We start from the raw sequence: 72,089 nt of genomic DNA on the forward strand, positions 1-72,089 counted from the left end.
GACCGCTCCAGGTGGTGTACCCACATATATAAAGGCCACTCACACGTTCTGACCGGTTCCTCCAAGAAAGGCATCACAGATGAGCCATGTGCAGGACACAGTGTCACATGCTGTATTCTAGGATGTAAACTGCAGACACCACCATGCCCTTGGACCACCACCATGCAACTATGCATGTTGTATGACAGACGAGTACGCCACCATGTGACCCTTGACCTGTGTACTGTACTAAGCTCTACATCAACTGTAGACAGTATACATTTACTGACACAGTTGCATCATGTGTTATGCAATGCAATGATACCACTGTCTGTGACCAGGTCAGCTGTACACATACCAAGGGCCCTCAGTACTGTCCACCATTAGCAGATGTCTGTTGCTGTACACCAGTACACACCCTCATGTATGGATATGACATACATGTACCTGCCCTGTGTATGTACATGCCACACACACAGCATACCTGTAAATAGCATAGCTGTTGCAGTCATTTGTGCAAACAGGTGGCTACAGCCATTACACACATGCACATGGGATGTAGGTCCATGGCTGCTGAATGCTAACAGTACATAAGGTGTGATATCAATGTTGACAGAGGTAACATCCCCTCTGTACTGGTCACCCATCATATCATACAACAGTCCATGTGTCATGTATGTTATTACACATATCTGCCAATTGCAATGCATACAAGCATGACCAAATGTCAGGATTGTAGGACCTGCACACCTGTACACAGTGTTGTGCATTCAGATAACATGTGTGTGCAGTTGCTGATGTATGCAGGTGGTGTGTATCCTAGTATATCATGCAGCTGCAATGCAGCTTCAACATTGCCAACTGTATATGGTGATATGCTGAATGTACAGAAAGATGTACCACAGGTATGGACAGATGTGTTGAAATAACTAAGTGGCGGGGCATCTTTGCAGATGGATGTTTGCTGTGGACAGCTCACAGGTGTGTCACAAGCGGTCCTAGAATACCCTGTGTAACCGGTAAGCAATGGCTTTGTTAACTGAAGGACATAACACACAACTTAGACAGCGGTCAGGGTGATAGCAAAGGTAAATCACTTGACACCTGTTAATAGATATGACGTCCACAGTGCATATATCAGCACTGTTGTCACAGGAAGCATCAGTACAGTTTGTAATGTGTGCAATACTGATGTACGTCTGACATACATAACATGAGCTAGGCAGGTCTGAGATTCACAGTACTGGCATGTGTGGTTGCGTGTGTTTCCATATTTGTCATGTATTGTGGGGAATACATCTCAAATGTTACTCACTCTCTTGTACACTAGTGTACACATCTGTACAGACTGCAATGTATAAAGCAGGACATAGGCAAGGGCGTGTATCTCACACATGTGAGGTATCTGTATGTGCATGACATAGGTGTATTAATTACTGAATGCCACAGTGTGTGTATGTAGGGCTGATTGGTCCCTGGGGTGAGGATGTATGTTACCATACCAAACTGATAGGACCCCTCCCACCATCCAGGCGATGCATTCAACTATCCGTGTTTATGTCCCCGATCTTAGGCCGTACTGACTACCTGTACATGTGTACAGTACTGTAATGATGATTTGCTCATAGGCAGGGGTCCTCATCCCACCAGTAGCAACTGTGTGCAAGTGTTTGTTACTGTGTCGGTGAAGCCGTGAGTGTGTATGTGTGTGTTACAGTGTCACTGAATACATGTGTGTTAATACCTGAGTGTGTGGGTGCAGTTGTGTGTTGGCATCCTGTCATGGGAACGTGTATTACTGATTCCCATTGAGGCATCACACTTCCCACTGGCCTCTACACTTATAATCAGCTAGACCACTCTCTTACCTCACCACTCCATGTAACTGTACCTGTGATGTCACCCTTTATGGATGTCACGTCTGTGGCCACAGTAGCTTAATACACAGCTATCATGCTCTTGGAATGGTAGACGCATTTGTAACGTGGGACATTCTCACTGGTATGTGGCAGCTACATGGTGCATGCTGGTATATTCATACATACCTGTGAGTATTCCACATTGACATATGGGACACTTAACTGCAAACACTGACATCCACCAGCACGTGCAATTAGACCTGAAGAAGGACAGCAGAACAACATGACCAACATGCATTTACTGTTGTTACACAAGACACATACTGTGAACAGTATTGTACACCTGTACTACATGGTATATCTGCTGACTGACAACAGTCTGCAACATTTGTAAACTACACACCATCCTAGTCTGTTCACCCTGTGCATCAGACCTTATGAGCATGTCCCTGCACCGATGGTGTGGATGTCAGGGATGTGGCGCAGGCATCATCATATGCACAGGGTGTTAATGTTTGCCAGAGGCCTAGGCTACACCATTGGATGACATTGTGTGTGTGGGTCTGGGCCTTTGATCTAATTGGGAGTGTGTGGATGCTATGCATGTGTGTGTTGCGGTGCCCTACATATGTGTCCAGTGTGTGATGTGTATGTCTGCACACAGTTCTCCCATATGTCTGGCCTACACAGGGGTATTATTGACAGCTGCAGACTGTACAGGTGAGGTATTACAGTTCACGGTGTCAGGCCACGGACATGTGACCTGTGCCTGCCAGGGATTGCATGGGCACTACCAGACAGAGGTGCAGATTGGGTGTTGCCTGATGTCACTAGTCCACTGGAACTGTATCCCTGTTGGGACCATCCCGGGCCATGTGCACATGGCCTGCTGTGTCATGGTGTGGACAGCACAGCACCAGATGCACTGCTGCTGCTACCGCCACTATGGGAGCGAGCAAGTGAGGTAGCTCGTACACGTAGCCCTGACACAGGTGATGTAGCAGGCCTACATCCATGTGCCCGATGCCTCACTCCTACCAGATGTTCCAACACAGACAGCTCATGCTCGCTGATTGTCATGCCCCAGTCAAGGACTATAACCATGTCACCCAACTGTCTATCCAAAGCAAAAGCAATCTGCTGTTGAGCATTTACCATTGCCTGGATGCTGTTGTTTAAAGAATGGACAGCAGCCCTCTGTAGCCTCTGATCTTCTCTGTTGCACCATTCAGCACATGCCTGTGCCTCCATTACAGCCTTAAACATGTGTCTGGTGACACCAGCTGCTGTGCTCTGTCATGCAGGAGCATATTGGCCAGAGGTTCTCCTACGAGCAGCACTGGCCACGTGCCTGTGTGGGGCACCAGCTGTAGTTTGGCTGACACCATGGTGTGCAGGCACACCTTCCATAGCCCCCACACTTTCCTGTTCCAAGCTACCACGCGCCAACTGTCCTTCCTCTATGGCTACTGGTGATGGGGTATGTGCAGATATGGGATCTGTGTGTGGGGATGAAGTGGATATAGATGGAATGGCAACCAATGGCACAGTTTCAGCCCCTGACAACTCTGCCTTTGACCCAATCATACATTCATCATCACTGCTAGAGTCTGTGGGGACACTAACATCTGATGTACCACAGGAGGGCAATGCACCTACATCACTTGTGAGGGCAGACAAGAACTGTACATTACAATCTATACAATAGACACACACACACACACGCACACACATACACACACACACATAGACACACACACACGCATGTGATATGACAGAAGGCATGCAACATGCATGTGATACGGCAGACGGCATGCAGCACAGACAATAATAGTGGTAGTTATCATACATACCTAGGTTGCACACAACAGCATGCATGTGTGATAGCAGACAGCATGCAAATTACACTATCATAGTAGTGGTTAGCATACATCCCTGTGTTACACCATGTGGACCAGCACAGGTTAACAGTACACCTGCCTGATGTGTGGCATATGACCTTGATAATCACATGTAGTATGACATGTGATCTGCTGACGTGTGCAATGACATGCATACATGTTCAACACAATGGTGTAATGTCAAATTTACAGTAGGGCAATGGTGTACCAATTCAGTGTTGTCTGTCCACCCTACAGATATACTACAAATTTAGCTGATGTGCATGGCCATTGCAGGGAATCATGAGGAGTCTCTAGTGCTATACAGTGTGAGTTACAGACAGGGTTCATAGCCATGACTGTGTTCAGATACAATACATATATACTGTGGAATGTGACCCATGTCACTGAGGTGTATACACACTAAACCATGATGTGGAAGTTGTGACACAGGTCACTGATGGGTATACGGATGACACCCCTGCACATCTGCAACCATATTGCTGCACCTGGCAACTATGGGCAGACATGGCGAACATGTCGGTACACCATGTCCCACATGACATCTGTGTACCACACACATGAGGAGCTAGTATGGCATTTATGTCCATCACCAGCAACAGGAATGTACTGTATCTGAGGCCTGATGTGGATACTGTACAGGTAACTGCTGTCATGTTGCAACACCCTCAAGATGTTCAATACATCCTATGTGGTGGATTGATGTTACGCCTACACAAGATGTGCACAGGCCTGTAGGATGTCTAGCATTCCACATCTACATTATGACCATTATACAAAGGCCATGGCCAAACTATGTGTAGCCATAGTACGACAGGGTGTACACACAAGCACAACACTTCTACTGTGTGTGTTGCTCCATGTCTCTGGCCATCCTCCATGTCCATGTGTGTACATGTGTTGTCCAGATTATAGTGATGGGCATCTATTTCACATGTCTGTGTTGTCCCATATGACATATATGCTCCACTGACAACAGGGTTATGCAGATAAAGTGTGGTATGTGGGATATGTTTACAGGTTAGGTAGGCAGTGTAGCAGCCAGGCCAATAGATTTCATGGACATGTCAAGATAGCGCATCACATTGTGTGACATTCATAGCAGGGCTATGATCCACACTGGTGAAACCTGTGTGCTGGCCATACTCCAGCCCACTGTGTAGTACTGTTTGTATTCACCACATGTGTAGATCAGATCTATGGTACGTTCCTAAAATGAACAACACCGCCACCATTGTATGCACAGCTGTCAACACATCTAGCAATAAAGTTTGTGAGGATTCATGTCGGTGAGATGATTCACATAGTTTGCAAGTGTGGCACATGGATAGTCATTGTGATACATTGCAAGTCCGACCTGTATATTGTGACAGGACCATACATTATGTGTATATGTTGTGAATGGCCACATGGCAGATAGATTTGTGCATTATGATTCCTGATAAATAGTAACACTCTCACCTGCAACGGGCTGCTGCCGCCACGGAATGCCAGAGGTACCTAAACAGGAGTAACACAGCAGTATGAGCATAATCCACCCCTGTATAAAGGCTACAGGGAGCAATGTGCATAACACATACACCAGTACATTAGACTATACTATGGTGTATGCACATGTGTGCATACACAGAGTAGCATACTATAGTATGCAGCATGTGTGTATACATGCCTTGCATATGATGTTACATTACATATTGTACAGTGACACATGCAGCTATATGGAATATAGTTGTTATAGGTGCAGTACTGACTTAAGAGGCAACTCCAGGCTCAGTGGTTGAGAGACACCCACCTCCACAATATCGGCTAAGGCTTGTGGATGTGGTTCTGCAGGTGTCCCCAGGTTGGCCAGTAGCTCCTTGGTATGTGTGAGTGGGGGCTGGGTTGGTGGTCCACCATCTGTTGCACCTTGTTCCTTGGTGATTGCATCCGCACACTGTTTTGACCATCTAATGAGGTCTGTGCAGTGTTTGCGCACCTGCTGGTATGTGTGGTTGTGGCCACCCACATCATTAACCCTCCTGCGAAGATCCATCCACAGGGCATCCCGCTGCTGTGCATCCTGTGGCACATGACTGAACAGGATGTCGTGACTATTAAGTAGGTATGGGATGAGGGCCTCACCCTCCAAGCATGTAAAAGGGGGAATCCTTGCATACGGCATACCTGGAAGACATAATGATGGAGACAGGTCACAGTACCTCAGAGACATACAGAGCTACAGCTGAACACACATGTGTATCACATTATTTCAGTTTAAATAGTTGTATTTGCAAACCTACATGACACTGACATGTTTGTGTCACACACATGTGACACTCAGTCTTGAGTGGATATTATCACCATATGTGTGTGTGTGTCACCTGATTGCATTGCTCATACTCCATGTGGTTTCTGTCTTGATGTGGGCATGTCTGTTTGCCAGTACTGGTGTTCCTACCTATCAGCACATGGCTGGATGTGTCCACATTAATGCAGTCGACCTTGATGCAGTGTATCTGTCACATATAAGGACTTACACTGCCTTAACAGACATGACCTGTGACCCTGCAGACATGCTCACATAAGGTTTTACATGTATGTGTTCTGCCAAATACATCTACATGGCACTGTACAGCGATTCAACATCCTGCCATGTATCATCTGTGTTGTACATGTGATACACATGGGACACTGGCTAGCCAGATGGTATTTGCAGGGATAGATATCAACTATGGCATGTACAGTCAAAGTCAACTAGTGGGCTATATGCCATAGGCCATGTATGCATCTAGGATGAAAGGTTACCTGACAGTAGCTGACAGGTGGATCTGTGGGGCCAGGAGGAGCAGTGCCACATTACTGATCCACAGGGTTAATTATACATATACCATGCCGTCATCACACCATGTCTGAGAGGGGAGCGATGTGCAGCTTTGACGGACAGGAATGCATAGTATGGCAGGACTATGTCAAGTGTATGAGACAAGGATCTGTCCAGCATGTGGTAGGTGGATGTCCATGAAGTATGTGTTCGAGATCAGGATGAGTACGTGTAGCATGTCCGACATCACTGGTTTGGACATGGGTTTATTCAGGGTATGCATCATGCTACATAGTGGAGATTGGGAATGGGAAGGCTGGTGTAGGCCATCTGCACATGGCCAATACCCCTTAAAGGAAATATGTGATCTTATATGTGTCACTTGGGTGGTCTGTATGGCAGGACAATGATCTCTATATTCATGAATGGCACCCTGTTATTATTAGGGTTGCCACATATGACTCCCTGACAGGTGTGGTGACGTAGCTATCACAGGAAAGACAACTGCCCAGCTGCATCCCTCACACACGTGTCCATTATGATGACCTAGTTCATGGGTACAGGGATATTAACGCAAGGGTGACAATACAAGTCAGCTATTGCTCCTTGGTCATAGTTATTCACATACTTCAATAGGCAGATGCCTTCTCTTTGTCTGTGAGGTATGGACTACAATGAGGGGGAATAGAATTCATTAACCCTGACATACTGTAGCTGCCACTGGTGTGATGATCACATATTATTCAGACACCTTCAGTAGTATTGTTTCTGCCAGCAGTCCTGTTACTAAACACTCCTGTGACATAGGAATGTACATCTAGTATACCGAGTGTAGGTGATGATGTCCTATGACCTGGCAAGGTTATGATATACAGTGTGACATCAACCATACTGTCACCTACATCTGTACTGCTGACATCACTTAAGTGATCAAGGTTCATGGCCTTCCAGACCAGACTCAGCAGGGTAGTAGTGCAGTACTTCCCATTATCAGTGGTGTCTCCCCCTTTGTTGGGTTGTGATACCTGTTTGTGTGCACCATTCAGTGTGTACACAACCTGACATGGAGCTATGTTTTACATGATGTGTACATGGAGAGCATCATGTTTTGCCATATGTGTATGATACAACCTGTGATGTGGGCAGGTCCCATGCAGACTGAGTGCAGCTTGTACCTGCATAGTTGTGGGTACAGGGGTCCTGTGGTGTACATGGATATATGCTTGTGTACCTGTTGGGGGGAGGGGGCCGTGTTTTTATATTATCCAAAACCCTATCTGGATTGCTTATTCATGCTAAGCACTTGTTCAGAACTTGTAAACAGTACGTAATCTAATGATTACTATAGCACTCAATTTTCCACATCACCTACAGGTAAGGGTGAACAGGTTATGAACATACTTTTCTCACTTGTGTAGAGTAATGTAGCTGTTGTACTCACTTTCCTCACTTATCTAGGTGAATGTAGTTCTATATTCAGGCATGTCCAAGAGTCAACTGCCAGTGTTCTCACCTGTCTATCTGATGAATCTGGACATCTTGAGGCAATGTACACATTGTTTCATGTACACAGACAAGCCTCTCTGCCTACCACCCAACACTACAACCTGTGAGAGATGCACTCATCTAGCCAAACTGGAAGTAAAGGTCTCTCCAACCACATCTGACCCTGACTGTCACTTGGAGAAGGTATACAGTCGCACAACACCACACTCATCACATAATCTTCACTGTATCTACCCCACCATTAACTGTGAAAACTACTTGTGTACCAACACATTAGCTCAATGGTTTCTGAAATTCATAAACACCAATGCCCTGTCTCAACATATCCACACACTCACCAGGGGCAACAATATTCTAGACCTAGTCATTACCAACATGAGTGACTGGTGCTCCACACATGAAGCCAACTCATCGTTGGTCCGATCAGACCATGTGCTGAACACCGTTGATATCCACATCCCGCACCTACCCTCCCATTAAGCAAACCACAGTATAATATGTCTACAAGGCCAACTACATGCTTCTTAAGGCAGATGTGGTGGACGTCGTGACACCCATGCAGATGGACAGTACTGTTACAACTGCTGAAACCTGCACAAATGCACTCTAGAAGCACTTACAGGTGTGCATGGCTTGTGCTATCCCAAACAGAACCAGGATGTTATACTCATAATTAACTAAACCAATCTGATGGTCCCCTGCTATAAACATATTGTACTACAGGAGGAAGACACTGTTGCAAATGAGAGTACAATACCATGCGTGGAGGAGATCCCTGGCCAGCCTCAGTAAGAAGGTGAGATCCCTTATACGATCCTCCAAAGCCAGCTACAAAAACTATAATGCAACTAATACCAACAACAACCACAGAGCCTCGATGTCAACAACCAGATCTGCTCTGAGTTACAGCACAACAGCACAAACATTACAGAAACAATTGATATTGGCAACATCCTGGCAGATCCCTCTCAAAGCTGCACACTCTGAAGGCAATATCACAGCATCCATGGGACCGGACAACATTCCAGGCTGCATTTTACATGAACTTTGGATCGTACTGTCTCCTCACCTACGCACCATGTTCAGTAATAGCCTCACATCGGGCATAGTGCCCCCTGAATGGCACACAGTAACAGTTATCCCACTCCACAAAGGTGGCACCACAATGGACCATGGGACCTATTTCACTATAGGCCTGACTAGCCTGGTCTGCAAGGCTATGGTGCACATCATGGATCACTGTCACAGAAACATTGGGTACCTCCCAACCTTTGACCCTTCCCTGTTTGGCATTGTTAAGACCAGACCATGCCTCCTAAACCTTTTGGGCTTCTTAGAGACAGTTACCAAGGAGGGTAAGGAGGTCCACACAGCCTACCTAGATCTCTCATAGGCTTTCAACACCATTCCTCCTTCTGGTATTATCAACATACCCATCCGCCTGAACATGAACCCCTACGTCATGTGATGGTTTGCAAAGTGGCTCACGCACAGAACACACACACAGTAGGAGTTGCATACCCTAGGTCCGACTGTATACCAGTTACAACTGCCATCCCCCAGGGGTCAGTCCTAGGACCCCTCATGTTCGGTATATACATCTGTGACATACAGACAAGCACAGAAGGGCTTTGGTTGAAAAGGTTTGCAGACGACTGCAAACGAGGGGACATAATTGTTTCCCCAGCTGTTACAGACACCCTCTGGAAGGGTTGCACTGAAATGGATACCTGGTGTTAATATCATGGTGTCAAGCTGAATGCCTATAAGTGCATAGTCATCCCCTTTGGATATAACTAATTCCCCATGGACTACCACATAGGTGCTAGTCCCCTACATACAAAAAAGGCAATACGGGATCCGGAAACAACAGTAGATAGCAATCTCTCCTTCAATACCCATAGTGACAAGGTGGTTCGAATATCCTTCTACATGGCCCCCCTAATCTCTAATGGGTTCGCATCCAGATCAGAGGGGCCATTGTGACTCTACACATGTCATATCAGACCCAGTAAAGGATACAACACCCCATTTGGGATATACCTTACATGACAACTGCAACAGCTTGGAAGACCACACCAGTACCACACCAAGAGGATTACTGACCTCAAACAGATGACCTATGCAGCCCAACCTACGAAACTCCAGCTGTACTCAGTTGCATACCACATACTCACAGGTGATCTCTGCTTGACATACAAGGCCCATGTCCAACCCTGTATTGCTGGATATGCTCCACCTAAACAGAAGCCCCTGAGAGCCACATGCTCTAGGGATATACACCTAACCACAATGATGAGTAGGACGTGCTGAATGGATAGATTCCTGACCCGGACACTCCCTATGCTTTGGAACGTGATTCCAATGTAAATCAGGCAGGGCCCCTCATGAGCACTCTTCAAGGGAAACCTTGACGTGTGGATGGGAGACAGACATGTACCCGGGGATCACTGCAGTGGATCTACCGTACAGAGGCACAATTGGCTCTGCCGTTCAGAGGCACAGGGAACCAACCTATGGGGGTGGCGAAAGACAACACACGCTAGCTAGGCTTACAGATACCCTTGGTAAAACAGCCTAGTACCTACCTTTGCACATATTACATGTCTTATGTGCATGGATAGTTAAATAGCTCTTCCATTTTACTTTGCTATCATGCTGATAAACTGTCGGCTCACTAAAAGACATATGTATCCTGTTATCGTGTATTGTAAATGCCAATTGACATAACTAATGTTTGCCTACTATTACAGTAATGCTATGTAGCTTGTAATACATATCTGCCTACAATACTGTACATTACACAGTTATTGGCACAATATCCCACAATGCAAAACATACTTGCACAGTGGCCCAACCCTCCACATGTTATTCTCTGTATTACACCCATACATATCGCTACAGTTACAATATATCAACATATACTATCCCTGTTATAGCACATACTTGTTGGACCAACCCTGCCACTGACGTCCGCTGGTGAGTATTTCTGTTCAAAGCCCTTATATAGCATCCCTTTTGGTGTATGTGTTTGCCTTGTGACCTACAGCAGTACACACAAATACTACAAGCGTGACTATGCTCAACAATACATTTTATTTTATTTTTATTTTATTTTACATTTGTTGACCGGGCTAGTCCAGCTGGATATATGCCCATTTTCAGTGGAGGCCCGGGGAGAAAAGCTCCACAAATTACAACAACATAAAGGTCAAGACAAAGACAATAACAGTATTATTTGGTACATAAGTTTTAACAATTATAGTACAAGCCTAAGATTATATATTTTATATTTCAGTAGGAAAAAGGAAAAATTTATCTAAGAATAGATGAATAAGACTAATACATTTGTATTAGAAATGGTGTAGTACAAATCTTTATAACATATTACAAAATTAGATACACCTAGTAATTTATGATAAGAGATACTGAGGTCTCACAAAAACCTAAGAAAGAAAAACACTAGACATCAATAGATAGAGTATAGAAGAACAGCAAACAAGGATGGATTTCTAGTGTTATTTAACACATAGGTTGTGATACTATATGAAGGTGTTTGATCATTCCACTGTATATACTTATTTACATGAGAAAAAATCCTAAGGAAGGTTAAGCTCACTAAAAATTAGTGAGATAACACAAGATCATGATAGGCTAGGAATTGTGGTTGTCTAGTTAATAGTTAGGTACTTAGTCTGGGTTAACACAGGGGCATAGCCAGTGTGATTTGAGGTAGGGTTTAAGCTTGCTTTTAAATAAGCTGACAGAGGATATTGAGGTTAGCTGGCTTGGGAGGATGTTCCAGGCTTTACCTACTGTATTGGAGAACAAGGTGTCACCAGCTAAGTTGTTGGATTTTGATATTTGTACAAGTAGGTTATTAGCTGAGCATAAGGTCTTGAGGTTATTATAGGGGATGACTAGGGATGTAAGTATGGGTGTATTTTGAGGTAAATACAGGATCTTATGGGCTACTATTAATTGATTGAAAAGTATTAAATTTGGCAGCTCTAACCATCCTAACTGATTCAGATTGATACAGTGATGAGTTCTATAGGAGGACCCAGCTGCAAATCTGCAATATTGTTGTAGGAGGATGTAAGTTTACTCAGATTATTTCTACATATTTTGGTATAGATAGGGAGGCATAGAGCAAGGTAGAGATGAGGTGGGTACGAGCAATAGTAACCCTGGCTGGAGGTGTAAGAAAGGGTTTTATTCTATAGAGGGAACCTAGTTTCTTGTTTACTATTTTTATGGTGTTATTAATGTGAGGTTCAAAGGACAAGTTGTTATCTAGTAGTACCCCCAGTAGTTTGGTGGTTGGTTCCGGAGATATTATAGTTCCATCATTTGAAGTAATAGTAAAGTTAAGTGGGGAGGTTCTGCTGGTGGGGGTAAATAGTAGCATTTTGTTTTTGGGGTTAAGGATAAGACGTCTTTGTAGGAGCCAGTTTTCAACTGTACTAAAGGTCATTTGGGTTAGTGACTGAAGTTCTGATTGAGAAGCAGCAGCATATGAGTGTGGAGTCATCAGCGTATTGGATACAGTCAGCTTGAGGAATTACAGAATGAAGGTCATTTGTAAAGATGGAGAAGAGTAATGGGCCTAATATAGATCCTTGGGACCCCTAGAGTGACTGGGACATGGGAAGATAAAGTATTTTCCCATAGTACAGCCTGTTGCCTGTTATGTAGGTATGATTGGAACCACTGTATAGTATGGTTGTCCAATGACAGGTTTTTGAGTGTGTCTATAAGGAGGTGGTGATTCACCATGTCAATTGCTTTGGACAGATCAATAAAAACAGCTGAGGATAGAGTATCAATATTACGATTGCTATTAATATGGTTAGTGAAGGATAAGAGAGCAGAGGTGGTGCTATGAAATGGTCTAAAGCCATGTTGACAGGGTGCTAATAAATTGTGATCGAGTAGGTAGGTTAACAGTTGTATGTGTATACATTTCTCCATTATTTTTGCCAAAGGAGATAGAATAGCTATGGGCCTATAAATGGACAACTCTTTGGAGTTACCCCTTATGCAAGGGAATTATGTGAGAGACTTTCCAGATTAGGGGAATAGATCCTTCAGAAATAGTTCTGTTAATGAGGATGGATATGGGGTAGGCTATGACTTTAGCAGCTTTTTGCAGGTATTCTGCAGGTAATATATCAGCAGAGAGAGTAGTGGGTTTAAGTTTCTGTATGAGGTTACAGATAAGTGAAGTGGGCACTGGCTGAAAATGAAATTGATGAGAATTATTGGTAAAGGTTGTGGCAGAGCCTGGGATGCTAGGGGATAGCTGGTTGATTTTTTGTTTGGTCGTTTTGGTGAACCATGGTGCTGGTTTGGTTCTAATTCTAACTTTGCGTAATGGGGCATGGCTGTCTAAAATGGTTAGAAATTTAGAGTTAAAGTATTTCACGGCATTATCTATTGGGAGGTATTTCAGGAGTGACCAGTCACAGGTGACTAGTTCAGCTTGAAAGTGAGCAGGGTTAAAATTTTTGGCAGTGCGAATAGTTCTACAGATGGCAGAGTTTAGGATGACAGTTTTGTTCTGATTAAATAGGTAAGCAAGTGATCACTTATGTCCTCAGGAGGGTGCCTGTTTTATAGTTTAGTTGGGGGGTATTAGTGAGTATCCAGTCAAGGGTACTAGTTTTGTTGTTAATTTTATTGGTGCGGGTTGGGGATGTTATAGTTTGGGTAAAACCATATAAGTTGATATGAGTAGAAGGCTGCTCAGATATACAGGAGTTCCAGTTAATGTTAAAATCTCCAAGTATAATGGTTTCTTGGCTATAGTTACTTGAGAGCCAGCTGAGGATAGCCTCTAATGTGTTGATGTTATTGCCTGGGGAAGATAGACATGATAGATATATGGCTTTGCTTTTGTTAAGCTGAACCTTAGTTAGAAGAATTTCTGCATTGTTGCAAAGAGGAGGTTTGGAGTCTAACAAGGTAACTTGTAATCCATTCTTATAAAGTATGGCTACACCTCCTCCTTTTTTAGTGTTACGGTCACGTCTTATGATATTATAGCCAGGGGGTAGAACTGCACTGTCTTGTATTGATGGATTAAGCCATGTTTCAGACAGACAGAGGATGTCAAAGGAATAAACATCAATAAGGGCATGCAGGTGAGCTATTTTGTTATTGATGCTACGAATATTAAGATGAGCTATCAGGAGAGAGTTGGGGGGCTTGGTAAGTGTCTGTGTGATTGAATTTGTTGGTGTATCAGGCTGTGTAGCTGTGATAGTGGTAGGACCTGGGTTAGGGTGTATATCACCATCTAACAGGGAGTGGACCTGAACTTTTAGGATGAGTTGTAGAAGTTTAAAAATTAGGTTCTTATTTTTTCTAGCTAGTGGGTTACATTGAGAGATGTGATGGAGTCTATGAAATATGGCTGCTGAGTACTTAGCTGAGCTGGGGAGGTTGCTAACACTATGAGTGGAGCTGGGGGTAAGGACAGAGGTGTGTGTGATGTGGGTATGCAGTCCTAGGAATCTATGGTGTTTGTAGAGAGTAAGTAGATAGGGAATGATAAGTATAATTAGGAGTAGTAATAAAGGTAAGGGTTTACAGGATCCTTGAGCCATTTGTTTAGGTTAAGGTGGTTAAATGTAGGGATATTTGTGGATAGAGTGGTAGGGTAATGGATAAAGGTAAATGAGTGATGGTTCTTTAAGGGGGAGGAGATAAGGGTAAAGTGAGAATATAATAGAGGTAATAGCACTTTAAGGGGAGGAGTTAGAGGTTGGTCCTAATGCATAGGGGTGTGGCAGTTAGAGTATAAGTGTAGGACCACTGGGGGCGGGTGAGATTTGGGGGCAGGGTAGGGGAGCGGAGTGAGCCCACTTGGGAAGCTGACGGAGGATGAGCCACAGAGGAGTTCACCCTAGGAAAACAATCAGAGGAGCAGTAAGCAAAGTTAAGTAAAGCAGCAGAGGGGTAAGGTGACACAATGCCTTGATAATAGAATATGCATTGAGGGTTGGCAGTGAAGAATATTAGAAGAAAGAATAGAGTGGGAGTATTAGCTCTTCCAGAATATTAAAATCCAAGAGCCTGTAAGTTACTTAAAATTGGAGTCAGAATGGTGGTCTAAAGGAAACTATTGCCCTCTAGTGGACAAAAGCTGTATAGCAGAGGCAATATATACTGAGAAAAGAGTGCAGGGCAGTAAGTATGCTATAGAGGATTGAAGAGGAAGAACAGTAAAAATACTTGTAGTCTAAGAAGGGGAAAGGGGTGGCAGGTATGGGAGCAGATAGTAAAGGCTGCCGGCTGTCCTGGCTGGTGAAAGTAAACTTACAACCTAGGATATCTCACACTAATTGTCTTAAGACTTTGGTTTAAAGTACATACTTTACTTATAATTAAATTCCCTTGGGGACTGTAGCAGAGGGGAGGAAAGGTTCAGTTCCTTAGTTAGGAAACCGCAGTGTGTTGAGGAGAATAGTTGTTTTCAGCACGCAGGGCAAGTTCTCCTTAATAATGGGAAACCAGGTTGAGCAGCTGGGAGTATAAAGGGAAAAGAGAGACAGTGGTAAGACACACAGAGAGATAAAAATAGACAGTTACACAGGCTTATTAAGTAGTAACTTGAGCATAGAACAGAGATTAACTTGCATAGTAAAACAGTCTTGACTGCACATATTACAATGTCTCTATCAGTGATAATATTCAAGCAAGACACTTATAAAAGCAATATAGTTCAGGAGCAATAAAGGTTAAACTCTTCTATGACTCCGTCAAAGATTACATTCAGCAAGACACTTGTTAAAACAGCATATCTCTGAAACAATAAGGTTCAACTCGTCTTATAACTCTCTATCATGTTTGCATTTGTTATTTGTATAGATAGATAGATATTTTTGTTTTAGAAAGGTAGGCTTCTAATTTGTCCTCCTTATTTGCACACATCATTGTTAATTAGGCTAGTCAGTATAAAGTGCGTGGGCAGAGGATGCTGTGATTTCTGTCATATGTATAGTAATAGTATGCAATAGGAAATACTGCTCTATATAACTATACAGTGGTAAACAATAGCTCTGCACATCCATACGATGGTGAAAAGCAGAAACATAAACTCTATACAGCAACCTTAGCTGTCTTTATAGGTCTGAAACAACACTAGAATGCTTGTAGTCATTAGCGTTGTTAGCATTACAAAGAACACCATGATTCCAGTCTAATATATAAATATATTATGTAACAAGAGCGGTTTATAGTTGTAGTATTCGACAAGAGGTTAGTTCTTACATGTATGTGTTCTGCCAAATACATCTACATGGCACTGTACAGCGATTCAACATCCTGCCATGTATTATCTGTGTTGTGATACACATGGGACACTGGCTAGCCAGATGGTATTTGCAGGGATAGATATCAACTATGGCATGTGTACAGTCAAAGTCAACTAATGGGCTATATGCCATAGGCCATGTATGCATCTAGGATGAAAGGTTACCTGACAGTAGCTGACAGGTGGATCTGTGGGGCCAGGAGGAGCAGTGCCACATTACTGATCCACAGGGTTAATTATACATATACCATGCGGTCATCACACCATGTCTGAGAGGGGAGCGATGTGCAGCTTTGACGGACAGGAATGCATAGTATGGCAGGACTATGTCAAGTGTATGGGACAAGGATCTGTCCAGCATGTGGTAGGTGGATGTCCATGAAGTATGTGTTCGAGATCAGGATGAGTACGTGTAGCATGTCCGACATCACTGGTTTGGACATGGGTTTATTCAGGGTATGCATCATGCTACATAGTAGAGATTGGGAATGGGAAGGCTGGTGTAGGCCATCTGCACATGGCCAATACTCCTTAAAGGAAATATGTGATCTGATATGTGTCACTTGAGTGGTCTGTATGGCAGGACAATGATCTCTATATTCATGAATGGCACCCTGTTATTATTAGGGTTGCCACATATGACTCCCTGACAGGTGTGGTGACGTAGCTATCACAGGAAAGACAACTGCCCAGCTGCATCCCTCACACACGTGTCCATTATGATGACCTAGTTCATGGGTACAGGGTTATTAACGCAAGGGTGACAATACGAGTCAGCTATTGCTCCTTGGTCATAGTTATTCACATACTTCAATAGGCAGATGCCTTCTCTTTGTCTGTGAGGTATGGACTACAATGAGGGGGAATAGAATTCATTAACACTGACATACTGTAGCTGCCACTGGTGTGATGATCACGTATTATTCAGACACCTTCTGTAGTATTGTTTCTGCCAGCAGTCCTGTTACTAAACACTCCTGTGACATAGAAATGTACATCTAGTATACCGAGTGTAGGTGGTGATGATGTCCTATGACCTGGCAAGGTTATGATATGCAGTGTGACATCAACCATACTGTCACCTACATCTGTACTGCTGACATCACTTAAGTGATCAAGGTTCATGGCCTTCCAGACCAGACTCAGCAGGGTAGTAGTGCAGTACTTCCTATTATCAGTGGTGTCTCCCCCTTTGTTGGGTTGTGATACCTGTTTGTGTGCACCATTCAGTGTGTGCACAACCTGACATGGAGCTATGTTTTACATGATGTGTACATGGAGAGCATCATGTTTTGCCATATGTGTATGATACAACCTGTGATGTGGGCAGGTCCCATGCAGACTGAGTGCAGCTTGTACCTGCATAGTTGTGGGTACAGGGGTCCTGTGGTGTACATGGATATATGCTTGTGTACCTGTTGGGGGGAGGGGGCCATGTTTTTATATTATCCAAAACCCTATCTGGATTGCTTATTCATGCTAAGCACTTGTTCAGAACTTGTAAACAGTACGTAATCTAATGATTACTATAGCACTCAATTTTCCACATCACCTACAGGTAAGGGTGAACAGGTTATGCACATACTTTTCTCACTTGTGTAGAGTAATGTAGCTGTTGTACTCACTTTCCTCACTTATCTAGGTGAATGTAGTTCTATATTCAGGCATGTCCAAGAGTCAACTGCCAGTGTTCTCACCTGTCTATCTGATGAATCTGGACATCTTGAGGCAATGTACACATTGTTTCATGTACACAGACAAGCCTCTCTGCCTACCACCCAACACTACAACCTGTGAGAGATGCACTCATCTAGCCAAACTGGAAGTAAAGGTCTCTCCAACCACGTCTGACCCTGACTGTCACTTGGAGAAGGTACACAGTCGCACAGCACCACACTCATCACATAAGCCTCACTGTATCTACCCCACCATTAACTGTGAAAACTACTCGTGTACCAACACATTAGCTCAATGGTTTCTGAAATTCATAAACACCAATGCCCTGACTCAACATATCCACACACTCACCAGGGGCAACAATATTCTAGACCTAGTCATTACCAACATGAGTGACTGGTGCTCCACACATGAAGCCAACTCATCGTTGGTCCGATCAGACCATGTGCTGAACACCGTTGATATCCACATCCCGCACCTACCCCCCCATTAAGCAAACCACAGTATAATATGTCTACAAGGCCAACTACATGCTTCTTAAGGCAGATGTGGTGGACGTCGTGACACCCATGCAGATGGACAGTACTGTTACAACTGCTGAAACCTGCACAAATGCACTCTAGAAGCACTTACAGGTGTGCATGGCTTCTGCTATCCCAAACAGAACCAGGATGCTATACTCATAATTAACTAAACCAATCTGATGGTCCCCTGCTATAAACATATTGTACTACAGGAGGAAGACACTGTTGCAAATGAGAGTACAATACCATGCGTGAAGGAGATCCCTGGCCAGCCTCAGTAAGAAGGTGAGATCCCTTATACGATCCTCCAAAGCTAGCTACAAAAACTATAATGCAACTAATACCAACAACAACCACAGAGCCTCGATGTCAACAACCAGATCTGCTCTGAGTTACAGCACAACAGCACAAACATTACAGAAACAATTGATATTGGCAACATCCTGGCAGATTCCTTTCAAAGCTGCACACTCTGAAGGCAATATCACAGCATCTATGGGACCGGACAACATTCCAGGCTGCATTTTACATGAACTTTGGATTGTACTGTCTCCTCACCTACGCACCATGTTCAGTAATAGCCTCACATCGGGCATAGTGCCCCCTGAATGGCACACAGTAACAGTTATCCCACTCCACAAAGGTGGCACCACAATGGACCATGGGACCTATTTCCCTATAGGCCTGACTAGCCTGGTCTGCAAGGCTATGGTGCACATCATGGATCACTGTCACAGAAACATTGGGTACCTCCCAACCTTTGACCCTTCCCTGTTTGGCATTGTTAAGACCAGACCATGCCTCCTAAACCTGTTGGGCTTCTTAGAGACAGTTACCAAGGCATTATATGAGGGTAAGGAGGTCCACACAGCCTACCTAGATCTCTCATAGGCTTTCAACACCATTCCTCCTTCTGGTATTATCAACATACCCATCCGCCTGAACATGAACCCCTACGTCATGTGATGGTTTGCAAAGTGGCTCACGCACAGAACACACACACAGTAGGAATTGCATACCCTAGGTCCGACTGTATACCAGTTACAACTGCCATCCCCCAGGGGTCAGTCCTAGGACCCCTCATGTTCGGTATATACATCTGTGACATACAGACAAGCACAGAAGGGCTTTGGCTGAAAAGGTTTGCAGATGACTGCAAACGAGGGGACATAATTGTTTCCCCAGCTGTTACAGACACCCTCTGGAAGGGTTGCACTGAAATGGATACCTGGTGTTAATATCATGGTGTCAAGCTGAATGCCTATAAGTGCATAGTCATCCCCTTTGGATATAACTAATTCCCCATGGACTACCACATAGGTTCTAGTCCCCTACATACAAAAAAAGACAATACGGGATCCGGAAACAACAGTAGATAGCAATCTCTCCTTCAATACCCATAGTGACAAGGTGGTTAGAATATCCTTCTACATGCCCCCCCCCCTAATCTCTAATGGGTTCGCATTCAGATCAGAGGGGCCATTGTGACTCTACAGATGTCATATCAGACCCATTAAAGGATACAACACCCCATTTGGGATATACCTTACATGACAACTGCAATAGCTTGGAAGACCACACCAGTACCACACCAAGAGGATTACTGATCTCAAACAGATGACCTATGCAGCCCAACCTACGAAACTCCAGCTGTACTCAGTTGCATACCACATACTCACAGGTGATCTCTGCTTGACATACAAGGCCCATGTCCAACCCTGTATTGCTGGATATGCTCCACCTAAACAGAAGCCCCTGAGAGCCACATGCTCTAGGGATATACACTGAACCACAATGATGAGTAGGACGTGCTGAATGGATAGATTCCTGACCCGGACACTCCCTATGCTTTGGAACGTGATTCCAATGTAAATCAGGCAGGGCCCCTCACGAGCACTCTTCAAGGGAAACCTTGACGTGTGGATGGGAGACAGACATGTACCCGGGGATCATTGCAGTGAATCTATCGGACAGAGGCACAATTGGCTCTGCCGTTCAGAGGCACAGGAAACCAACCTATGGGGGTGGCGAAAGACAACACACGCTAGCTAGGCTTACAGATACCCTTGGTAAAACAGCCTAGTACCTACCTTTGCACATATTACATGTCTTATGTGCATGGATAGTTAAATAGCTCTTCCATTTTACTTTGCTATCATGCTGATAAACTGTCGGCTCACTAAAAGACATATGTATCCTGTTATCGTGTATTGTAAATGCCAATTGACATAACTAATGTTTGCCTACTATTACAGTAATGCTATGTAGCTTGTAATACATATCTGCCTACAATACTGTACATTACACAGTTATTGGCACAATATCCCACAATGCAAAACATACTTGCACAGTGGCCCAACCCTCCACATGTTATTCTCTGTATTACACCCATACATATCGCTACAGTTACAATATATCAACATATACTATCCCCTGTTATAGCACATACTTGTTGGACCAACCCTGCCACTGACGTCGGCTGGTGAGTATTTCTGTTCAAAGCCCTTATATAGCATCCCTTTTGGTGTATGCGGTGTTTGCCTTGTGACCTACAGCAGTACACACAAATACTACAAGCGTGACTATGCTCAACAATACATTTTATTTTATTTTTATTTTATTTTACATTTGTTGACCGGGCTAGTCCAGCTGGATATATGTCCATTTTCAGTGGAGGCCCGGGGAGAAAAGCTCCACAAATTACAACAACATAAAAGGTCAAGACAAAGACAATAACAGTATTATTTGGTACATAAGTTTTAACAATTATAGTACAAGCCTAAGATTATATATTTTATATTTCAGTAGGAAAAAGGAAAAATTTATCTAAGAATAGATGAATAAGACTAATACATTTGTATTAGAAATGGTGTAGTACAAATCTTTATAACATATTACAAAATTAGATACACCTAGTAATTTATGATAAGAGATACTAAGGACACACAAAAACCTAAGAAAGAAAAACACTAGACATCAATAGATAGAGTATAGAAGAACAGCAAACAAGGATGGATTTCTAGTGTTATTTAACACATAGGTTGTGATACTATATGAAGGTGTTTGATCATTCCACTGTATATACTTATTTACATGAGAAAAATTCCTAAGGAAGGTTAAGCTCACTAAAAATTAGTGAGATAACACAAGATCATGATAGGCTAGGAATTGTGGTTGTCTAGTTAATAGTTAGGTACTTAGTCTGGGTTAACACAGGGGCATAGCCAGTGTGATTTGAGGTAGGGTTTAAGCTTGCTTTTAAATAAGCTGACAGAGGATATTGAGGTTAGCTGGCTTGGGAGGATGTTCCAGGCTTTACCTACTGTATTGGAGAACAAGGTGTCACCAGCTAAGTTGTTGGATTTTGATATTTGTACAAGTAGGTTATTAGCTGAGCATAAGGTCTTGAGGTTATTATAGGGGATGACTAGGGATGTAAGTATGGGTGTATTTTGAGGTAAATACAGGATCTTATGGGCTACTATTAATTGATTGAAAAGTATTAAATTTGGCAGCTCTAACCATCCTAACTGATTCAGATTGATACAGTGATGAGTTCTATAGGAGGACCCAGCTGCAAATCTGGCAATATTGTTGTAGGAGGATGTAAGTTTACTCAGATTATTTCTACATATTTTGGTATAGATAGGGGAGGCATAGAGCAAGGTAGAGATGAGGTGGGTACGAGCAATAGTAACCCTGGCTGGAGGTGTAAGAAAGGGTTTTATTCTATAGAGGGAACCTAGTTTCTTGTTTACTATTTTTATGGTGTTATTAATGTGAGGTTCAAAGGACAAGTTGTTATCTATTAGTACCCGAGTAGTTTGGTGGTTGGTTCGGAGATATTATAGTTCCATCATTTGAAGTAATAGTAAAGTTAAGTGGGGAGGTTCTGCTGGTGGGGGTAAATAGTTGCATTTTGTTTTTGGGGTTAAGGATAAGACGTCTTTGTAGGAGCCAGTTTTCAACTGTCCTAAAGGTCATTTGGGTTAGTGCCTGAAGTTCTGATTGTCCAGCAGCACTGCATATGAGTGTGGAGTCGTCAGCGTATTGCATACAGTCAGCTTGAGGAATTACAGAATGAAGGTCATTTGTAAAGATGGAGAAGAGTAATGGGCCTAATATAGATCCTTGCGGGACCCCTAGAGTGACTGGGACGTGGGAAGATAAAGTATTTTCCCATAGTACAGCCTGTTGCCTGTTATGTAGGTATGATTGGAACCACTGTATAGTATGGTTGTCCAATGACAGGTTTTTGAGTGTGTCTATAAGGAGGTGGTGATTCACCATGTCAATTGCTTTGGACAGATCAATAAAAACAGCTGAGGATAGAGTATCAATATTACGATTGCTGTTAATATGGTTAGTGAAGGATAAGAGAGCAGAGGTGATGCTATGAAATGGTCTAAAGCCATGTTGACAGGGTGCTAATAAATTGTGATCGAGTAGGTAGGTTAACAGTTGTATGTGTATACATTTCTCCATTATTTTTGCCAAAGGAGATAGAATAGCTATGGGCCTATAAATGGACAACTCTTTGGAGTTACCGCCCTTATGCAAGGGAATTATGTGAGAGACTTTCCAGATTAGGGGAATAGATCCTTCAGAAATAGTTCTGTTAATGAGGATGGATATGGGGTAGGCTATGACTTTAGCAGCTTTTTGCAGGTATTCTGCAGGTAATATATCAGCAGAGAGAGTAGTGGGTTTAAGTTTCTGTATGAGGTTACAGATAAGTGAAGTGGGCACTGGCTGAAAATGAAATTGATGAGAATTATTGGTAAAGGTTGTGGCAGAGCCTGGGATGCTAGGGATAGCTGGTTGGCTAGGGATTGTATGGTTTCAGTGAAAAAAAAGTATTAAATGAGTCAGCTATTTGGATGGGATTGTTGTGATCGAGCCAGGGAGGAGGTACTTGAGCATCCAGGGTGGGTTAGTTTATTGATACCTACAAATTTTTTGGGATTATTTTGGTTGGTTTAGTGTTGTAGCTGGTAGTAGTAGTAGTTTATATGGCTTATTTTAATATTTTCTTTTTTGTCTGAATTATTTTTTGTTTGGTCGCTTTGGTGAGCCATGGTGCTGGTTTGGTTCTAATTCTAACTTTGCATAATGGGGCATGGCTGTCTAAAATGGTTAGAAATTTAGAGTTAAAGTATTTCACGGCATTATCTATTGGGAGGTATTTCAGGGGTGACCAGTCACAGGTGACTAGTTCAGCTTGAAAGTGAGCAGGGTTAAAATTTTTGGTAGTGCGAATAGTTCTACAGATGGCAGAGTTTAGGATGACAGTTTTGTTCTGATTAAATAGGTAAGCAAGTGATCACTTATGTCCTCAGGGAGGATGCCTGTTTTATAGTTTAGTTGGGGGGTATTAGTGAGTATCCAGTCAAGGGTACTAGTTTTGTTGTTAATTTTATTGGTGCGGGTTGGGGATGTTATAGTTTGGGTAAAACCATATAAGTTGATATGAGTAGAAGGCTGCTCAGATATACAGGAGTTCCAGTTAATGTTAAAATCTCCAAGTATAATGGTTTCTTGGGGGTAGTTACTTGAGAGCCAGCTGAGGATAGCCTCTAATGTGTTGATGTTATTGCCTTGGGGAAGATAAACACGATAGATATATGGCTTTGCTTTTGTTAAGCTGAACCTTAGTTAGAAGAATTTCTGCATTGTTGCAAAGAGGAGGTTTGGAGTCTAACAAGGTAACTTGTAATCCATTCTTATAAAGTATGGCTACACCTCCTCCTTTTTATTGTTACGGTCACGTCTTATGATATTATATCCAGGGGGTAGAACTGCACTGTCTTGTATTGATGGATTAAGCCATGTTTCAGACAGACAGAGGATGTCAAAGGAATAAACATCAATAAGGGCATGCAGGTGAGCTATTTTGTTATTGATGCTACGAATATTAAGATGAGCTATCAGGAGAGAGTTGGGGGCTTGGTAAGTGTCTGTGTGATTGAATTTGTTGGTGTATCAGGCTGTGTAGCTGTGATAGTGGTAGGACCTGGGTTAGGGTGTATATCACCATCTAACAGGGAGTGGACCTGAACTTTTAGGATGAGTTATAGAAGTTTAAAAATTAGGTTCTTATTTTTCTAGCTAGTGGGTTACATTGAGAGATGTGATGGAGTCTATGAAATATGGCTGCTGTGTACTTACCTGAGCTGGGGAGGTTGCTAGCACTATGAGTGGAGCTGGGGGTAAGGACAGAGGTGTGTGTGATGTGGGTATGAAGTCCTAGGAATCTATGGTGTTCGTAGAGAGTAAGTAGATAGGGAATGATAAGTATAATTAGGAGTAGTAATAAAGGTAAGGGTTTACAGGATCCTTGAGCCATTTGTTTAGGTTAAGGTGGTTAAATGTAGGGATATTTGTGGATAGAGTGGTAGGGTAATGGATAAAGATAAATGAGTGATGGTTCTTTAAGGGGGAGGAGATAAGGGTAAAGTGAGAATATAATAGAGGTAATAGCACTTTAAGGGGAGGAGTTAGAGGTTGGTCCTAATGCATAGGGGTGTGGCAGTTAGAGTATAAGTGTAGGACCACTGGGGGCGGGTGAGATTTGGGGGCAGGTTAGGGAGCGGAGTGAGCCAGAGGAGCGGGATGAGCCACTGAGGAGTTCACCCTAGGAAAACAATCAGAGGAGCAGTAAGCAAAGTTAAGTAAAGCAGCAGAGGGGTAAGGTGACACAATGCCTTGATAATAGAATATGCAGAGAGGGTTGGCAGTGAAGAATATTAGAAGAAAGAATAGAGTGGGAGTATTAGCTCTTCCAGAATATTAAAATCCAAGAGCCTGTAAGTTACTTAAAATTGGAGTCAGAATGGTGGTCTAAAGGAAACTATTGCCCTCTAGTGGACAAAAGCTGTATAGCAGAGGCAATATATACTGAGAAAAGAGTGCAGGGCTGTAAGTATGCTATAGAGGATTGAAGAGGAAGAACAGTAAAAATACTTGTAGTCTAAGAAGGGGGGAAAGGGTGACAGGTATGGGAGCAGATAGTAAAGGCTGCCGGCTGTCCTGGCTGGTGAAAGTAAACTTACAACCTAGGATATCTCACACTAATTGTCTTAAGACTTTGGTTTAAAGTACATACTTTACTTATAATTAAATTCCCTTGGGGACAGTAGCAGAGGGAGGAAAGGTTCAGTTCCTTAGTTAGGGAAACCAGTGTGTTGAGGAGAATAGTTGTTTTCAGCACGCAGGGCAAGTTCTCCTTAATAATGGGAAACCAGGTTGAGCAGCTGGGAGTATAAAGGAAAAGAGAGACAGTGGTAAGACACACAGAGAGATAAAAATAGACAGTTACACAGGCTTATTAAGTAGTAACTTGAGCATAGAACAGAGATTAACTTGCATAGTAAAACAGTCTTGACTGCACATATTACAATGTCTCTATCAGTGATAATATTCAAGCAAGACACTTATAAAAGCAATATAGTTCAGGAGCAATAAAGGTTAAACTCTTCTATGACTCCAAAGATTACATTCAGCAAGACACTTGTTAAAACAGCATATCTCTGAAACAATAAGGTTCAACTCGTCTTATAACTCTCTATCATGTTTGCATTTGTTATTTGTATAGATAGATAGATATTTTTGTTTTAGAAAGGTAGGCTTCTAATTTGTCCTCCTTATTTGCACACATCATTGTTAATTAGGCTAGTCAGTATAAAGTGCGTGGGCAGAGGATGCTGTGATTTCTGTCATATGTATAGTAATAATATGCAATAGGAAATACTGCTCTATATAACTATACAGTGGTAAACAATAGCTCTGCACATCCATATGATGGTGAAAAGCAGAAACATAAACTCTATACAGCAACCTTAGCTGTCTTTATAGGTCTGAAACAACACTAGAATGCTTGTAGTCATTAGCGTTGTTAGCGTGCAAAGAACACCATGATTCCAGTCTAATATATAAATATATTATGTAACAAGAGCGGTTTATAGTTGTAGTATTCGACAAGAGGTTAGTTCTTATAAATCATACATTGTCCAAAAACAGAGTCTATAGCTCTATGTAGTGACTATAGTAGTCGTAAAAGGTCCAAAGCAACATTTAAACGCTATTAGTTGATGGCGTAGTTAGCATGCCACAAAAGCATACAGTCTATCCGGTGCTACAAAGTTCCTGAAAACTACTCTACCAGATCAACTAAAAAGGCTACATAAAAGGCTACACAGTAAACACGCTATCATTTATGTTGCATGTTAAGATATACATCACTACAAGATAACTGTTTCCACTACATGGATTGAGTGCACTTTAAATACTACAGAATTTTACTACATACACAGACGTACTGACTGTTCTACATACCTTATTAGTAACCCGACGTATCGTTAATAGTTGATTCAATCCTTTTCGGTTTGTGTTTCAATGTAATTTGTAATGTTCCGCTGGTATATATGGATGGTTTGAATGTGTGATAACACATCCTTTTCTAGATACATATCGGTAACATGTGGTATCCTGTCCACCAATTGCTGTTCCAAAGTAGTTAATTGGATGTATTATCAGCTGTGCAGCTACTCCATTAGCCCATACCATGGCAACAGTGGTGTATAAGTGAGTACTCATTTTGGGCGTTGTCCGTTTGCCTTACTTTCGAGGGAGACGGCCTAGATGTGTTATAGCGATATATTTCAACAGCTATATAGAGACACACAGAGATATATTAGCTTCATGACTCCCATGGACTGTGTGTAATAGCTAGATGATTTAGTTCTACATGTGAGTACAGCTGTTATATTTCAGAACAGTGCTACTTATGCAGGGTGTGCTTGTACCTGATACTTCTGCAGATGTTTAAGTCTGGCAAGGATGTTTGTCCAGCTCAAGGACTTATGGCTATGCATGAACTGTTGTGGTGTACAGTGTGCTCACCAGACATCTTTGATTTGGAGTACAAGTGTAGCATACTGTGCTGTTACTCACTAATTGCTAACACATCCCAGTGTACGCACAACCCTCTGAAATGGGATTAGTGCAAACAAACCCTATTACATCAGCAGCTGTTCCATTGTATAACAGCCGCTATTTCACTTAGGGCCATGTTAGTGCGTCTCTGACAAGGTATGTTAAGGCTTCTGCAGATGTCATACAGTGTGTGAATGATTTGTGATGTTATTACAGTTTGTATTGTAATATGTTTGGGTGTGGGGGTGATGCTGGTGGGTGTGCTTAGCAAATGCAGGTGTGTAGGAACTGCTTTTATACATAATCGCTATGTGATGAGGGTTCCTTCCCTATTTGAACACCTATCCTTTTGTGGACTAATACAATGGTATTTGCAGGCTGATTCATTAAGGCACTGTTATGTGGTTCCTGTATAGCATGCAGGTGATGTTAGTCCTTGAATCCCTTCGGTAATACATCTGAATGTAATAATGTGTTGCTACATGATAGCTGTGTATTTCTGTCATAGGTATTTGCAGTCACTGCAGTTGTGTTGGTGACTGACCCTCTTTGGCTAGGGTTGCCACCTTTTCATATGTCCATAGTGGGTCCTTTTTGGGACACACATCTGATTTTACAAGCCAAAACAAACCCACGGTCAGTACCAGGGATAGAACATTCCTTTCTTGCCTAATTATAAGCTTATTCTTGTAGCAGTTTAGTAGCTTATCCTGTTTCCTGTACCATGTAGGTACTTTAGATACAGAAATAACTATTGCATGCAACTATTACAGTACATATGGGACATAATTATGTCCTACAATCCCAGGACATTTGCCACGTTTAATATATTTGGTCAGGACGCAACCACCCAAAGATGGAGTGTCCATCGCAAAGTGGAACAGGTGGTAACACTATCATTGGCTCATGTCCATAGCACATATTTGTAATGGTGTATAGGCATATACTCTCCATATCCTTTGTTCATAAAGGTTGGTAGTGGCAGAATGTGTGATTGCTATGGTCTATGTTATACACATATGTGAGCACATCAACCGATGTATATGGGAGACCTACGGAATCCTGAAACCACAGTGTTCCGACACACACAGTCCCAGGAACAGACTCCCATACCCCATATTACCGACATCGACAGTAACTCACGAAGGTTACACGAACATGGGACACACACATGCACACACAGACACACTGCTACCCAACACATCCAAACAAACCATCCTACGCTACATATGAGCAGACGGCCAAGCCCCCCTAAACACCCCATGTAGGTGTCTGCACCCCACACACTACCCCCTACTTTAATATTCTACATCCTAGGTCATGCAAACAGACGCACAAAGCTAACCCACAACCACACATTACAGTCCCCCAACAACACACCACACACAGAACACACACTTACACACACTACAGCCCTAAGATACACATGTACACACAGTAACCTACACAAACCGCAACACCAGAAGCACTGACTAACTGTCCATTAACATTGTGAGATTACACCTCGCGCATCTGGTGTTTCGATACTGTGTTCTTTCGGACCTTAAGCCTCGGAATTATGTGCGTCGGTATGTAAAGCAGTTGGTATGTGGTAGGTATCCCATTTATATGGACCTCCATGGTTATGTAGATGTTGCTAACCTATCTATATATCTACATATATATGTATATCCCCATATATCAACTTATCTCTCTCTCTCTCTATGATGATGTGTAGATATATATATATATATATATATATATATATATATATATAACATACACCTTTCATTGTGTATATGCCGGTTTGTCCTATTTCAACACATTCCTACCTTTTGTGTTTTATCCTGTCAATATACATGACTGCCATTGGTACATCTCAGGTAGCTTAGTGGTATGTTATTGTGATGAATGTGTACATGATTGCGTGTTCTAATCCTGGCAGTAATATCTTACCTATCAGAGCAGGCACTGGTAGTGCAAGGGTGATGAATGCACATTTCAGCGGTTGTGTGTTCCACATGTTTATTATTCTGTGGAGAACTACCTATATATGCAAGCTGTGTTTAAGGTATACTATGTAACATGTACACATCTGTGAAGATTCCTGTCAGGGATACTCCCCATTATTTGGAAACACATCCCTGATTAAATTATACAAAACCCCTCACTAACACTCCGGGGAATCCTGCAGAGTGGGTGGTGAACAGTAGCTACATCCCAAGGATCCCGCAAGTGGCTCTGCTCCACAGAGGGACAGTTAGTTGATCGATGAGGTGGTGACAGCAGACACGTTTTGCCTATGCTTATGAGTGGCCTCGGTGGTTGGGCATGTACCTACCTATGTATCTATGAACCTGTACATACAGTATGGACACATGCTGATAGCTTAATATACTGTTCAGGTATTGACTTACCTTGTGCCAATGGCAGTTGTGTGTACAATAGTTGAGGGCTACCTATGTAGGATGCACACAGTAGACCACCTATACATGACAATTTACAGGTAGTTGTGTGTGTGTGCCATTCATGTTTGCTGTGTGTGCAGGTGGAGAAGGGTGTCAGTCCATGAGTGCCTACACTGTCAGTGTGTGTGCTATACATTCCCTGTTTGCCAAGGCATGGGCATACTGGGCACAAATCTGTCTGCCTACTAGGGCTAGGACAGGGTGTTTATGGTCTGAGCCCCCCTGTGCCTGTGGGTCCCTTGGCAATGGTGGTGGGCTGTGAGGGCTTTCACCATTCTGTCACTGCTGCAGCTGTTTCCGCGGAATCATGTTGTGTAGCATGGCACATACTATGAAGATGTGGGCACCCATTCCTGGAGAGTACTGCAAGGCTCCACCAGATATGTCCAAGCAATGGAACTGTGATTTCAGCATCCAAAACATGTGCTCTATGATGATTCTGGTTTCTGTATGTGCCTCATTATGGCGTTCTTGCATGGATGTGTGTGCATTTCTGATGGGTATCATCATCCACGGTTCCAGTGCATAGCCAGCATCCTCCACCAGGTGGCCATATGGGATGTCCCTCCCTGACAAATACCTGATACAGCTGTGAGGCATGCCAGATGTGGGAGTTGTGATAGCTTCCAGGACTGCCAGCACACACATCATTGATAATGCCCTGGGCATTGCACATGACCTGGCAATTGATGGAGGGGAATCCCTTGCAGTTTATGTAGTGCCTACCCTGCTCAACAGGTGATGACTTGATGTGTATGTGCATGCAGTCTATTGCACCCAGTACCTCTGGGTAGTCCGCCACATGGTGGAAGAGATGCATATTGCTGGTGAACTCCTCCTGCATTCGGGGGAAGTATATGTGCTCATTGGCATGTGGTAACATGGCATCTAGGAACTGGTGGAGTACCCTGGATGCTGATGCCTGTGAGATCCCCATGATATCCCCAGTTGGCCTTTGGAAGGTACCTGTGGCTAGTATTCTCAAGCTTACACATACCTTCATGTCCACTGGGATGGGTTTCCCTCTGTTACTTCTGGCTCTTAGGCATGGCTGGCACAGCTCAACAAGTTGCTGTATGATGTCCCTGTCCACCCTGTAACGCTCTACTATCCCCAGATCATGTAGCCCCTGGTAGGTTACCCTGGGTCTGAACACTCATCTCTTCCTCCGGTGCCTGAGATGGTTGTCAACATCATCCTCCACACCACCGTCAGTCTCCAACACATGCTGGTGAATCAAAGCTATGGCAGCCCCTAACATATACATATTAAAAGTTCCCATCTGTATACACCAATGGTGCAGAGTGTCTGGGAATACACAAGTGTGTGTTTGGGGCTTTCACACCTTATACTATTGTGCAATGGATGATGCTAGTGTAATTGGGTGTGTTTGTGCTATTCCAGCTGCAGGGTATCTTAATTATTGGTTTTACAGCAGGTACTGCTATTGTGGGGCCTTTGGCGTTGACTTACATTTGTCTGCCGTGATTCATCTATTGCCCTTTACTTCTATTTTCAACCCGATTCACCTCCCATTGTCAGGCATGCATCTATCTGCAGACTTTCTTGTTTTGTGCTTCCACAACCCAGGATTGTGTTGGGAAATGTGTTATGTAGCTGATCTACAACAAGTTTGCTTTGTTCTGTTGTGACAGTTCTCTTTTCTTTGCTGTACGGCACCTCCCCTTTCCTGTTCTTCAGGTAGCTGCTAGAAGGCTTGTTAGCTGTTGTCTATGGCCCACTGTAAGTTTCTAGGTGTTAATTACTCATTTGTACTCCAATTACCATGCTGCAGCATTTCCTTATTGTCTTCCCGTATCCTTCCTGTTTCAGCTGTGGTGCACGCCACGCACATCTGTTTACAGGGTTTCATGTGCGTTTTCATCCATGTCCACATGAACTTTCAGTTACCTTGTGTGCTCTCAGCTAAGCAAAGCTATGGCTACTTCCACACCCCTATCCTGCGGCTTTGCTTAGCAACACCCAACATGGATTAGCAATAATCCAATGTGCTTACAGATACGGTGGCGCGCCCCTCTCTTGATGTCATGTTTACCTCCAGGCCACTCCTTGGTGTGGTACATCCTTACGACAGTGGGACGTTTGCGATTCAGTATTACTTGACTCATTTGCATGGCATTGACTATTAATTCCTAGTTACCACGCAGAACACTGTCACAGACCCTTAGCAACCCTTGCACCATGGTTGTGGTGTAGAATGCATGCCATTGACTATTATGGGGAATTCATGAATTGTGTTACATTGCAGTTTTATGACATTTAAATATATTTTCATCGTGATCCCATTTGCGCACCGATGCACTGCTAATTTACTTTGCGTTAGTGTGGCCATGACATTAAATGTTATTTTTTATGTGTTGTGCATGTTTATTTATGCCATTGGCATATTATAATACACAAGTATGGTCCGCTTTCATGGCTCCGATTTTATGTTTGGAAAAATGTAAATCGTTTTTTTGGTTTACATTTCTTAATGCTTACGCTATGCCTGCACCACTTCATGAATCGCTATATACCTTAATTTGCATGCTACACTGCTGCGCATGGGGTAATTAGCATACATGCACCGGGAGCTGCACAGCTCTGGAGTACGCTGGTAATGCATGTGGAAACAGCTTGTACCTGAATCACTCGGTGGCTATATTTGGCATTAGATCGCTGGCGCTACTCCTGCGCCTGGCGCAAGCTTCATGAATCCCGGGGATTCCCCGGGATTCATGAAGCTTGCGCCAGGCGCAGGTGTAGCGTAGGCAGTATAATGCCAAATATGGCCGCTGAGCGATTCAGGTACAATCCAATTCCATGTGCACAATCAGCGTACACCAGATCTGCACAGCCCTCGGCCCAGGTATGCTAATCACCCCATGCGCAGTAATGCACCATGCAAATGAAGGTACATAGCGATTCATTAAGTGGTGCAGGCATAGCGTAAGCCTATAGAAATGTAAACCAAAAAAACATTTTACATTTTGCCAAACAGAACATCGGAGCTATGAAAGCGGACCAGACTCATGTATCACAAAGTTAACACATGCCAATGGCTAAATATACAGCCAATGGCATAAGAAAAGATGCACAACACCTAAAAAACAAAATTTAATGTCATGTCCACAGTAACGCAAAGTACAACCGCAGGGCATGTGTGCGCAAATGGGAACACAAGGAAGATATATACAAATGTCATAAAATCGCAATGTAATACAAATCATGATTTCACCATAATACTCAATGGTATGCATGGTACACCACAACCAAGCTGCAAGGGTTGCTAAGGGTCTGTGATGGTGTTTGACATGGTAACTATGCATTAGTAGTCAATGCTATGCAAATGAGGCAAGTAATAGTGAATCGCAAATGTCCCATCGGACTAAGGATGTACCATACGGCACAGCGCTACAACACCGAGGAGTGGTTTGGAGGTATACATGACATCAGCAGTGGGGTGTGCCACCGTAGCTGTAAGCACATTGGAGCAATGCAAATCTGGGCTGCCCATTGCTAAGCAAAGCCGCAGGATAGGGGTGAGGATGTAGGTATAGCATCGTTTAGCTAAGAGCACACATGGTGCCCGAAAGCGCATGTGTACGTGGATGAAAACGTGCCCGAAACCCGGTAAGCGGACGCATGCACCGTGCAGCACAGCTCAAACAGGAAGGTTAGGGGAAGAAAATAAGGAAATGCTGCAGTGGGGTAATTGGAGTACAACTGAGCAATTAACACCTATTAACTCACAGTGGGCAATCGACGGCAGCTAACAAGTCTGCTTGCAGCAACCTGCAGAACAGGATAGGGGAGGTGTCGGATTGCAAAGAAAAGAGAACTGTCACTGCAGAGCAAAGCAAGCCTGCAGTAGATTGGCCATAGAACACATTTCACAAGATAAGCCAGGTTTTGGAAAGTACAAAAGAAAGCAGGCTGCTGGATGCATGCCAGAAAATGGGAGGGGAAACTTTAAGAAATGTTAAGGGAAGGGCAAGAGGTAATCCACAGCAGCTAAATGTAATTCAACACCAAAGGCACCACAATAGCAGTACCTGTGGTAAAACACATAAGATACCCTGTAGCTCTGATTGTAAATACACACCCTATGACATCATCAGTGTCCAAAGCACAATAGTATAAAGTGTGAAGGCACCTCACACACACCTGTGTATTCCCAAACACTGCACCATCGGTGTAAACAGATGGGGAACTTTTACAATGTACATGTTGGGAGCTGCCATAGCTGTGATTCATCACCATGTGTTGGAGACTGGAGGTGTTGTGGAGGATGATGCTGACAACCACTGCAGGCCCCGGAGGAGGAGAAGAGTGTTCAGACCAAGGGTAACCTACCAGGGGCTACATGATCTGGAGATAGTAGAGCATTACAGGGTGGACAGGGACATCTTACAGCAAATAGTTGAGCTGTGCCAGCCACGCCTGAGATCCAGAAACAGCAGAGGGGAACCCATCCCAGTGGACATGAAGGTATGTGTAAGCTTGAGAATACTAGCCACAGGTACCTTTCAAAGGCCAACTGGAGATATAATAGGGATCTCACAGGCATCAGCATCCAGGGTATTACACCAGTTCCTGGATGCCATGTTACCACATGCCAATGAGCATATATACTTCCCCCGAACTCAGGAGGAGTTGGCCAGCAATATGCGTCTCTTCCACCATGTGGCACACTACCCGGAGGTACTGGGTGCGATAGACTGCATGCACATACATATCAAGTCACCACCTGGTGAGCATGGTAGGTGCTACATAAACTGCAAGGGATACCACTCCATCAACTGCCAGGTCGTGTGCAATGCCCAGGGTATTATCATGGATGTGTGTGCCTGCAGCCCTGGAAGCTACCATGACTCCCACATCTGGCATGCCTCACAGCTGTATCAGGTATTTGTCATGGGGGACATTCCATATGGCCACCTTGTGGGGGATGCTGGCTATGCACTAGAGCCATGGATGATGACTCCCATCAGAAATGCACACACACCCAGGCAAGAACGCCATAATGAGGCACACGCACAAACCAGAATCATCATAGAGCGTGTGTTTGGGATGCTGAAATCACGGTTCCGTTGCTTGGACATATCTGGTGGAGCCTTGCAGTACTCTCCAGGCACGTGTGCCCACATCTTCATAGTATGTGCCATGCTACATAATATGATCCTGCGGAAACAGCTGCAGCAGGGACATAATGGTGAAGGCCGTCACGGCCCACAGCAATTGCCAAGGCCATCACAGGCACAGAGGGATTCAGACCAAGAACACCCTGTGCCAGCCCCAGTAGGCAGATGGAGGCGTGCCCAATATGCCCTCGCCTTGGCAAAGAGGGAACGTATAGCACATACACTGACAGTGTAGGCCCCTACGGACTGACTCACCTCTCCACCTGCACACACAGTAAACTGGATGGCACACACACACACGACCACCTGTAAATTGTAATGTATAGGTGGCCTACTGTGTGAATCCTACATAGGCAACCCTCAACCATTGCACACACAACAGCTATTGGAACAAAGAAAGTCAACACCTGAACAGTACATGCACCTAACAGCATATGTTGATACTGTATGTATAGGTTTCAAGGGACATCGGTAGGTACATGGCCGATTGTCAGAGGCCAGTCATCAGCTGAGGCAAGCAGTTTCTGCTGTCATCACCACATTGATCTACCAACTGTCCCTCAGTGGAGCAGAGCCAACTGTGAGATCCATGTGTGTAATCATTGTTCCCAACACACTCTGCATGGATTCCCTGGTGTGTTAATGAGGGGCTCCATATAATGTAATCAGGGATGTAGTGGCAAAGCATGGGGAGTACCCATGACAAGTATCTGTCACCCCAGCATGCCCCACCTGTGGTTGTGTGAAGGTGTAGCACATTATAGTGTGTGGCTCACTGTGACATAGATTCCTAATGCTGGAGCACATTCATTAAATATCACTTGGACATACCATTAATAAGTCTCATCCATATGTAAACTAACTGAGTTGCACATTTGATTGCAGTATGGACTAACAGCCATAGTACAGTCCACATACAAAACACCATAACACGTGTACAAATCCCAGATGCCCAAGTGGTAAAGGCACTGACTGTCATGCATGTTCCTGGTTCCACGTCCTGCAAGGGCCGTTACGTAATCCCAAAGGCACGAATAATGGATGTTGGATGCAGGCCATCAGATCAGGTTTAGCACATGTTAGCGTGTTTATGCAATGGCAAGTGCTGGTAAGCGTCATTTAAACATGACTATATGGATTTGTGCGAAACAGGGCTAAGCTTTGCTGAATATTGCACAGATCACGGTCAACGATGTCCAGAACAGGTGAAACTAGCATTATTCACCCCTGTACTAATAGTGCCTGCTCTGAAAGGTAAAACGACCACTGCCAGGAGTAGAACACATAATGATGTATACAATCACCTAACACTAAGCTACCCGAGATGTACCAACGGCAGGTGTGTATTGTGACAGGTTAAAACACAAACGTGAGGAGTTCAGGAAACAGTATACACCGCCATGTACACAACGAAAGATGTGTTCACTCTCCCTCTCACTCTCTCTCTCTCTCTCTATATATATATATATATATATATATATATATATATAATAGAGATAAAAGTGTGCTAGAGAGATATATGTCGATATATACGGATTCACCTATATCTGCAAATATATAGATAGGTCAATGACATGTACACAACCATGGAGGTACAAATAAATAGGATACTGCTAACTACCTGAATGTTTTACATACCGACACATGTAATCACAAGGCGTAAAGACCGAAAGACCACAGTACCGGAGCACTAGAACCGCGAGTAATATTATCACGATGTAAAGGGACATTTACTTATCGCTGCCGGTGCTGTGGTCCAGGTAGGTACTGTGTTCAAGTGTGTTTGTGATTGCTGTAGTCTGTGTAAGTGTGTGTTGAGGGTGCCGTGTGCGTTACCGTGGGACTGTAATGTGTGTGTGTGTGTTTGCATCGTGTGTCTGTTAGTGCTAACTCGGAGGTAGATCATTACGGTAGGTGTGATCATAGCTGCCCGTAGGCATACGGTTACCACGTGTCCCACTTTAAGAGGGACAGCCCCTCCTTGGGCAGTTGTGTCCTGACAACAAATATTAAAAAGGGCAAATGTCCGAGATTGTAGGACATAATTATGTCCCATATATTATGTAATAGTCACATTAAATAGTAATTCCTGTATCTAAAATACGTAAATGTTACAAGAAACATGATAAGTAGCTAAAGTGCTACAAGAATAAGTATGTATTGAGGATAAAAGTACGTTTTATCCTGTGTACTGACCGTGGGTATGTGTTGGATTGTAAACACTAATGTGTGTCCTGCAAATGTCCCACTATGGCCATTTGAAAAGGTGGCAACCCAAGCCAAAGAGGTTCAGTCACCAACACAACTGCAATGAGTGCAAATATCTGTGACAGAAATACATGAGACAGCTGTCATTTATTAACATTCCCTAACATATTGATGTATTTCCAGAGGGATTGAAGTATCAACCTCACCTGCATGCTATATAGGAACCAATTAACAATGGCTCAATGTATAAGCCTGCAACAACCATAGTTGTAGTCTACTAAATGATAGGTCTTCAATTAGGGAAGGAGCCCACACACACATATGGAATATGTAGAAATGCAGTCCCCACAAACCTGTATATGCTATGTACACCCACCTACATCTCCCCCACACCCGAAACAATTGCAATACAGACTGTAATAACATCACAAACATCCACTCACTCAATTATATCTGCAGAAGCATTAACATACCTTGTGAGAGACACACTTGTAATGGCACCATGTGAAATCGTAGCTGTTGTATAATGGAACAGATGGTGATGTTACAGGTTTTGTTTTCAATAGTCCCTTATCAGACGGTTGAGATGACAGGTACACTCCCATGTAGAACCACATACTCTAGCTGTCACACACAATCCACGGGGGACATGAATTCAAAATATCCGTGTCTCTCCAAATAGCAGTTGCAATTTCTCACAACAAAACACATACAGGCCGTCTCCCTCAAAGGTAGGGCAAAAAGGCAACGCCCAAGTGGAGTATTCAATTATACCCCACTGTTGCCAAATAATTAGCAAATGGAGTAGCTGCACAGCTGATATGCATGTAATAATTTACTCAGGAACACCAATTGGCAGCAGTATACCACATGTTACAGGTATCTACATATATAAGGATGCCTTGCCATACATTCAAACCATATGCTCATACCATAGAACTGTTTAAACAAGAAAGGTGTAAGAGAGATATTTACGAAGACTCGGAATGCTAACAAGGTATGTAGAACACTCAGTATGTTAGTGTATGTAGAGCCTGTTTTGTATTAATGAAAGTGTACTCCATGCATAAAGTGGGAAAAGGTATTATGTAGTGATGTCTTGTTGAGCATAGTAACGCTTGTAGAAATTGTGTGTCCTGCTGTGGGCCACAAGGTAAACATCTCATACACCACAAGGGATGCTACATGAGGGCTTTAAACACAACAATTCCACACCACCCGCCGTCAGAGGTAGGGTTTGTCCAACAAGTACGTGCCATAACAGGGGATAGTATATGTTGACATACTGTCACAGTAGGCATGTGTATGGGTATATAATGAGAATAACATGCCTAAGGTGGACCTGCTGTGCAAGTATGCTTTGCATTATGGGATAATGTTTAAAATATGTGTAATGTACAGTATTGTAGGTAGATATGTCAGATATGTTACACAACATAACTGTTATATCATGCAAACAAAAGGTATGTCTATTGGCATGTGCAATACACAATAACAGGATACATATGGCTTGTAGTCATGGGACAGTGTAACAGCATGATAGCTAATTGAAATGGAAGAGCTACTCAATTATTCATGCACAAAGGACATGTAATAGCTTCACAGGTTCGTAGTTAGGTACTATGCTGTCTGGCCAAGTCCATTTGTAAGCCCAACTACAGTGTTTTCACTGGCAGCACCTCCCTAGGGTAGTGTCTTGTGTCTGTGAACAGCAGAGCCATTTGTTACCTGCACCTGTGTACAGTACAGCCACTGCAGTGATCCCTGGCGTACATGTCTGTCACCCATCCATCCATCGAGGTATCTCATGAAGAGTGCTAGTGAGGGTCCCTGCTTGATGTACATAGGAATCATGTTCCAAAGCACGGTGAGTGTCCGGTTCAGGAATGTATCCCTCAAGCACATCCCACTCATTGTTGCTTTTGTGTACATATCCCTGAGCATGTTGCTCTCAGTGGCATTTGCTTATGTTGCTTATGTGGAGTATATCCATCAATATTGTTGTGGACATGGGTGCTGTATGTTCAGCAGAGGTCACCCCTGAGTATGCAAATGTGTACAGTTGTGGTGTCTGTAGTTGTGCTGCATACATCATCCTTCGGAGGTTAATAATCCCCATGGTGTGCTAATGTTGTGGTATGTAAAGCCGTTGCTTTTCTGTAAGGTACAACCCAAAAGGGGTGTTGTACCCTTGAACGTGTTTCATACGTCAGGTGTATAGAGGTACAATGGGTGCCTTTGTTCCAGCTACAAACACATTACAGATTAGGGTGGCCACGTAGAAGGATATCCATGCCACATTGGCGATATGGTTATCAAAGGAGTGGGTGCTATATACGTGTGTACTAAGATCCCGTATAATGTCACATGTATGTAGGGGACTACCACCTATGTGACAGTCAATGGGTGATTGGTGTAATCCAAAAGGGATGTCTATGCACCTTGTGTCATGCAGCTTGACGCCATGTTATCGACACCAGGTATCCATCACAGTGAGACCCTTATGGAGGTTGTCTGTATCAGCTGGTGGATCAATCATGGCTCCTTGTTTGCATTCATCTGGAAACCTATTCAGGGAAAGTCCCTCTGTGCTAGCCTGTACCTCAGGGAAGCATATACCGAACATGAGGGGCCCTATGACCAAGGACTGGGGTATGCCAAGTGTAACTGAATTACAGTAGGTACTACGGTATGCTACCCTCACTGTGTGGGTCCTGTCTGTGAGCCAATTTGCATAACATCTCGAGACGTAGGGGTTGATGTGCAAGTGGATGTGTATGTTGTCAATACCACAATGGAGAATGGTGCTGAAAGCCAATGAGAGGACAAGGTAGGCTGTGCAGACCCCCTCACCATCATCAACTACCCTGGTAACTGTATCAAAGGAGTCCACTAGGTGTAGGAGCCATGGTCTGGCCCTAACAAATCCAACCTGGGTGGTTTCAAAGGTCTGGAGCCCACCAATGTCTCTGTGAATGACTTCCATGATGAAGTGCCCCATAGCCTTGCAGAACAGTCCAGTCAGGTGCATAGGGCAATAGTCCCTCTGGTCCATTGTGGCACCACCTGTGTGGAGTGTGATAACTGTTGCTGTGTGCCATTCAGGAGCCACAATGCCTGATATAAGGCTATTAGTGAATCTGGTGGCCAAGTGGGGAGCCATGTCAGTCTGAGGTTTGTGTAAATCGCAGCCTGGGATGTTGGACGGTCACATGGAGTCTGTGTTCCAGGCCTTAGAGAGTACAGGTTGGAACTGCATAGTTGTGACTGCAGGGACTCTGCATTGTTCCTGTATAGATATTGGCCTTGTAGGGAGTGAGAGGGGTGTAAAGTTAGCATTGAACCTATCTGCCAGGATGTTGCCAATTTCAGTCGGTTCTGTAATGTTCCTGCCTAACTGTCATATGTCAGAGCAGATGTGGGTATTGCCATAGTACTGACATACCTCCATAACGCATTGTGGTAGTCCTTGGAATGTGTCGCAGTAATGTTTACGTAGTTAGCTTTGAAGGATGTGATAAGGGATCCCGGATTCCTACTGAGGCTGACCAGGGAGCTATCCCACCCATGTGATTGTACTCCACTTTGCAACAGCCTCCACCTTTTGTTGTACATTATGTCCATGGAACCTGACCCCCAGAGTGGCGTCCGTTATCTGGTGGGTACCATCATGGCTCTGTTTGGGATAGCATGATCCATGCAGTCGTGTAAGTGCTAATGAAGTGCAGTGATGTATGTTTCAGCATTTGTAACTACATTGTCCATCTGCACGGGTGTCATGACGTTCACTACCGCTGTCATAAGACGTCTGAAGTAGGCCTTGTAGAAATCTTGTACTGTGTATTCCATGCCGGGATGTGGATAACAAGGGTGATTAGCATACGTTCGGAAACTACCAACGAGGGGATAACCCCAGGTGTGGAACACCAGTCACATGTTGGTAATGTCCATGTCTAGGATATTGTCGGCCTTGGTGGTGGTGTATATGGGTTGATCCAGCCGATTGGAAGTTATGAATCCCAGAATGCATTGGCCTAATGTATCGGTACATGAGTAGGTATCCCAGTTAAGTGTGGGGTAGTGTCAGTCTCACATCAGTAGTTCCTGTCTGAACCCTACTGTCCAGTACACCGAGAAATGAGGGCCAGTAACCATGGGGTATTGTGTGGAATCCGTAGCAAGTTACAATGTGTATAGCAGTTCTGGCCACAGTTAGTTGCACGTGGATTACCTCTGATGCATTGTGCTAAGTAACCAGCCTGGAGGTGTGTACATCCATGTGAAATATGAACACACCCCCGCCGTGGATGCTCCGGTCCTGGTTACATGACTGAAAGGTGTGGTCTGTGTATAACCTGTCAGTGCAGGTGTGCTTTCTGGAGCCTAGAGGCAGGTCCCAGTCACTGCAGAGATATCGAAGTGGTCCATTATAAGGAGCACCTCGCCTGAGTGTGTTAGAGATGAAGATGTCAAGCAGTCAGTAACATTACCCCAGGTTTTGCTTGCCTGTTCCTGTTCTGGTGGTGAATATGCTATTGGAAACTGTCCAAGACAGGCAGTATAGGAGCAGCAAGAGCTTTACATGTTATCCGTAATCCCAGGGCAAACAGGTGCAGGTCATCTGTGCCAAAGCATCGTGTTTTGTTGACCATGTCATTCAAAGCAGACAGATACTGGATGCCTGTGGAATGACAGCAGAAGCATAGGCAACTGTTGAAGTGAAACATTCAGTCGTTGTACAGTGGTATCAGTCTGGATGAATGCAGAATGCTTCTCAGGGCTTTGGCGATACCTTCCTGGGCTACAAGACCAGAGAGCTATTGCATGTCCCTGTACATGTAGTCCCGGAAGTTACATCTCAGGGCAGTCCCACTAACATGGAGAATGACAGTCAAATTGTACCTGGTGAGGTGTGGCATGAGTGCATAGGTTATGCTGCGGATCCTGTTACCTGACAGCCAGATGTAAGCGACTATCACCTTGTGTAGCCTGCTGAGTGGGACATCAGTGTGACCGCCTACAGAGTCACCTATGACTGGTGTGTTGGGTATGTTATAACACCCTATTGGCTATAGTTGATGGGCACACATGAGTCTGTGGGCTATAAGTAATTGGTGTTGTGTTTGGTGATGGGGCTGCCTCTGTTGCCTACACAGAGAGTATGGAGAGGTTCTGCAAATGTCGTAGTCATACTATGTGTGGCCTGTGGTGGTGGAGATCTAGTGAGACTATGTGATGAGTGGGGTGTGTTGCAAATGTTTAACATCCCCACATGAATTTCAGGTTCAGTCTGGGTTGGAGAGAGCATTACCCCCAGCATGGCTACATATGTGCATCTCCCACAGGCTGTAGTGTCGTATGTTGGGAGGTGAGCATTGACTGTGTACATGAGACAATTGCTATATTGCCTCATGGTTGCCATATTCATCATATAGACAGGCAATAACTCTGGTAATTGACACTTGGACATGCCTGTATATTCAACAATGTCTCACAAGATATGTGAGGTACGTTTGTACAACAGCTGTTGTACTGTAAGCAAGCTGGAAATGTAAGGACAAACAGTGTACTTGTAGGAAATGAGTTGGAATGGGTGCTATAGTAATTAGTAGCTCATGAAGTGCTTACATGTTCTGAACAAGTGCTGAGCAGGACTATGCAACCCACAAGTGGAGACGCCAGTCATAATGGGAGGGACTGCACTATTACCCTGCTGAGTATGGTCTGCAAGTCCATGAACCTTTATCAACGTAGATGTTAGCAGTACAGATGTAGATGACAGTACGGATGATTTCACACTGCATAGCATACCTGTGACAGGTCATAGGACATCATCACCCATACTGTGTTCCAGCTACACTGAGTATACCAGATGTACCTTCGTATGTCACAGGAGTGTTCTACCAGTGGCCTGTTGACAGAAGCAACACTACAAAAGGTGTCTGAGTGACATGTGCATATCACACCAGTGGCAGCTACAGTAAAACAGGGTTAATGTTTTGCACTCCCCCCTCATTGTAGCCCATACCACACAGACAAATGGGAGGCATCTGTGTATGTAAGGATGTGAATGGCCATGACCTAGGAGCAATAGCTGTCTCAGTGTTGTGGACAACATACAGAATGGGCTTTGTGGGTGAGGTGCGTGACATATGTGCACAATCTGACAGCTGCTTACAGCATTGTCACCACTAGGTTAATAACCCTGTACCCATTAACTACCACTTAGGCAGCGGTCAACATTATGGACACTGTATGTAAGGGATGGTGCTGTGCAATTTACCTCCCTGAGCTGGTGACATCTCCAGGCCTATTAGGTAGTCATACGAGGCACCCAAGTCATGACAGGGTGCCATCCATGAGCATGGAGATCATTGGACAGGCATACTCAGCACTCAGGTGACCAATATCAGATCACATATCACCTTTAAGGGGTATTGGCCATGCGTGGATGTGCGACACTAGCCTTCACAAGCCTCACCTCCACTATGCAGCATGCTGGCTACCTTGCATAAAGACATGTGCAACACTGTGATGTTGGACATGCTACACGTACATATCCTGATCTGAAAGACATACATCATGGACAGCCACATTCCTACTACAAGGATCGCCACATGCTAGACAGATCCCTGTGCCATACATGTTACATACTCCTGCCATACCATGCAACCCTGTCCATCAAAGCTGCACATGTCATCTCTGTCATACATGGTGCGATGACCTCATGGTATATGTATCATTAACTGTCTGGATCAGTAATGTGGCACTTATGCACCTGACGGTGGCAGAATGGCTGTTGGATACAGCTAGAAAACCTCACATCCTATGCCCATACATGGCCCAGGGCATACACACTACTGCATGACCTTGTCCGTACATGCTATAGTTGATAACCATCCCTGCGAATAACGTCCGGCTAGCCATTGTCCCATGTGTATCACATGTGCAACACAGGCGATACGTGGCAGGATGTTGAACTGCTGTACAGTGCTGTGTAGATGTATATGGCAAAACACATGTATGTAAAGGTTTCCATGTGCATGTCTGCATTGTCACTGCTCATGTCCGTTAAGGCAGTGTATGTGTTGATATGTGACATATACACAGCATCCAAGGTCAACAGCATTACTGTGGACACATCCAGGCATGTGCTGATAGGTAAGAACACCAGTGCAGGCAAACAGACACGCCCACATCAAGACAGCATTCACATGGGGTATGAGCAATGTAATGAGGTGACACACATATATGGTGATGATATCCAATGCACAACGGGTGTTACATGTGTGTGACACAAACATGTCAGTCGTGTCAGTGTCATGACGATTTGCAAAGATAACTGTTCATATGTACTAGATTTAATACAAATGTATGTGCAGCTGTATCTCTGTACATCTCTGTGATACTGTGACCTGGCTCCATCATTATGTCTTCCAGATAATGCCTCATTCACGCCTGCCAGCATATAGCTGCCTGGAGGATGATGCCCTCATACCATACCTCCATGATAACTATGAGGTATTGTTCAGCCATGTGCCACAGCATGCCCAGCAGCGTGACGACCTGTGGCAGGAACTTTGCAGGAGGGTTAATGATGTGGGTGGCCATAACTGCACCTACCAGCAGGTGCACAGACACTGCATGGACCTGATATGACATGCAAAACAGCGTGCCAATGCAATCACCAGGGAACAGGTAGAACAGATGGTGGGCCACCAACCCAGCCCCCACTAACACCTACCGAGGAGCTACTGGCCAGCCTGGGGACACCCTCAGAACAGCATCCAGAAACACTAGCTGCCATCGTGGAGGTGGGTGTCTCCCAACCACCGAGCCTGGAGTTGCCTGGTAAGTCACTACTGCACATATAACTATTATATCCCATTTAGTTGCATGTGTCACTGTACAATATGTAATGTAACATCATATGCAAGGTATGTTTACACACATGCTGCATACTATAGTATGCTACACTGTGTATGCACACATGTTAATACTATATGCTATTGTACAGGTGAATGTGTTAACATGCACAGTGCACCCTGTAGCTGTCATACAGTCATGGATAATGATCAAACTGCTGTGGCACCCCTATACAGGTACCTCTGGCGTGCCGCACAAACAGCAGTCTGTTGCAGGTGAGACAGTTATCAGTATCAGGCATGTTAATGTATAGATCTATTTGCCATGTGGCCAGTTAACACATGTACACATAATGTATGGTCCAGTCATGATATACAGGTCGCAACTGTCATCAATCACACTGGCTACCCATATGCAATATATACAAACTAAATGAAACACCGACATGAAACCACAGTATCTGTCATTGCTAGATGTGTGGACAGCTGTGCATACAATGGTGGAGGTGTTGTTCAATGTAGGAATATGTACTATACATTGGAACAACACATGTGTGGTACGCAAACAATACTTCACAGTGAGCTGGGATATGGGCAGCCCACAGGATTCACCATTGTGGAATATGCCCCTGCAATGCACACATTGTGATGTGCCATCTGACATGTCCCAGACATGTAGTGTTCCGGCTGCAACATTGTCTCACGATCCCATAAAACATACCCCACATAACAAACATACAACCCTTTGTCTGCATAACCTTGTGGACAGTGACATATTTGGCATCTATGGGTGTATGTCATATGGGACAACACAGACATGTGAGATAGACAGCCATCACAAACATTTGGCCAACACATGTTCACACATGGCCATGGAGGATGGCCAGAGACATGTAGCAACACACAGTAGATGTGGTGTGTATAAACCCTGTTGCACATTGTCCACACATGGTCCAACTATAGCCTTTGTTGAATGCTTATATAGTTGATGTGGAACACTGGACATCCTAAAAGCCTGTGCACAGCTTGTGGAGGTGTCACTTAATTCGACCATATAAGATGTGTTGAACATCATGACTGTGTCACAGCATGACAGTAGTCACCTGTACAGCTTCCACAGACATAGACACCACATCAGGCCACAGATACCATACATTTCCCTTGCTGCTGTTGGACATCACTGTCGGCCATGCACCTTGTGTGTGTGTGTGGTACATAAATGTAATGTGGGACATGGTGTATTAACAAGTCTGCCATGTGTGGACATGATTGCCAAGCAGCTAAGACATTTAAGTAGTTGTGCAGGGGTGTCATCTGTAGGTCTTCCGGTGACCTGTCACATGACACAGCATGGTTTAGTGTGTATACACCTCAGCGACATGGGTCACAATCCACAGTATTTATGTAATGTGTATGCATGCAGTCATGGCTATGCACTGTGTGTGTATTCCACACTGTATAGCAATATAGACGCCTCATGATGCCATGCAATGGCACAGTGTCTGTACTTCACACTGTATAGCAATGTAGATGCCTTATACTACCCTTCAATGCTCATGCACATCTGCTAAAAGTGCATTCTATGTGTAGGGCATACAGACAACACTGCAATGTGATACCCATTACACCGCTGTACATGTGTCAGGACACCATTGTGTCAGACATGTATGCATGTCAATGCACACGCCAGCAGATTACGTCATACTACATGTTAATATCAAGGTCACATCAGCCATGTGTACTGTTAACCTGTGCTGGTCCACATGGTGTATCACAGGGATGCATGCTTACTACCATGATTGTGTGAACTGCATGGCTTCTGATATGACACCTGCCTGCTGTTGTGTCCAACCCAGGGATGTATACTAACTACCACTATTAATGTCTGAGCTGCATGCCATCTGCTGTATCACATGCATGATGCATGCCTTCTGTCAAATCACATGCATGGTCTCTCTCTGTGTCTGTGTGTGTGTCTGTCTGTCTGTGTGTCTGTCTCTGTGTCTGTGTGTGTGTCCATCTCTGTGTGTGTCTGTGTGTGTGTGTGTGTGTGTGTGTGTGTGTGTGTGTGTGTGTGTGTCTGTGTCTGTCTCTGTGTGTGTCTGTGCCTGTCTCTGTGTCTGTCTCTGTGTGTGTCTGTGTCTGTGTGTCTGTGTCTGTCTGTGTATGTCTGTGTGTGTGTCTGTGTGGGTCTGTGTCTGTGTGTGTCTGTGTCTGTGTGTGTGTGTCTGTGTCTGTCTGTGTCTGTGTGTGTGTGTGTGTCTGTGTGTGTGTGTGTGTGTCTGTGTCTGTCTGTGTGTGTCTGTGTCTCTGTCTGTGTGTGTCTGTGTGTGTCTGTGTGTGTGTGTCTGTGTGTGTCTGTGTCTCTGTCTGTGTGTGTCTGTGTCTCTGTCTGTGTGTGTCTGTGTCTCTGTCTGTGTGTGTCTGTGTGTGTCTGTGTCTCTATTGTAATGTAGAGTCTTTCTTTGCATTCACAGGTGATGTAGGTGCGTTACCCTCCTGAGGTCCATCTGATGTTAGTGTCCCCACAGGCTCTAGCAGTGATGAACATATGCTTGAGGTACAGGCAGGGTTGGCAGGGGCTGAATCTGTGCCAGTGGTTGCCATCCCAACTATATCCCCCTCTTCCCCGCACACAGTTCTTATGCCAACACATACCCCATCACCAGTGGCCATAGAGGAAGGACAGTCAGCATGTGTTAGCTTGGAACAGGAATGTGTGGTGGCTACAAAAGGTGTGTCTTCACACCATGGTGTCAGTGTAATGACTGCAGATGTGCCACACAGGCATGTGGCCAGTGCTGCTCATAGGAGGACCTCTGGCAGACATGCACCTGCAGGACAGAGCGCAGCAGCTGGTGTCACCAGATGCATGTTTCAGACTGTAATGGCGGCACAGGCACATGCTGAATGGCAGAACAGAAAAGGGCAGAGGCTTCAGAGGGCTGCTATCCGTTCTTTGAACGACAACATCCAGGCATTGGCAAATGCTCAACAGCAGATTGCTGACATTCTGGACAGGCGGTTGGGTGACATGGTTGGAATCCTTGACCGTGGCATGGCAATCCAAGAGCGTGAGCTGTCTGTGCTGGAACATCTTGTAGGAGTGAGGCATAGGCCACGTGGATGTAGGCCAGCTACACCACCTGGTGTAGGTCAACGTGAACGAGCTACCTCACATGCCTGCTCCCATAGTGCTGGTAGCAGTAGTAGTGCAGTTGGTGCTGCGCTGTCCACACCAGGACACAGCAAGCCACGTGGACATGGCCCTGGACATTCCCAGCAGGGACACGGTTCCAGTGGACATGTGTCATCGGACAGTAGCAAATCTGTACCTCTGCCTGGTAGTGCCCGTGCAACCCCTGGCAGTCACAGGTCACGTGGCCATGGCCAGGCACAGTGAGCTGTACATCCTGGTCTGTACAATCTGGAGCTGTCAATAATACCCCTGTGTAGGCCTGACACATGGCAGAACTGTGTGCACACATACACGCACACAGCAGAAACATCTGTAGGGCACTGCAACACCCACATGTATAACAATCACACATGTCCAGTCAGATCACTGGCCCTAACCCACACACATGATGTCATCCACTGGTGCAGCCTATGCCACTGGCAAACATTATCACGCTGTGCATATGATGATGCCTGTGCCGCATCCCTGTCATCCACACAATCAGTGCAGGGACATGCTCATATGGTCTGATGCACAGGGTGAACAGAATAGTGAGATAAGTGTATATTACATTTGTTGTGTACTGTTGACACGCACCAGACTTACCATGTCGTACAGGTTTAGAATGCATTGGTATATGTTCACAGTATGTGTCTTGGTAACAACAGTAACAGCATGTTGGTAATTTTGCCCTGCTTCCCTCCTTAAGGTCTAATTGCATGTGCCATTACGTTACAGTGTTTGCAGTTAGAATGCATTGTTGTATGTCCACAGTATGTGTCTGGGTAACAACAGTAACAGTATGTTGGTAATGATGCCCTGCTTCCCTCCTTAAGGTCTAATTGCATGTGCCAATAAGTACCAGTGTTTGCAGTTTCCCATGTGTAAATGTGGAATACTCACAGGCATGTATGGCAATACCAGCATGCTATACGTAGCCTCAACCTCACTGTGAGAAAGGCTACCATTCCACAGATGTCCACACAACTACTGATTCAGAAGCATGTGAGCTGTGTAATAGGCTACAGTGGCTAGAGATGTGACATCCATACCGTCTGGCTGATGTCAAGGGTAGAGGCCAGTTGATAGCATGAGGCCTCACTGTGTAGCAGTAATACACTGTCACATTACAGGATGAGAACACACACAGACATACACAGACACACACAGTAACATGCCCAGACTCACGGGGTCAATGACACTATTACGCACACTTGATAGTGTTGAGGTGAGGACCTCTGCCTATGTGGTAATCACCTTCACAGTACTGTGCACCCACATGACGTGACACAGAGACTGAACATGTACAGGTAGGCAGTAAGGCTGAGACCGACGGCATCAACAGGGTAGTAGATTGCATCACCATGAGGGGTTAGGGATCCTGTCTGTTCTGTATGGTAGCATACACCCTCACTCCATGCACCAGACAGCCATACATACATACATACATACACACACACACACACACACACACACACACACACACACACACTGTGGAGTCCACAAATGTCATTCACATACAGATAGCTGACATGTGTGTGATACACACACCACCACTGCCTATGTCTTGCTTTCTACACTGCAGTATGTACAGATCTCTACAACAGTGTACAGGGGTGTGTAACAATTGGGATGTATTCCCCACCATACGTGGCATATATGGTCACACAAGCAAACACACATGGCAGTACTGTGAATCATACACCTGCTATATGATGATTCGTCTGACAGACATGCAGCAGTATTGGCCGCATTATGTGTACCGACGCTACCTTTGGCACTTGTGCTGCTATATGCACATGGGAGGATGTAAGTGTTACAGGTGTCAAGTGATTTACAGTCAATGACACCCTGACCGCTGTGTAGGTTGTATGTCTTCACCTTCAAGTAACAGTAACATAGCGTACTGTTTGCACATGTTATGGTAGGACGGCTTGTGACACACCTGTGAGCTGTCTTCAGCAAACATCCATCTGCAAAGGTGGACCACCACTTTATGTACACACATCCATCCATACCTGATGTACATCCTACCGTACTCTCAGTATTTCACCATATACAAGTGTCAATGATGGGGCTGCATTGCAACTGCATGTTGTAGTTAGACACAGATGAACTGCATACATTGGCTACTGCACATGCATGGTAGCTGAAGGCACACCACTACATGTACATGTGTGTTGGTCCTACATTCCTGTCATGTAGCCATGTTTGTATGCATTGCAATTGGTGGACATGTGTGATGACATACATGACACATGGACTGTTGTATGATATGATAGTTGTCATGGGTAACTAGTACAGAGGGAATGTTACCTCAGTCAACATTGCTACCTTATGTACTGTTAGCATTCAACAGCCATGGACCTAACTTCCATGTGCATGTGTGTGATTGCTGTAGCCACTTGTCTGCACGGAGGACAGCAAAAGCTATGCTATGTACATATGTGTTGTGTGTGTGTGTGCGTGTGGGCCATGTACATATCCATGGCAATTACATGTATGTCATATCAAAACATGAGTGTTTGTGGTGTACAGCAACAGTTATTTGTTACAGCTGTATAAGACCCAGGGCCCCTGTTATGTGTAGAGCCGACCTGGTTATGAACAGTGGTATAATTGCATTGCATAACACATGATGGAACTCTGTCAGTACATGTGTAGTCTGCACAGTTGCTATAGACCTATGTACAGTCCACTGGTCATGAGTAACATGGTGTTGCACTAATGTATGGATGTGTGTTGCTGGTCCAAGGACATGGTGATGTCTGAGGGCTACATAGTGGAATGCGGCATTTACCACTGTGATCTGCACCTGAGACATCTGTGATGGCTCTTGAGTGTGTACTGGTCAGTACCTGTGAGTGGCCTTCATGTACATGGGGACACTAACATCTGGAGTGGTCCGTCACGGTCTTATGGCCCACATGTCTGTATCTGAGGTATACGGTGGTAGTGCTATTGTGCACAACTGTGCCATATGCCAGGTGTTCCTCACTGCAGAGATGTCCATATTCCCCATTGTTGGATCTGGATTGTCAGCTGTGATTATGAATGCTACACATCTAGCACTGATGACCGGTGTCAGATATATGTAGTGCAGCATTCGTGCTAACAATGTTCACTATTGACACACTGTGCCCTTCCGTGTTTAGAATCCGTGTGCATGCAAGACAGCCCTTTGCTACTACTAAGTGTGTGAGCATGCCCAGTATGCCGTTGTGTAGATGGACACATAGTACATTCCAAACGGACGTGTGCTACTAAGTGTGTGAGCATGCCCAGTGACACCTTGTGTCGGTTATGTGCCTCTGTGTATGGGCATGACCATTGAAATCTTGTATAGCTATAGTGGTCATCCAGGCAACAGATGTCCATACCCCACGTCAGGATGGATTCCTACATTGAACACACTGGTTGACTGTCTTGAAAGGTGTACTGTCTGTGGCGCGTCTCATATCTATGTAGTGTTGTAATAGTGCTCCGTAGATAGGCAGTTGTCCCGCTCACACCACTGCCGTGTGTTTGTCTCCATCTGCCTTGGGACAGTAATATGTTTTTAGACTGCTCACACTCCATACAAACCCTATTGGGTTTGTTCCATGCTTGATGATGTCATCCACCTAGATGTATGCCTGTGGGAGTGCTGTGTTCCAGAAATCTAGGTAGCGTGTTTTGTAACTGCGTAATGCTGTAGTGTGATAAGGTAGTTAGGTGTATGTTCAAATCCCAGCCCTGCCAAGTGTGTGTGTGTTTCCAGCTTCCTGGGGACAGAGTAATGCTTTTAAACTGCTCACTCTCCATACTTTCCCTATCGGCGTCTTTGTCTTTGCTGATGATGTCATCTACCTAGAAGTATGCCTCTGGGAGCACTGCATTCCAGTAATCTCAGTAGCACGTTCTGTAACTGCGTAATGCTGTAGTGTAATAAAGTAGTTAGGTGTATGTTTAAATCCCAGCCCTGCCAAGTGTGTGTGTGTTTTTCCAGCTGCCTGGGGACAGAGTAATGCTTTTAGACTGCTCACTCTCCACACATTCCCTATCGGCGTCTTTGCCTTTGCTGATGATGTCATCCACCTAGAAGTATGCCTCTGGGAGTGCTGTGTCCCAGTAATCTTGGTAGCGCGTTCTGTGACTGCGTAATGCTGTAGTGTGATAAGGTAGTTAGGTGTATGTTTGAATCTTAGCCCTGCCAAGTGTGTGTTTCCAGCTGCCTAGGGACAGAGCTAATGCTTTTAGACTGCTCACTCTCCATACATTCCCTATCGGAGTCTTTGCCTTTGCTGATGATGTCATCCACCTAGAAGTATGCCTCTGGGAGTGCTGCATTCCAGTAATCTCGGTAGCACATTCTGTAACTGCGTAATGCTGTACTGTGATAAGGTAGTTAGGTGTATGTTCAAATCCCAGCCCTGTCAAGTGTGTGTGTGTGTGTGTTTTTTCAGCTGTCTGGGGGCAGAGTAATGCTTTTAGACTGCTCACTCTCCATACATTCCCTATCGGCATCTTTGCCTTTGCTGATGATGTCATCCACCTAGAAGAATGCCTCTGGGAGTTCTGTGCTCCAGTAATCTCGGTAGCACGTTCTGTAACTGCGTAATGCTGTAGTGTTATAAGGTAGTTAGGTGTATGTTCAAATCCCAACCCTGCCAAGTGTGTTTCCAGCTGCCTGGGGACAGAGTAATGCTTTTAGACTGCTCACTCTCCATACATTCCCTATCGGTGTCTTTGCCTTTGCTGATGATGTCATCCACCTAGAAGTATGCCTCTGGGAGTGCTGTGTTCCAGTAATCTCAGTCGCGTGTTCTATAACATCATAATCACTGTAGTGTGATAAGGTAGTTAGGTGTATGTTCGAATCCCAACCCTACCAAGTGTGTGTTTCCACCTGCCTGGGGACAGAATAATGCTTTTAGACTGCTCACTCTCCATATATTCTCTATCGGCGTCTTTGCCTTTGCTGATGATGTCATCCACCTAGAAGTATGCCTCTGGGAGTGCTGTGTTCCAGTAATCATGGTAGCCCGTTCGGTAACTGCGTAATGCTGTAGTGTGATAGAAAAGACAGGTAGGTGTTCAATTTCAAGTCATGACAGGTGTGTGTGTTTGGCAGACGTTTCCTATGTGTTGGTATCTGTCAGTGGCTAGCTCCAGGATGTGTTGAGTGTGTTTTGTTGCATTCCTATATAGTGTCCACAAATGTCACAATTGGCCAAGAGACTGGGCTGTCAACACATACACATACATTCGTCATTAGGTCTGGTGGGTAAATGTCAGCAGCCCTACTCTTACCCTTACTACCATCTGACCCGTGTGATGCAACGTAACACACTTGCCTTGATAGTAACACCACTACATAATGCAGGTGGCACATGTGGTTTCCCTTTCATTCTTGTCTAATGCTTTGGTGTCATGTGGTCCACTGTTGTGATGTAAATTCAATATCTACGTCTGTGTGTGTATATGTATATGTGTGTGTGTGTGTGTGTGTGTGTGTGTGTGTGTGTGTATATATATATATATATATATATATATATATATATATATATATATATATATATATATATATAGATATATATATATATATATATATATATATATATATATATATATATATATATATATAGATATATATATATATATATATATATATATATATATATATATATATATATATATATATATATATATATATATATATATATATATATATATATATATATATATATATATATATATATATATATATATATATATATATATATATATATATATATATATATATATATATATATATATATATATATATATATATATATATATATATATATATATATGTAAACATTAGTACTATTGAATGTCTGTGCTGGATGATCTGTACGTGATCATCTTGGACGTATGTATATCTACCATGGCTTAGTGGTAAAGCGCTTCGTTTGTGGTGTACAGGGTCCCGGGTTCTAGTCGTGTAGAGACCAGTTATTTTGTTGATGGGATGAACAAAGGACATCGAATACGGTGATAGTAAGTTACCTTTAGCCAGTTGTGTGCGGATCTGAGCGACAGTAAGCAGTGGTTATTAAGTTGGGGGATCAGTATGGGTCATATGACTATGCATGAGAAGACAATACTATGCAAATGAGGTTGACAATAGTGAATTCCGTTTATCCCCAGGGTGTGATGCAGATCCCAAGAGTGTATGTGTGTAGATAGCTGGGTGCAGGACTGGAATATAGGTATAGGCATGGGAGGGGTTTTAGGCATACTGTACGTACATTGGAGCCCTGTGCCTCGGGATTGCTCCTGCCTTAGCACACCTAAGCTAGGGGTGTGTCTATACCTGCCTGGTGAAATTGGGAGGAACAACAGCAGTAGTGGAGTAGTCAAGGTGAACAGGCTGCACAGACAGGTGATAATTAGCACAATCAGCAGATTACATGGCCAGCCCGCCCATGAACACTATGGTAAAGTGACCAGGCACCATACACACAGATTTCTCCCACACTCTACACCACCGGTGTATATATGCGGGGACATGTCTCGACACAAAAATGAGAAGGGCTGCAGCAGGCAACATGGACCAACATGTGCAAGAGGCTCAGGGTGGTGAGGATGTGAATGCTGCCGAACAACCCTTAGTGAGGTGACAGAACACTTTACAGACCCAGGATAACCTACCAGGGGCTACATGGGCTGGAGATAATGGAGCACTATGGGGTGGACAGACACCTCCTACAGCAGCTTGGTGTACTGCACCGGCCACACCTGACACATCGAACAGGCCGAGGGAAACCCATCCCAGTGGATACCAAGGTATGTGTTGGCCTAGGTATACTAGCCACAGGTACCTCCCAATGCACAACTGGGGATATCTTGGGGATCTCACAGACATCTGCATCCAGAGTATTGCACCAGTTCACAGACGCCATGTCACCATGTGCCAGTGAACATGTACATGTCCTCAACACACGTGCTTTGTTGGCCAGCAATATGCGTCTCTCCCACCAAATGGCTGACTACCCTGGGGTAGTGGGTGCTTTAGCCTGCATGCATGTACACATCAAAGCACCACCCGGTGAGCGGGGTAGGGCCTACAGTCACTGCAGGGGCATACCCTCCAACAGCTAGGCTGTATGCGATGGACAGGGCATTAAACTGAATGTGTGTGCTGTCTGCCCTGGAAGCTATGACAATTCCGATATGTGGCATCTGACGCAGCTGTACCACACCTTTGGCAATATGGATATCCCCTACAGTCACATAGTGGGGAATGCTGGGTAACCACTGGAGTCATGGCTGATGACACCCATCAGCAATGCACACACACCTGAATGACTACACCATTCTGAGGCACACGCACAGGCAAAACATATCATTGAGCATGTGTTTGGGATGCTGAGGTCACAGTTCTGGTGTCTGGACACATCCAATGGAGCCTTGCAGTATTCACCAGCTACATGCACACAAATTGTTATGGTATGTGCTATGCTACACAATCTGATCCTGCGGTAACAGTTGCAGCAGGAACAGCATGGGGCAGGGCCACACAGCCCCCCCACCAATGCCAAGGCCTGTACAGGCACAGTGTGACTTGGTGGAGGAACTACCTGAGCTGGACCCAGTCAGCAAAAGGTGGCATGCACAGTATGACCTGCTCTTGGCAAGGAGGCAACACATGGCATATGCACTGACACAGTAGGTACCCAGGGAATTTCATCCTCTCTGACTCACACAGACAGTACAAGGGATGCCAAACATGACACTACCTGTGCTCAGCCATGTACAGGAAGTGCACTGTGTGCATCCGACATAGGTGACCCTCCAGCACCATCATCAACTCTGGAACACCCACAAGGTAAGTCAATCAACCTACCATTTGGCAGTTGTATTAGAATGTGTATTTACTTGTAGCTATGGTATGGATGTGAGCATACAAGGGAATTCCGTGGCTGACTGTTAGGGCAGCAGACAGTGCACGTCCATAGTGGCACCATGACATCTGTAGCACAAACCAGAGTAACAATAGTAGCCAGTAGTACATAGGGTGTCCTAACCCACTGCAGGTTATGGGCTGAACATCATGTCTGTCCATACAGCCCATACAAGTCTCATACAGCTGGACAGGTGTAGACCACTACAGGGAAATGCTATACAATGGCCTCTGGAGATACCCAATGGATGACCCCAACCCCCACAAACACACACACAGAATACAGCAGGCCAGGCAGTTGGATGCAGGTTGTGAAGGCTAGGACGTCTGAAACCACTATGCTGGTTATTCAAGCTAGGATCCAACATACACTGGTATGCCTCCAACCAGCAATTTAGGTGGGTACACACACTGAAATGGAGTACCTGGCATATCAGTACAGTAGTCGCAAATGTGTACAACTGTCAGCTGTGCCCCCCTTCCAACGTACACATATGAGAGTCAGGTGCGCCACCCCCGGTGCTGTGTAGGACTGTGGATGCAGTTGAATGTCCCCCCACGCTGTGCAGAAATGTAGCAACAGTCAATGCCACATGACCGTTAGCTACCCTACAGATACAGCATGCCACCTGTCGGTGTACAACGCAGGGGTCGGCACCACAGTACTGACTATATGGACATGTGACACATGCGATCCAGTTGACCATACTGGGTATGCTCAAATACATGATGGTATGACGGTAATGTCAGTCGACAGCATGCGTAACAGTCATACTGGGCATGCTCACACAGTGAAACACAGAACGGTCAGGTCTACAAACACCAGTGATCCGGACATATGTGCCAGTACCTTGCTATACTGTTGGATGACTGTGCTGTATGGTATGTGTGTGGTACTGTCTATTGTCTGTAAATATGCCATGGTGTATTGGCAATTCACATGAGCTGTGTGCGCAGGGTATTGCTACCAACACGTGCAAAGGACGGTTCCTTGTTTTCGTCCAGAACGACGCCTTTGGATACGGAGTGGGTAAGGCACATTCCAGCCGGTGGGAGCGGTTGTGCGTGGGTTTGCGCATTGTTAAGCACTGCTGACCTCTGGTTACAGCTCCTTATACTTGTTTAGACTCCACATTTTTTTAACAGTGTAATACTCGCATACTGGTAAACAAACACACGTACACCCGCTCGCTCACTCACTTGCATGTGCACCGACATTGGTGCTTCCACTTGTCACTCACACTGGGTGGGTGCAATCCCTTGTGATGCCTATTACATCAGACTACATGATTACAGTATCAGGTATGGCTAAACATTAGGTGACGGCAGGCGTTCGACTGTACAGACTCGGCAGCCTGTCCAGTGACGTCATCACATGATATGCGTCTTCCTCATACAATCTGCTCCCATCTGGCTGATACATGGGAACCAATACTCTGCAATGATGACATGTGAATGTGTTTTGGGAAACAAATCTCTCAGCCGGGTCATGCTACCGAATACCTATTGTAGGATTTCCACCTTTTAGATTGTACACATTCTAGGCGTAACACCTTTCCCACTTTGCATGGGACAGTCCCTCATTAGGCATATGTGTCATGCGACAATACTCTAGCCATAGCTAATGTCCTGATTACAGGACAATATTATATGCTATGTGTCTGTAATAGTTGCATGTAACGGTTATTGTATACATGACACGTCTATATGTTATGTGAAGTAGCATAAGCAACCTGACTGCTGCTAGACTAGGCTTTGATTTGTGCGACTATGTATGCCTGTACTATGCATGGCTGTAGGTATGTTCTGACCTGGTACGTCTGACATTTCTACAGAGCAGCTCCCACTTTGGCTATTTGGAAAGGTGGCAGCCCTATAGGACCTATATGTAGAGCTGTCACATTTGGCAAGGCAACACATACCCACAGCCAGTAGTATACTGACTACTTCACCGGTTTGCATATGTTAAGGTTATTCTTGTAGCATTATAGTTGCTACTACTGTTTCCTATAACATGTACCTGTTTCAGATATAACAATATCATTTTATGACACCACTACACACAATATATGAACTCTTTTCCCGATATCACAGGCCATGTGCCGTAACATTAATTTTGCAGGACACAACTGCCCAGAGTAGAGTGTCCCTCACAAAGGCGGACAGGTGGTAACCCCACACTATTATACTATCATCTACCTACGGTGGTCGGCAGAATATGCGCTTTCTGTCACTAGCAGACCTCACATACGAATGGGGGAGAATGAACACTTGTATCAGGGACACTGCATAACACCATGAGGGACACATTTGGATGATTGGTTCTATTAACCTGACACATTGACAGTCACAGGGCATATGTATTCATTCACATTTGTTGAGGTACATGCTGTACATGACTCGTACATGTATTCATTAATCATTATATGTATTCCGCCACCTGTCCACCTAAACATACTAGTTCTGGCAGTGTTTAGTTAGGATTGTGTTACATTCTGATTCGTAATCATGGATGTCCATGCTAATTGGGTACAAGGCACTGTTATAGTCCCTATGTGTTCCCACAATGGTTTATGGACTATCCAGTAGATGTGCTCTTCAGGTGTGGGAGGTATTGGCGTCTGCTATGCCCACATAGGAATATTAATTACTTCCACGAGGCGTGCCCAATTCATCTCTGCCAACCAACACCTGCACACTTATGCCCATTATGGCATACCCATGATTCCCCTACCTGACAACCCTCTACAGCACTCATGACGCATACTTACTGTGAGCACAGCTGGGGTATGAACACACCCCTACACACTGCACACACTCCCCGTCTCGGGACACATGTTGTACATTCTGTCAAACCATGTGTTATCAGACTTGCACAACCTACTGTTCCGTGTACAGCTACATCCTGCTCACATCGATTACCACGGGTTCATATGTAAAGTGAATTATTGGTGTCCCGCAAGGGACCCCGTTATCCATGTTTAAAGTGTAGACCTTGCAGATCTCTCACACTGGTACTTTCCTGCCGGTGTTTTTGAAAGCAGCAGTGTATTCACCTTTATTGCGTGTCTGTATGTCTGACCGGCCTAGCTGGGCAGTGTGGGAGGGCAACGTTTGTTTCTTGGACCTCCCAGTAGCATATGCCCGGTCTGTATATCTACAGTAACATATATATATATATATATATATATATATATATATATATATATATATATATGATATTATATTTATATTTCTGTGTCTGTATATGTATGGATATATATATATATATATATATATATATATATATATATATATATATATATATATATATATATATACCATAGATATGCTGTCACGCATTACATCTATTCTGCCATCTGTTGACCTAATATCACTAGTTCTGGTGGGGTTTAGTGAGGACTGTGTTGGATTCTGATTCGTAATCACGGACGTCCATGATCATTGGGTACAGGGCACTGATATAATCCCTATGTGTTCCCCATATGGCTTACAGACTATCCAGTAGATATGCTCTTCATGTTTGGGAGTTATGAGCATCAGCAATGGCCACATAGGCATATTAATTACTTCCGCTGGGCGTGCCTACTACATCTCTGCAAACCGACACCTGCACACTTAGGCCCATTATTGCATACCCATGATTCACCTACCTGACACCCCTCTACAGCACTCATGACTCATACTTACTGTGAGCGCAGCTGGTGTATGAACACACCCCTATACACTGCCCACTCTCCCCGTCTCGGGACACATGTCGTACGTCTTGTCAACCCATGTGTTATCACACTTGCACAACCTACTGTTCCATGTACAGCTACATCCTACTCACCTCAATGACCATAGGCTGCTCGTATAGTGAATTTTTGGTGTCCCGCAAGGGACCCCGTTATCTATGTTTAAAGTGTAGACCTTGCAGATCTCTCCCACTGGTACTTTCCTGCTGATGGTTTGGACAGCAGTGGTGTATTTCCCTTTATTGCGTGTCTGTATGTCTCACCAACCTAGCTGAGCGGTGTGGCGGTAAACGTTTGTTTATTGGACCTCCCAGTAACATATGCCCAGTCTGCACATATGTTACCCGTAATTGCTTGCTGTACAGTAAACTAGTTATGTACATGTGTATATCTACAATGACATATATATATTTAATTTGTGTATATGTGTATATATCAATAAATGTTGTATGTGTATATATATATATGTATATATATATATATATATATATATATATATATATATATATATATATATATATATATATATATATATATATATATATATATATATATATATATATATATATATATATATATATATATATATGTATATGTGTATATATATATATATATATATATATATATATATATATATATATATATATATATATATATGTCCATCTGTGACCAATACATTTCCCGTAGAAACACACTTATACATGCGTATTGGGTTTTATCTCTGCTTCAACAGCATACTATTGCCTTAGTCATTATGACACCGACACTTCACTCCAGTTAACTTGTAATTGGTATATAGCATGTTATACAGCGGACAGATGTCGCACTTTGTTCAAGTATGGAGTGCCGCTGATAAGTGTGTTGTGATACAGTGTCATTAGACCTATTCCTCGTCTACACAGCCTAGTATACCTACTACTGTATTTGTATCTGTGCACATACATATTATTTATGTCAATAAATGGAGTGCATGTGTTACAGAGAATGTACGTCAACATATTGATGTCTGCATATTGTTGTGTCTTTCGGCTTTTCCCGGTTAGGGGTTGCCACTGCGGAACTCCGGTCCGCTACTGATTGGCTGATAGACTTTTACATGCATAGTTGCCAGCCCTGACACACAACCTTCAACGATGGTATGCCCATTCACGCATGTGTCCACGCAGAAGACGCTCTAGCTGAGAATCGAATCTACGTACTAGCTGACCTACATGGGCTGCTCCATTGGAACTGTTGCAACCAACCGTGGCACACCTGTATCCATAATGGCATAGCCATAGTTCCTCCAACCCACCTGTGTTGAGTTTCCACGCGTAACAGCCATTATCCACATGATATCGCAGCCATGACGCACCTTTACACATTGCCCTCTCCAGACCGTTAGGGGCCCTACACACATTTTGTACCACCTCGACTATTATTTACACATACGTGCCTTTCCTGGTGTTATGGATTATGGCCATTTGTGGGTTACATGTGTAGGTGGTCACAACATGAAATACATTCCATCTGTGTGTAATGTTGCCATAGCAGTTCAACGATATTATGCCTACTGGTATGACCCTGCCTCTGGTGTGAATAGCGGTGCTCTGCTCACTCCTGGGCAGCTTTATCTGACATACACTGCAAGCACTGTATAATACCTTAGTTGCTCTAGATTCCCTTCACAACCCGTGTGTATGCTTTCTCCTTTCGACGTTCATTCTATATATATATATATATATATATATATATATATATATATATATATGTATATTTAATTGTTATTTCTTTTCATGTATTTCTTTATTTTATGTCTGTGGATATATATCTATACACACATCTATATAGCTATATATAAGTTACATCTGAACAAAACAACATACATTTCTTATGCTGGGAGCTGCTTACACACGCGCAGGCACACTTGCATATCCTTATTGTGAGTTACATATGTTTACTGGAAACACCACAAAAACAACCTCACACGCAGGACAAGTGCAACGGCCAGAAAAATGTAGTAAAATGCATAAAACGAGCCAGCACTTCTCGAACACCATTTATTGTTCCATAAAGTGTGAAAACAGAATCATACCGGTTTCAGCACTTAGCCTTTTTCAGTGATAACAAATCATTCTGTTCATTGACTATATATAAAGAGAGTCAAAAAGCCAATAATTGGCGTACAAATTGATGAGAGTCCATTTAAAGTGACATAATACCTGATATATATCTCAAGTTTTAAACATATTAACCTTCATATTAACCATTATTAAAACAGACCATTCAACCAATGTATATAACAACCAATGTATATACCAATATACTGTGACCATGCATTTTAAAAAATGCATTATAAGTGTTCATTTAAACCTGGATAAAACAATCCACCCAATCTAATAATCCATGCTTTTTCTTTTCGATTTAATAAATCATGACAACCATGTTTATCATTAGATTCCACTTTAACCACATCAATAATCTGGAAATGAAATTTGGCATTGGTATGAGCCAACGTGTGTTTATATAAAGCACTAGTACAGGATTTATTTCTGACATTACTCAAATGTTCCGATATTCTAATTCTAAAAGGCCTAGATGTTTGGCCTATGTAAAAAGCCAAACAAGAACAGGTCACCAAATAGATGACCCAACTGGTTCCGCAAGTACCAAAGCATCTAATGTCAAAAGTTTTTGTAACATCTTTGCTGGAAAATTCTTTGGATTTTTGAACATGAACACAGTGTGAACAATGACCACAAGGGAAACAACCCCTCAGTTCAATTCCTGACAGTGTACGTTGTATTAATCCCACTTTGGAATTTTTACCTCTCTTATACCAATTAAAGTAGGCAGCCAATGTACGACCTCTCCTATATGAAAAAAGACATTCTTCGGGCAGAATGTCTGCCAATCTTGAATTGGCCATTAAAATGTACCAATTGTTATTAATCACACCTTTAATGACATTAATATTTCTGCCAAATGTTGTAGTAAATCTAATAGGAGTCACCTTGGGGATGTTTTTGTCCTTATATTTCAATAAGTGGTCACGATCAAACTGTTGTACCCACCTGGAAGCTGATACTATATCCCCATATTTATATCCCCTGGCTAGGAATCTCTTCCTAAGATCCTGCTCAAACAGTTCATAGGTATCCTGATTTGAACATATTCTTTTAACTCTTGAAAACTGCGACTTAGGTATATTTTTAAAGATATGTTGCGGGTGTAAACTGCTAGCATCCAGCAACATATTGTATTGTGGGTATTTTCTATGGATTTTCAAATCCAAAGTGTGGTCATTATTTCTACTTACACATACATCCAAGCATTGGATTTGTTGGTACTGTACATTGAGAGTAAATTCGATCCCCCAAACATTGTCATTAAGATATTGTACGAATTCCGACAGATATTCTAAATCACATCTCCAAATAAACCAACAATCATCTAGGTACCTTCGCCATATATCCAGTTCCTCTATGTATATATTATGAGATCTATCATAGATAAGACATTCCTCTATGTACCCCATAAAGAGGTCAGCATATATAGGGGCAAAAGAGGGGCTGTACCTTGAACCTGTAAATAACATTGTTGGTGAAAATAAAACACATTTTTAGTTAGCACATGCTCAACCATACAAATGATTAAGGTATTTAAGCCTAGTGGATAAATGTTGCTTCTATTTAACCAATATTCTATTGCTTGTAATCCAGCCCAGTGTGGGATATTAGTATATAATGACTTATCGTCTAACGTACACATCAACCAACTGGGCTCTAATTGAGAATCCCTAATAATTTGTAAAAACTCTGTAGTGTCATTTAATCTAGATCTAACTAATATCAATAATGGCTTGAGATGTAAAGTCAAAAATTCTGAAAGTGGTTCTGTTAAAGACCCTCGACCTGAAACTATAGGTCTACCCAGAGGTTTTAATAAATCCTTGTGAATTTTTGGCAGTAAATAGAGAATTTGTTTCTTTGGATTTGTTACCACTAATTGCATCTTAGTGTTGTTATCAATAATTTCTACTTCAACTGCTTCCTCCTAAAATTCATCAATTTGTTTTTTAAACAAATCAGTGGGGTCTAAAGGCATTGAAACATAATCAGACAAATTGTTAAATCTTTAATCACCTTCTCCTGAAAAATGGCCACATATTTCATAAATCTACTTTTCAGCCACCGATGGATAAATATATGGCCATTTTTCAGGAGAAGGTGATTAAAAATTTACATTTTAAACAGGAAGAGACACTTATGTTAAGTAACAATTTGTCTGATTTGGAAATTCAGGCCATTGAGAGTTTAAGAACCAACCCAAACATTGTCATTACTTCAGCAGATAAAGGGGGTGCTGTGGTTATAATGGATACAGAACAATATATGGTTGAGGCTTATACCCAACTCAATAATAAACAACATTATGTTTCAATGCCTTTAGACCCCACTGATTTGTTTAAAAAACAAATTGATGAATTTTTGGAGGAAGCAGTTGAAGTAGGAATTATTGATAACAACACTAAGATGCAATTAGTGGTAACAAATCCAAAGAAGCAAATTCTCTATTTACTGCCAAAAATTCACAAGGATTTATTAAAACCTCTGGGAAGACCTATAGTTTCAGGTTGAGGGTCTTTAACAGAACCACTTTCAGAATTTTTGACTTTACATCTCAAGCCATTATTGACATTAGTTAGATCTAGATTAAATGACACTACAATGTTTTTACAAATTATTAGGGATTCTCAATTAGAGCCCAGTTGGTTGATGTGTACGTTAGACGTTAAGTCATTATATACTAATATCCCACACTGGGCTGGATTACAAGCAATAGAATATTGGTTAAATAGAAGCAACATTTATCCACCGAGCTTAAATACCTTAATCATTTGTATGGTTGAGCATGTGCTAACTAAAAATGTGTTTTATTTTCACCAACAATGTTATTTACAGGTTCAAGGTACAGCCATGGGGGCTTCTTTTGCCCCTATATATGCTGACCTCTTTATGGGGTACATAGAGGAATGTCTTATCTATGATAGATCTCATAATATATACATAGAGGAACTGGATATATGGCGAAGGTACCTAGACGATTGTTGGTTTATTTGGAGATGTGATTTAGAATATCTGTCAGAATTCGTACAATAAATTAATGACAATGTTTGGGGGATCGAATTTACTCTCAATGTACAGTACCAACAAATCCAATATTTGGATGTATGTGTAAGTAGAAATAATTACCACACTTTGGATTTGAAAATCCATAGAAAATACCCACAATACAATATGTTGCTGGATGCTAGCAGTTTACACCCGCAACATATCTTTAAAAATATACCTAAGTCGCAGTTTTCAAGAGTTAAAAGAATATGTTCAAATCAGGATACCTATGAACTGTTTGAGCAGGATCTTAGGAAGAGATTCCTAGCCAGGGGATATAAATATGGGGATATAGTATCAGCTTCCAGGTGGGTACAACAGTTTGATCGTGACCACTTATTGAAATATAAGGACAAAAACATCCCCAAGGTGACTTCTATTAGATTTACTACAACATTTGGCAGAAATGTTAATGTCATTAAAGGTGTGATTAATAACAATTGAACATTTTAATGGCCAATTCAAGATTGGCAGACATTCTGCCTGAAGAATGTCTTTTTTCATATAGGAGAGGTCGTACATTGGCTGCCTACTTTAATTGGTATAAGAGAGGTAAAAATTCCAAAGTGGGATTAATACAACGTACACTGTCAGGAATTGAACTGAGGGGTTGTTTCCCTTGTGGTCATTGTTCACTCTGTGTTCATGTTCAAAAATACAAAGAATTTTCCAGCAAAAATGTTACAAAAATTTTTGACATTAGATGTTTTGGTACTTGCGGAATCAGTTGGGTCATCTATTTGGTGACCTGTTCTTGTTTGGCTTTTTACATAGGCCAAACATCTAGGCCTTTTAGAATTAGAATATCGGAACATTTGAGTAATGTCAGAAATAAATCCTGTACTAGTGCTTTATGTAAACACATGTTGGCTCATACCAATGCCAAATTTCATTTCCAGATTATTGATGTGGTTAAAGTGGAATCTAATGATAAACATGGTTGTCATGATTTATTAAATCGAAAAGAAAAAGCATGGATTATTAGATTGGGTGGATTGTTTTATCCAGGTTTAAATGAACACTTATAGTGCATTTTTTAAAATGCATGGTCACAGTATATTGGTATATACATTGGTTGTTATATACATTGGTTGAATGGTCTGTTTTAATAATGGTTAATATGCAGGTTAATATGTTTAAAACTTGAGATATATATCAGGTATTATGTCACTTTAAATGGACTCTCATCAATTTGTATGCCACTTATTGGCTTTTTGACTCTCTTTATATATAGACAATGAACAGAATGATTTGTTATCACTGAGATAGGCTAAGTGCCGTAACCGGTATGATTCTGTTTTCACACTTTATGGAACAATAAATGGTGTTCGAGAAGTGCTGGCTCGTTTTATGCATTTTACATATGTTTACTACCACGTCTTTGTGCTTAGGTGTGCCTTATTCATTATGACAGTTCCACTTTGATTGATGGAATCCGGTTAACATCCCCATGCGACACACACGTTCACCTTTACGTGTTTAAATGTTGGCTTTACAGCACAGAGGCATTCATTACACAAGAAAGTGATATGTGCTATAGTCATACTTGAACTGGGAATGCATTTACGTTAGGCGGATGCTCTAACCACTACACTATTGGTGTTCTGCTTCATTTATATGTATACCCATCGTTCATAGCTACCCTAACATATGCCTCACCGATTCACTTACACAGCAGGCATCCATTCTCCTGCTGGGAAGACCGCGGTACTACACATATGACATTCCCTATTCTCTACTGCTCTGGACCCGTGCTGCATGTCTACTCACTCCAAGATATTCAGAACTCCAACGCTTATAGTCCTGGCACATACGTGTGTTTGATTGTCAGGGTGTTCATGTGCTGGTCCAGGTTTAGACTTGTCCGACTGGTGACCAGCACTGCCCTGTACCTGTTCAAATGTCAGATGTAGTGCATGGACAGAGTTGGTCCCGATTTTAACATTCTACCTGTGTTTACAGACGCAGGGGTTTGGGCACCTCTGACCACATTATTAGGTTGGCACTACATAATATAGGGTGGGGGGGGTTCCACTACATGATACAGGGTGGGGGGGGTGTTTCCACTGGTGTTTCCCTTCACATTTGACTATTTCATTCATATATACGATAAATATTATTCTGGACATCACTTATGAATTCACTACAGGTATGCAATAGTCCTGTCAACAAATGTGACAGTTGGGTGGTGTACAGATGTGTACGGACCTCTGTGATACTCGGGGACTAATTTCAACAGTGACAGGGACAAGGCAATGACAAATCAGGGACAATCATGGACACTTCTACAATATTAGTACTATTAACTTGGAACGTGTTGACAGATTCAGAGACATATGTATTACTACTTATTTTCTGCAGTTAAATGTGTCTATTACTCTTAATTCTTGTCATTAGTCATCTTCATTCAACACCTTTCCTCCAAAGGTCCCTGGCTTTGTGAGTGATTCAGAGGCTGGCCAGTTATTGTGCGAATGCTCTGACCATTGGTAGGATTGCCACATTTTCATATGTACAGGATGGGATATATTCTGGAGACATCAGATTGTTTAGGCCAACACATAACCACAGTCAGTGCAGGGTTTAGAACATTCATTATTTTCCTAGCTGAGAACCTATTCCTCTAGCACTTTAGCTTCTTAGTCTGTTTCTTGTACGAATTACGTATTTTATATCCAGACATGACTGCTTTAGACAACTGTTACATGCAGTATGGTACATAGTTATTTCCTACAATCACAGGACATTTGCCATTGTATCATTGATGGTCAGGACACACCTATCCAAACAGTGACTGTCCCTCACACAGTGGGTCAGGAGGTACCCTGTTTACGTCAGTGCCTTAATCACCCTATTTCCAAGTGCCACTATGTGAATGTGTGCAATATATTCTCTCGATTATTCATGTGGGGACACGTGCGTCACGGGCAGGTGTTTGATCCTGGGTAGTAAGTTCTGCATGACCGTCTAGGGCTGGACTGTCTCGTGCACCACTACTGCACATTCAACTTGTGTCCGGATGTCTACAGGACTGGACATCGTGTCCTAATGCCCAGTCTGATGTTTACACAGGTTACTTATCCCATGAGGGATATCCAAAAATTTAACAAGACCAATACCGACCATTCTTTTGGCTTTATGAAAATGTGATGGGGTTTTACATGCAAGGGATACATAGTTTGCAATCCTGAAACTGCCTAGGGTGACACTGCCTACTACATATGAGTAGTGGTCACTATGTGTAGATATGGCTGCGCCAAGCTAGTAGGCCGAGTATGGCTGGATTTGGTGGACATTCAGGCATGGGGGTGGGTTGTGTGCTGTGGAGGGGATGATGGGTATTCAATTATGCATCCAAGTGTGTTGCATTTGAATGTGCCAGTTCCATCCAGACCATTCTGTGGGTATGTGCCGGTGACGTTTCTGTACATTTGTATCGCACATTTTAATAGTCATATGTTTGTGTGATTGTGTTCTACAGTATGGCCTGTCAGGTTGTATTGCAGATGTGTATACTTGTTCTTTGTGTTTCTTTCTGATTCACCCGCTGCTCCCTCATACACCTCCAGTTCACCTATTCTGCATCCAACACAGTCTCGCCTTTGTGGATTATACCATTACCCATCCCCCTCACACACATATTCCTGACACTCCATCCATCACTTCTTTGGTTGATGGCCCATGACACGGTTAAGGGAACACATTGCATACACTACATATGTCAGGTACCTGTATGGTTGTGTGGACTACCCTGGCATGTTTCACCTTCCACATGCTGTACATCACGCACATAGGTACATGCCCATACTTAACTTTCATGACATGGTTGGTACACCTGGGTAATACCCGTTCAGCTGTGACACATCCTGACAAGTACGGCTTGGACTGCATATGGGCGGATTTTGGCCGACTGCTCTGACCATTGGTAGGGTGCCACCTTTTCATATGTCCAGGATGGGATATATTCCGGACACATATCTGATTTTACAGGACAACACATACCCACAGTCAGCACAATGGATGGTACTTTTCCTTTCTGCCTACATGTTAGCTTATTGTTGTGGCAGTTTATATGCTCCTTCTGTTTAGTTTTCTTGCTTATTCTATTTCTTGTCACATGTGGTATGTTACATACGGACATACCTATTGTATGTGACTATTACATGCATTGTGGGATATAATTAGGTCATACGGTCGCTAGATATTTACATTTATCATGGTTTTGGTATGGACACATCTGCCCAGCTGTGTACTATCCCTCACAATGTAGGACAGCTGGTAACCCTGACCATTGGGCTAGACGTAGCTATTGGCGGCGAGCTAACATGTTGCGTTTCACTTCCACTTGGTATAACTATCTACACTGCGTTAGAATACGGGCACACGGTTTTCAATGTCATTTGTTCGAGGGATGGAGACTCGATATTCCCTACCATGCATTTGTGTTTGCTTCTTAATTTTGTGTTCGCAAGAACTGTCTTGCATGCTTTGCATATGTTTCCGTATCCACGGACACTGACAGGTGTGATTACTATTGCAGGCAAATTGTTATATGCAAGCATTTTAGGTTGCACGTCGACAGCTGACATTTCCATGCCTCCATGCGGCACTTCGACACGCCCTATGCGCTCACGCTCGTTTCCTATGCACGTGGCTGTGGCAACAGCGCACCTTCATTAATATGCATTTGGCGCTACTGCGCCATCTACACGCCGCACGGTCGGCGCAAGCCTAATGCCGGCCTTGCACCGAGCTTCATGAATCCCGGGGAAATATCTGAACCAACATTTGACAAATACTTTCAAACAGCACCTGGTTTTTCTAGGATTAACCCTTCATAGTCAGAGATTATATAGTACATTTAAATTGTTAATGTTCCTAATGTTTCCCTTGCCAAACAATTAAAATGTAGAAGCAACTCTGATTCTTTGCTGCAGAAAATATGTTACTTTTATAATATTGCAAGCAGCTGTCAGTGTCAGGGTCTGTGTCATAAATGACAATAAGGTGACTCTTAAATAAAAGTGACAACTCTGACAATACCCACTAAATGCATGATACTGTCATTAACAAAGAAAAATGTGGTTGGCTGAAAGAAAAGGAGGATTATTTCTCAAATGAATAAATATATTACTGGAATATTAATGTCAATTAACTGGACAAGTACAGCTGAACTTTCATTGCAGTGGCGTTCTACATGCAGAATGCAAATTACCTGGCTGGAATATAAGACATGACTGAAGTTCTGTGATGAAAGAACTCAAGCAAATACAATGCATTCATTGCTGCTTTTGTTAAAAAAAAAAAAAAAAAAAAACCTCATTATAAATGCAAGACAGGTAAAATGTGTAGAACCCTGAATGAATGTGTTAATGACTGATTTGTCTTAGTGAGTGCCTGATTGAACATTTGCTTAATGATGCTGACAAAGAAAAGCAAGAACTGTAGCTAGGTGAGTAGAAAAAAAGAACAGATGCACAGGACCAAAACACTGTAACTGGTTAAAGCTATTAGGTGTAGTTTTTTCTGTGCCTCCATTTAACTGTATTCTTAACTCATTCTGTATATTTGCAGTCATTTTGTGCATGTGCATATCTTAAGGTTTGCCATTCATTCTACTTGCAGTTAACAATGCAATGTGCAGTGCAGTATAAGGCCAAAAAGAAACAAACTGTGAGTTTCATGGTAAAAATACCAGAATTTATGTCACACATATGCATTTTAGACTGATGATACATGGGTTAATACCTGCAATAAATATGTAATGCTACACAGTAGTCTGTGCATCACAGTCCTTGTTGCCCTTCGTGATGCTCTGTTACCTCAATGGAGTCGTACTCATGCAGTTATGTAACCTATTGTATGACCTGATATATCCTGAACTTTGATGCTGCCATGCGACTTGTAGTAATCAATGTTACAATGCATTCTGTTTTCATTGATTATCACCAGCAGTATGATTTGGGAAGACAGCAGTCATATCACGCAGAATATCAGTATGTGCCTTTTGGCTTGGCTATTAGACTCTGTGCTACTCTGTCTATAACATCAACCAGTCAAGCAACCACTAGACAACTTTCCATATTTACTTGCCTTCCTTCTATTTTGCACAGTAGGAGTGCCACGAGAGGAGATACTGCCAGCACAACTAGCTGGAATTTTGTAAATAATTATATGTAATTTGTGAATATCAAAATGATTTATATAAGATGCTTGTGTTACAACTGTATTAGAACTGCATGAAATTGTTTATACCAAACTGATTTGTACAGACGTGTGTTGAAAAGGTATTTTATAAAGTGTTTGTGTTTGAAATTTAACCACAGTGTGCCCTGCTGGAAGAAAGCAGAAATGTACATGCACTATTGTAACTGTGTAATGTATATATTTTAACATTGGAAACTGGAATACCGGAGGTTAACTTCAGTCCAGCAAATTTTAGGTAAATAGCTGAAATTACTTTATAGGCTACACAATAAAAGATGGTATATTTCAGTTTTCAATGCAGCTAGAGACACAGAGTCTGTGCTGAGAAGCTTTCTGTATTGTCTTTACATTTAATTAATTACTAGTCTTGAAAGCACGAAGAAATGCAAATGTTTTATGATTTCCAGCATCTGACAAAGATCTGAGGTCTATGTATTTTCACAGGTAGATGCTAAATACTGCCAGCTACCAATAGTGGGGGTTTCACCTGGGAACTAGATTCAGATGACAAGAAGTGATGTCATTCTGCAAGCTATCACAGCAGTAATAGCTGAGATATTAATCTGAGAAGTCTCTTAGTGAGACAGCGCATTCTGTATTCTGTCTTGGACCTGACAACAACTAGAAGATCCACTCACCACAACTGCCTTGCTCTAGTAGTAAGTTCTTAAATTATAGTATAATGCTCTTTCATTCAGTCAGGAATATAGTAAAGCT

Source organism: Protopterus annectens, chromosome 17.part0 (genome assembly GCF_019279795.1).
Source record: "Protopterus annectens isolate FY-2018-M chromosome 17.part0, PAN1.0, whole genome shotgun sequence".
NCBI lineage: Eukaryota > Metazoa > Chordata > Ceratodontiformes > Protopteridae > Protopterus > Protopterus annectens.